Here is a 69723-nt window from a genome sequence, read left to right as displayed (position 1 = left end):
TATTATTTAAGTTGCAGAGTTTTCTGCTTGTAAGAGTTCAATATTGCTTTCAGTAGTTACAGAAACGTACATGCTTCTGACTGTTTTATTTATATTTGTTTGTTTAGCTTCAAACGGAGATCCAAGACATACTTCTTCCTTGCATTTTATTGATCCATCTGGACGCTTAAATTCCTACCAGCAGGTAAAATATCTATTTCTTTCCTCATAAATGTTACGCCATACCTTGTTCGAAAGCCATTTTTTCTAAATCCCCTAACCTGATTTTGCTTCAGGCCATAATAAGTGTTGGGGAGGTCCTGCAGTTCTATGATTCTGATAAGCACTTTCCTGCATGGGGTTTTGGTGGGAGGATATCACATGGATCAGTTTCTCATTGTTTCAACCTTAATGGGAGTCCTGGGGAGAGCGAGGTGAGAGTGCGATAAAATTCTCTCAAATATATATAATTTTTCATTATCCAACTTAATTTCCTGAAACCATCAGTCTTAACTATATCCCACACTATCAATACATAGATCTAACTATTAGCTTATCAGACTATTAGCTTATTCCTACTCTGATAAGCTAAGTTATATTGGGTTTTGGCTGAAAATTGTCGAATATTTCGTTTTTGAGAAATTGGTTAGATATTATGGTTCACTTGCGCATTGTTTTTATTGCTTTAGGTTTCAGGAGTAGAAGGCATTATGGCGGCCTATGCAATGGCTCTACATAATGTGGCCCTTTCTGGACCGACTCTGTTTGGTCCAGTGATCTGTAAAGCTGCAGAAATCGCCACCCAATCCCTATCTATTGGGCAAAACAAGTACTATGCATTGCTTATAATTACGGTAACTACACCCTCTGTCCTATCTTATCATTTTATAAGTCCACAGTTTGCTTTCATTTTATCGATGATGCTTCCTTTGCAGGATGGAGTTATTACTGATTTGCAGGCAACCGTGGATGCTATCGTGAGGGCTTCTGATTTACCCATGTCGATTCTCATTGTTGGAGTAGGAGGTGCTGATTTCAAAGAAATGGAGGTTAGGATGTTGTCATCACATTCATACTTAACAATATATTTATATTCCTGTATCGTCGATTAGTTCATCATCTACACCATTATCACAATCGCCTATGGAATTCTATGATCTATCCTTAACACTAACTCAATGCCTTGCACAATGTTGCAAGCAGTTCCTGGATGCTGATAATGGAAAAAGATTAGAGAGCTCCACAGGACGAATAGCTACTCGGGACATCGTCCAGTTTGTTCCTATGCGGGATTTGCAGGGTAAGTAGATGGATATGTGGTACGGAATAAAGAGTTCTAGTCAAGCAGCTATGCAAGTTCAATAATGTTTGTGACATTTAAATCAATAGTTACAACCTAGGCCACAATCAACTTCGAAATGAACTTTTTGTGATTCTCGACAGGGAATCAAGTTTCGGTGGCTCAGTCGCTGCTTGAAGAGCTGCCGGTACAATTTCTATCCTACATGTGGAGCAGGGACATCAAACCATTTAGTTTACGCTCCTAACAAACCTTCTCCGTGCCGCCCATGCAGACACTTTCTCCTTCCTAATCTCTTGTACAGATCTTTACAGTGTTTGCAGTTTGGTTTTCTATCTGCAATTATAATTCATCCGCTTCACATTTTTAATTGACGAAAGGAAACCTTTGTGTTAATGGTCAATGATCCCGTGCAGGTTTTGGGGAAGAGTTGGATTGAGTTTATTGTACTTAGTTTTGCTAGAAGTTGTTTTTGCGATTTGAATTCGTGACTTTAAGATCACATAGACAATAATTTTACTAAGACATTCGTTCAATATATATTTAATATTTAATGTATAAAAAAACCAATGATAGGTATAATTTGTCATTAGCAAAAGTTTTATTTTTATTATGGTTGGCAAAATTTAAATTTGTTAGGGATCTTATGTATGGCTTCCAAGTATTGATTGGTTTGGTTTGTACTTGGATTTAATTAAATTTTAAGGTGCAATATTTGTAAGTTCTTAATTATACCCCTAAGAAAATAATTTTAGGGGGTACTAACATTTATTAAGGAAGTATTTGTAAATTTAAATAAAGGCATCCTAATATTGAGTATGTTATAATGCCATATTTTACTCCCACATTTAATATTTAAAAAAACTTAAATAAATGTTAATATTAAATGCATGTTTAATTAAAAAAAATTATGGAGAGTATTTTTAAAAAGGTATTATATATTAGAGGTATTTGAAATATGGCACCTGTTATTAATAATTAGAATAAGATTAAAATTGACCGAAAAATAGTAAGTTCTTCATTATTCCAATAAAAATAATATTTACAATTATTAAACAACTACCACCACCACCAGAGAGAAGGCGAGAACAAGGAGCCGGCGAACAAGAACATAGAGAGAGAGAGAGAGAGAGAGAGAGAGGAGAAAGGATCCCAAATCTCAGGGAGGTGAAGAGAAGCTATTTCCGGCAGAAGAAATGGAGGAAGCAGAGGGGAGAGGCGGCGGGAGGGAGCGCGGGGAGGAGAGCGTGAAGCTGTTCGTAGGGCAGGTGCCAAGGCACATGACGGAGGAGGAGCTAATGGCTCTGTTCAAGGAGGTCTCCCTCGTTGACGAGGTCAGCGTCATCAAGGACAAGGTCACCAAGGCCTCTCGAGGTTCGCCCCTGCCCTGAGATCTCGCCTCTCTTCTCCTCTCCTCTCCTCTCCTCTTCTTCCCGTTCATTCGCCGTCGGATTTCTGTGGAAACCTAAATGGCGCGCTGTTCGAATCGCACGACTTTGTGGTCTTATCGCTGTTTCTTTGAGATGATCCGGTTTCGTTATGGTGAAGGTTGCTGCTTCCTGATCTGCCCGTCGCGGGAGGAGGCCGACAAAGCGGTTGCCGAGTGCCACAACAAGCGGACGCTTCCTGGGGTACGGCATTCCTTACCCCGATCTCCTTTGTTTTGCTTCTGTAGCTAGTACATGCTACAGTTGTTGTGGATCTGCATGTTCTCGGTTTTGTCTTTCGTTTGCTGCTGTCTCAGAACTGTTATATTGCTATTTCTAAATGTTCAATTTTGTTTTTTTTTTCTTCCATTGAGATCTCGTTCCTGAACTACCAGCCATGTCTGGATCAATTGCATTTTCTTGCGACTACTGATTGATATGCATCTAAACTCATTCTGTCCATGGTTGGATTTGTTCAATTGTAGTTATCTGCTGGAAGGTAGATCTTGTGAATGTTGAGATCTGTGCCATTTATAATGGTGATACCTTTTCTCGCACACTATAAGTTCGTTTATTGGAAATACTAAGCAGAAAATTGTTATAAATGAGAGGAAAGGGAAACAGAAGAGCAGAACTAGATCTAATTGCTAAAGGATAATGCCTAATATAGATCAGAATTTGTCATCCTGATTGCAGAACACAATGCATCCACAAAGTTGATCTTGGTCTTGTAGACGTTTGGCACTTAGTTACAAGGGACATCATCTCTACTCGATTTGCATTTCCATGGGGGCTTTTTTTTTCTAAAAACATGGAAAAAAATAGAAACCTGTTTGTCATATTCTTCTCACAGCAGCATAATCTTGAAGTACATAGCTAGCTGGTAAGAGAATTGCATATGACGATAAACAATAAAATGGCTATACTTAAACTGTTGTTCTTGATAGTTTTCTTAGTTTGATTCCTCTTCCTGCTTGTACCAAGTTTTCAGCAATTTTTTTTTTAGTTGATGTTGTTCTTCATTCTATTTGTTGATCTTTCCCTCTTTATTTTTGGTGGATTTGCAGTTCTCTGTAACTATTCATTATCTCCATAATATTTAGGATACTTTTTGGCTAAAGTGTTTTCTTAGTTTAACTGAGCTGTTTAACTTTGCACCACAGGCTGCTTCTCCCATGCAAGTAAAGTATGCTGATGGTGAGCTTGAAAGACTAGGTAATAATGCTACTGAGATATACATATTCCACTGATGGAAACATCAAAATCCCTCTACATATTTTTCTTCTTGTTTTTCTTGCTTTTTGCCTTTTATTTTAGATTCTAGTTTGAACATTCCATTTTAATACTAAATTTTCTGTGCTTCTTTTTTCACTAGATGGTTTTGAGATTTTTTTTTTCTATTTCTCCACCAGAACACAAGCTTTTCATAGGCATGCTTCCAAAGAATGTGTCTGATGCAGACATTGCAGCATTGTTCTCAAAATACGGTGCTATCAGGGATTTGAAGCTCTTGAGAGGTTCCCAACATACAAATAAAGGTACTATTTGTTATTAAATGCCAAAAAAACATTGCTTTTATTGTTTCCATTCTTTCTTTCACCTTAGGATAAATTTTATTTTGGATTTCTAACTCGATGTTAATCACACATATCCTGGTTCTTTTGATGTTCTAGGATGCGCTTTCCTGAAATACGAAACAAAAGAACAAGCTTTGGCTGCCCTTGAAGCCTTGAATGGGAAACATAGGATGGAGGTCTGCATTTTTTTAAGTTTATATGCTTCCTGTATATCTCTTAACTTGCAAACAATCTAGTGATTGTACTTTTAAAGATCCATCTCCTGCAAGGAAGATGTATAGTCAATTGAGTGCACACTTGCTACGATTAGGATGCATCACTATTTAAGTTTACACATGGTAGTTGAATCTATCCCAACAAGAAGATTCACCTATTCACTCCCATCACTTTTCACCTTGTGGGCTGTTCTTTCAGTATCCTACCATGTTCTCCTAACCTGGAATTCGACGCTGCACTTATCTGCATGTTTATGAGTACATAATCTTAGCCATGTAACAAAGATGGAACACCAGGATTGACCGTCTTCCACTTTTGCTAGCATCTATAGGGTAGTGATATACTGGAAAGATGCCATCACAGCAAAGGAGATTCACATTGTGTGCACCCTGTCACAATCTCCCAAGTCACTTTCTCTGTTACAGCTAGTTAAGGAGGCTCTATAGAGTCACTTTCTCTGTTACAACTAGTTAAGGAGGCTCTATTATTATGAATGGAGCACGTCGATAGACTAATGTATCATCATTGGATAACAATACATACATTGAATGGGTAATGGAGAGATATCACGTACTTGGTTCTTGCTCATCTTTTCTTCTTATTCAACTAGGAGCGTGTCAATAATTAGTGTAGTATGGTAGCTTCCATAAATTACGATAAGCTGATTTCACGAATATTTCAGCTAAAACTTTTAAGCAATGAATAGAAATATGAACTTAATGAACTGGAGTTTAAAATTTTAATTTCCATAAATAGTCAATGTGAACGAGGTTAGTCTTCGTTTCAAAATGAGTTAATCCTTTGATTGTTTAAGTTTAATGCTCAGACTGACTTCCTGTTTTCTGTTTCGGGTAGGAAGTTATTCTTTTTCCTTCTGAATGGCTTGCTATGATTCTCAATATCTGGCAGGGATCTAGTGTGCCTTTGGTTGTCAAGTGGGCAGACACAGAGAAGGAAAGGCAAGCTCGACGAGCACAAAAGGCTCCATCACAGGCCTCCGGTATTTCTTATGCCAATTCGATGCAGCATCAATCATTATTTGGAGCTTTACCAATGGGCTACATTCCTGCATACAATGGATATGGGTATCAGGTGTAGCTCTCGTTTGAGTAAAACATGGAAACTTTAAGCTTTATTTTTCTTGATCTTTCTAAAGTATTTTTTGTGGCATTATTTTCAGATTAATCCTTGAATTTAAGAGTTTGTTCTTTCCAAGTAAATCTACTAAAATTTCTAGGTACATGTATAGTCATTTTGGCTTGTATTGTACTACGATCAACTGGTGACAGTGAAAGAGGGTTGTGAAATTAGGTTTTCCCCCTTCGGTACCAAGTTGAATGGGATAAAATAATTATGTAGTCTTTAGTCTCTAAGACATAATGCACGGCAAGAATAGCTTAAAAACTAATCTAACATATTGTTAGCTAGACAACAGCCTTTCCTTTTGTTCAATGATGTAAATCTTACTAGGGGCTTATAGAACCTTCTCTATGAACATGAATAATAAGTCTCATATTGAATAATCTACAAATTATAGAAGAGAACATTCTATCTATGAAGTTTTCTCCTTTAGTCACATCAGAAGATTCTCGCACATTTTACCTCTTTAGGTACTTCCAAAAGGCATTAACAAGGTATCGTGTAGGTATGGTGGCCGCCGGCAAACTTGGCTAGGGCCATGCAAGTCGAAGTCAAATGTACTTTCTCTCTGTTCTGTTCATGAAATTTTTTCCTGATTAAGGTTTTGTGCATGAAATATCTTCTACTGCTACTATGAGATAAAAAAAAAAAAAAAAAAAAGAACAGGGCAGTAGTTTTTTTTTTTTCAATGCGAGCAGGCTAACCACCATTCAGTACTCAGATTTATGAGTTTACTTTGAAACCACTAGTGTACAATAAGAGTTGCTCCTTGGTTTTAGAAACTTATTGTGAGTTCCATGCTGGATATTTTCATCTGGCTCAGCAGTAACAATTCTGCACCAAAGCCATTGATGGTCATACATGAAACATACAGCTGGAATAGCTGTAAATTTGTAGTAGGCTTAATGTGTTGTTTCGATTCTTAAATTCAAATTTTCTGTTCAACATTCCTTGATGTCACTGTTCTCTATCATTCATGTACATGTCTAGATTAAGAGCAAGCAAAATGCAACTTGTAGACATCTTTACTGTTATTGTTTATGGTTTCTAGATTCATAGATAGTTTTCATCTACGAGGATTTTGTATGATAATCAATATCCTCTTGTTTATTTCTTATTTCATAGCTTGCAAGTTTGTCTAATACTATTCTACACGCGATTTGGCCAAATTACATCCTGATGAGAGGAATTTTTTTCCCTTTATTGCTTGTCATTTATATTCAGCCAACAGGAAATTATGGACTCATGCAATACCCATTGACTTCAATGCAAAGTCAAGCTGCATTTCATAATATGATTCCACCAGTTAATCAAGCAAATACACTACACGCGATCAGTTCTGATGTTTCTACGACACCTAGGAATTTTAACACAGCACAATCTGGTGGCTTTATAGGCTCACCATATCCTGCCCCTTCGTCAGGTTTTCAGTATCCATTATCATATCAAATTAAAACTAGACATTTGGGCAATTCACACAGCTCTGACCCGCCTGTTAATATGACGATTAATCAAGCAACACCTTCAAGTCCTAGGACTATATCTGGGCGACAGATAGAAGGTTTGTGGAGTTTCAACCTGAGTTTTGCAATTGTTGCGCTTCTCTCAAGTTTATTTAATTGTGCTTATCTCAGTGTTGATCTTTGTCGAACCCTATAGGTCCTCCTGGAGCTAATTTGTTTATATACCATATCCCGCAAGAATATGGAGATCAGGAACTCGCAAATGCCTTTCAGCGATTTGGAAGGGTTTTGAGTGCCAAAGTATTTGTAGACAAAGCAACTGGTGTTAGTAAATGCTTTGGTAAAATGATCTGTGTCCATTATCCACTCTACAGGTCTTCTACAAATTCCATTTTACATCCTATAAGTTATGTCTTTGGTTGCAGGTTTTGTAAGTTACGACTTACCCACAGCTGCCCAGATCGCCATTGATGCGATGAATGGCTCTCAATTAGGTGGTAAGAAGTTGAAAGTGCAACTTAAGAAGGAAAATAAAAATTTATTAAGTAAACCTTATTGATGGTCTCATACTTTTCGTCGGAGGTTGTGTTCCCAGCAATCTCTGGTCCGTGTTATGTCGCGGAGAGAGGCTCTCGCTGTCTATAGCTCTATATAACATGACACAAGTTGAATGCATGCTAATCAATTCTTCCGATTCCTCATTCAATCATGTCTAAAAGATGAATACTAGTATCTTTAGAAATGGTACATGTTGTGTAATTTACATACACCATTCTTTTTGTATTTATGTACGACTGAATCTCATTTGACGATGAACAATTTAATTCATTTTATCTTTTTTTTTGTTAGCTAGGAAACTAGTTTTTTTTTTATTTGTAGCATTTGGACAAATGAAGTGTTCATGTGTTTATTACAGTTCATGCAATTGTTTTCTTAAAAATCTTCTGTGATCTGTATCATTATGTGTCATATGCCCCTTGTTTCTCATCTCTAAGAAGCATCAAGTTAATTATGAAGCATATTACAATTTTAGTGATGCAATAATAAGCAAACCCATGAATTATTATATTATTCTTAAAAAAGGGCAATGACAGACTAACACAATATGAACACACCTCTAAAACATTGCTCTAGGAGTTGGCGGCTTCTCGAGTAGACACCATTCCTGTAAAATCCAACAGCCAACAAATAAAGCTTCTCTCTTGTTTGCAGTGGACCATCTGAACCTTCCAAGGTTGCTGCAAAAAAAGTTAAGGAAGTGTTAACAATATTAGCAATTGGGTAAAAAACCCACCATTAAATCAAAGATAGATGACAAGGCAAGTTAACTAATCAAGGATGCATCATTGGGACACAAGACTGTAAATGTGGAGTGGTTGGCAATCAAATTTTCTCTGTTGCTTCTACTCATCAACAGATCATCAATCCAACTGTTTCTTTTCAACATAAAAGCTTGGTGTGGAATTCATTTGAACCAAAGAAGGCCAAAGTTCTGACTTGGCTGGTTGTAAGAAAACATAACCCACTCCAGAGCCATGTTAAGAAAGAAAGGGGTTCATCTCCAGCATACAAACTGTGCATTGTGCTCCGAGGAAGTTTTGTAAACAAATTAGCAGCCATTTTTGAGTGTCGTGCAGTTGAGTCAGGCTGGAATTTGTTAAATTTGAAGCTGTGTCTCCATGCGAGCAATCATTTTTTCAGCAAATGAATGGTTATCCTGGAACTCAAAGTCTTCCAAGCCTGGGTATTATCATTTGGCAAACAAGAAGTGGTATTTGTTTCAGGAATGAACAGTGGAATTTTGATAAGCTCATTTCAGCTTGGATAGATAGAATGCATGATGCTTTGAAGCCTCAGAAGCAAAAGGCTGAAACAAACTGTGATTAGAAGAATGTTCATGGAGATGCAGTGAAGATTTGATGGATTTATCTCATTCTTCTCCATCAGTTGTGATTGAGGCAGCATGATCTTTCCATTTGTTTTATTTTGCTGCCATTTTACTTTAGAGAAAAAGATCTCTCCTTGAGGTGGTAGAGACTGGCTGAATTGCTACAACTCCTGCATCATCAACAACACCACCAAAATAAAAGGATAGACGACACGAAACTTACAGTCAAAAAGCAAAACGATTCTATGAGAAAGAAAGACACAATTATGTCAAAGGAATAACTGATAAAGTAACCTTCAAGAACCCAGGAGGCTTTCATTCTTACTCTCCGAACTGCTGCTCTCTGCGACCTCTTTCTCACATCCCTGGCATATACAGCGCACTAATCAGTAAAAGCAAACACAAAGGCCCGTTGTATCACGAATTCCAGCGTCTTGCTCCTAATTGGTCCCATCAATGAGGAAAACAAAAGGAAAAGGAAGATTTAAAGCCGATAATTAGCACGGCGAGGGATTGGGCAGGAGGCGAGCGGAGGGAAGACTCACAGCGATGACGTCGCGCTCGCACCAAGGAATGCTATCGCCGGCGGCATCGAAGAACTCGCGGATCTTGGCATCCATGGTGGTGGGGCGGAATTGAGAGCGATTCCGAGATAGGTCGGCACCAGACAGCCGATCGAAAAGGGAGGCGAGATCGTAACTGAGCTCGTCGGTGGAGTGGATCTCCTCCAACGGGAATTTTAAAATGAAATCCTGTGGACGTGGTAGGATCCGTGCCGTTTCGCGCACAGAGACGAAGATCCAGCCTTTAATCGCTCCTGGCGTTAATCGCATAGAGGCGAGGTTCTTTAAGGGTATTTTAAATAATAAGAAATCAATGGGGGTAAATTTGAATATTTCCCAATTTCTCGTCCATTAAATTGAAGCTTCTCACTTCGTCTTCCGTCGCTTCCTCTTCCTCTTCTTCTCAGGCTCTCCTTTCCCTTCCCTCCCTCTTCCTCTCCCCTAGCCTCCCCGATCCTATCCAGTCTCCATGGAGCACCATCACCTGATCTCTTCCGAACCTCGCGCCGGTCAAGAGGTAACGCCAGATCCTGCGCTCCACAAATCCGTCTCTCTCTCTCTCTCTCTCTCTCTCACTCTTTTTACTTTTTTTTGGCACTTTTCTTTCATGATATTTTAGGTTTATCGTTCGATTTATTTATCTCTGCTACGTGTTGCGTAGGTGAAGACTGCGAAGGGGGAAGGGGTAGGTGAGTCTGTCGGATCAGGGGAGGGCTGCGGCGTCTGCGCGATTTGCTTAGACAAGATTGCTCTGCACGAGATGGCGCTTGTAAAAGGTTGCGAGCACGCGTATTGGTTTGTCTGCAACTTTCTAGAGTTCATTAATGTTGTTCGATTCGTCTTTTTTCTTTTACTTGATGAAATGCAGTACCTTTCTTTTGGATACTAATTGAGAATACTAGGCTCTTGGATATCTTTTTTGTATTATGGGGCTAATTGAGAATACTAGGTTTTTTTTATATCTTTTATTTCTGTTATGCTGAGAAACCTATTCTTTCTTTACTTAGATGGAGCATCAGGCATTAATAGTCTTCTTTAAAATTATTCTTCTCTCATGCTCTTGTACTCAGTAATTCAGATTGTATTTGTTAAATGAAATGGCTGTGTAGTCATATTTGTTTCACTGATGGTTTCTACCTTATCTTGGTCTTCAACATGGAGTAGCTACGGAGTCATATTTGTTTGCTCTAACTTGCACAGCTAGTCCGTAAATGGATTGAAATCATTCACACTGTGTTCATCACCTAATATCATCTTGGATCATGAATGCCCATTTAAACTTTTATATCTAGACATCCCTACTGCATCTTGTACATGCCTTGTCATATTCATCACAATCCTTTCTTGAATGAGAATCCAATGTCCAACAACCACATTATTGTTTGATGCTCGAATCCAATGTGCAATAATTTGTAGAATGAAACATCAATGTTTGCTCTTGGCAGTGTGACATGCATTTTGCGGTGGGCAACATACAATGAAATACATACTTGTCCTCAATGTAAGCATCCCTTTGAGTTTCTGAATGTTCATCGCTCGCTCGATGGCAGGTGAGCCATATCTCATCTTTGATTTTGATCCTAAACGATTGATCTGCATATTGCTAATAGGGCCGATGGAGGAATAAAATTCCAAGTATCTGGCTAATATGGTTGTCTTTTTGGTTTGATTGTGCAGCATTCAGGATTACATGTTTGAGGAGAGTGTTTGTCTCCTCCTCAGAGCACATTGGTTTGTATCTTCGTCTTCGATTATAAATACTCAAGACGTAGAGCCGCAGGAAGAGAGTTACAATGAGCTAGAAGAACTTCTTCAAACTGAAGTCAACCAAGAACTCGATGATATTGAACAAGATGAAAGTTATTATGTCAGTAAGGCTAGTATTCCTATTGGAAACAGGAGATGGTGGGATAATGGATTTACAAGGACCGGAAGAAAAGAAGCCTGCCCTATTGCTCGTCAATATCATGACGATGCAGCTGAAGTCGGCCCATCTCATGGTTCGAAGAAGGAGATGCCTAAAGACGTCACAGGTAGAAGGGCAAAACGAGCAATGAAACGAGAGGCAGCCAATAAGGCCGCGGTAGAAAGGCATGGAAGCCGTCCTCCTTGAAACTCGACCTACAAAGGTTAGGCCTCACGACTACTTCCTCTTAAAACTCGAGTAGTTATTTTCTGTTTGTGTTGAATAACCCAGCTGCAACTCTTGTACACGAAACTTAGGATTGAACTTTTGCAGATAATTGAATGCTAATGATTCAAGTATTTTCATTGTCTCTTTTTGTATACTCCAATAATTACAAGTATATAACATCCTCAACGTTTTTAATTATCAGAATTGTCACTGTAAGAATTAAGAAATAAAATGATTTCTCTCCCTAACTAGAGAAGGTGGTTGTTGAGTTAGAAACTTCTTGTATATGTTGGTGTAACTTTGCAAACACGCCCACTAGCGGTGCGGTGTTGTATGTGCATGCCTCGGTCTGCATATAGTTCATTCGATCATCCTTGAACCTGTCTTTCGAATCAGGACCGCCGACTAGAGCCCCGATGATGATATTGGGGTTCGGATCAGGTCGCGCGTACCAATTATAGTAACCCTGCATGCACCCGATGAAGCCTTTGCTCCTCTTGTAGGACACGATCGAAGCTCCCCTATGATGAACCTTGGTCGGGTACTTGGGCCCGTAACCGACGAGATAACTGATCCCCAACGGGTTCGATCCCAGAAGGTAATCGACTTGAGCCTTGGCTTCCCCTCTGAGATCGTCAATCGTGAGGATCCCGTTTGGGCAGTGGAGTTGTTGGCCAGCCTTGCTCAGATGGTCTGAGTAGACACTGAGAAGGAAGGCGGCGTTGGCGACGTACTGCATGTTGTTCCATTCGCGAACGAAGAGCATGCCACCGGGCGTGCGATGCACATTGCTACCGTTGTTCTTGTTGAGACAAGAGCAAATGTAGTGCTCAGCCTTGGATCGATATTGCTCAAGAACTCCCCTTTGCTTCTTCGATAAGTTGCCTTCTACCAGAAGCTGAAAAAAAAAAATTAATTAATTGAAATTTCGTTTCAAATAGGATCATCAAAATTGACTCTTCAACTATCAAACAAACAAAACACACTAGACTTTTCGATAAGTTGACGAAAACTATGGTAGATGCATGTGCCACGTAATAATTCCATTTTTTTGGAGAAAGTATATTATTATTATCATCATCATTAAGGTGTTAAAAAATTGTTGAATGTTATTTTAAAATATATATTTTTTCATCGTCAGAATTTACGGTTGCACTGGTATTACTAACCTTGGAAGCGAGGATCTGAACGCCGGCGAACTTGACGTCCCAGCTGAACTCCGTCATTGCCCACCCTGTTCCGCCGAACTCCTCCGCCTTCTCGACCACGTAGTCCACGTACTCCTCCCGCCCCGTGGCCTTGTGCATCCACAGCGCAGCCCACAGCAGCTCGTCCTCGAACCCGCTCCACGAGGGGTAGTACCTCCTCGCCTCCCTCACGCTGCCGTCGTACCTCCCCCGCCTCCCGTCGGCGAACTCGAACAGCTCCCGCGCGTGCCGCAGCAAGATCTCCGCGTACCGAGGATTCTCCCGCCGGAACACCACCGCTGCAGCGGCCATGGCCGCGGCGGTCTCGCCGGCGACGTCCGACCCCGGGTGCTCCGAGTCGATCTTGTACGCCTTCCGCGACGTGGTCATGTCCTCTGACCTCTGCCAGCAGTAGTGGTCGGTGTCTCCGTCTCCGACCTCGACCCATAGGACCTCGCGCTCCGCGTGGGCCTTGATGAAGTAGTCCGTGCCCCATTTGATGGCTTCCAGCGCGTGGCCGTACTCGCCGGCGGCGGCTATCTGCTCGCCGTATTCCATCACGCTCCAGGAAAGCAGAGTAATCGTGAAAGCCATCGGCAGCCCGAATTTGACGTGGTCTCCGGCGTCGTAGTATCCACCCACGAGATCCACCTGCATTAACCAATCACTTCTCACGAATCAAAATCCGATCTTGACGCTCAACCCAAAATCAAAATCCAAATTTTGATGAAACAGGAAGGGTTAGTACTCCTTGCTGGAGCCCGTCGATGAGGCCGGAATGGCTCCGCCAGGTGACGCGCTGGTTGTAAGGGAGGCGGCCGGAGCGCTGTGCCTCGAAGTAGAGCAGGCTCTTCGACAGGGCGTCCTTGTAGTCAAAGGCGGATGCCGTAACCAACAGGAACAACAAGACAACCGCTCTAATCCGCCATCTATAGTTCATATTTTCCGATCGCCGGCCGCCAGGATCGCCGCCTGAAGCTTGAAAATGCCAAATCCTCTGTCATGGATTGCTGACGAGTGGGTATATATGTGTAAACAGGGATCGAAAGGTCAAGAAAATCCACCTAATTGAGAGAGCAAATAGCATTAGAAAATATGTGTTTTACGGCGTCGACATCGACCAATTCAAATCAATGCGGTCAAAGTAAAGTGCGGTGGTTGATAATTGACGGGATCAACAGACAACAGGTGCCATCGACGACGGAGATCGAGGAGAAGGAGTTGGTGAGCGAGTAGGCGTCATCTGACGACGAAATTATCGTGCGGCGTACGCGAAGAGAGGAAACAGGAGGAATTGGAAGAGGTGACCTGGAGAGGAGGAGGGAGGGAGGAAGGAAGGCTGAAGACGAAAGGCAGAGAACGATTCGTTGCATTTGTCTTGTATTAGGTCGCGACGCGTGATACCGATTCGCGGCGGCGGGAACCACAAGGTCACCGTGGGCAGCCACGTGGTCAGTCTATTACAGTTTGTTTAGAGAAATCTAAAAGTTAAATATATGTTTTGAGAATTCCTTAATTTTAAATGCATATGAATGGTTGAATTAGGACAATGAGGATGTTAGAAAGCAATGGATGAACAAAGGGAAGGGAAGGGAAGGGGATGAAGAAGAGTGTGATTAATCGAAATAAATTCTTGTAGTTGGAAAGTATCTTTCACAACTATTAAATTTCTCTAAGTTTGTTTTATACAAGTCAATCCCCTGACGAGTGGATTGATCACTAAAGAAGTCGCAAAGCCACACGACAAGGTTGCGATAGAGAAATACAATATAGCTAAAGACCAACGTATGTGTGCCATGTATCAAAGAAATATCGAGTTGGAATCAATCCTTATTGAAAAATGAGGTGCACGAAAACGATGGAAGTGCAACGCGGATTTAAATTTGGAGGGTTAGTGCTCTTGTGGTAGTTGAGGGAAGAGGACATGTTTGTAGCCATTTGGTAGAGTAGAACACTGTCGTCAACAGTTCGGCTCCGCAATATCAATTTCCCTTATTTAACCCACTAAGTAAGATGTTTTCTTTCACCGACTCTATACAATAACAAGATATCAGATGAATGAATTCTTCTTTCCTAACATTATGTAAGTCGAGGAATCGAAAGCATCTACTAATACCCAATTAATATTATCTTTATGAGCACTAAAAGCCCTCCTTCTGAGCTTTTCAATTGGCACTTGAAATGCTTTTGAAAAGCTTGAGCTTTGAGTGATCAAGAAGCACTTCATTTGATGTTTCAGTGCATAAGCATCAGAATTAATTCCAATTCTCTCATTGTTTAAAAAAAAGGGAAAAAAAATAACAAAAATAAAAAACAAAGGTGTTTTTTTTATTGGAATCATTTTTTAAACTTATTATCAAGGGAAAACTCAAAATATACACATAAAATGATGAACTCATAAAAGTAAAAATGATGAATCATGAATTTATATGTATATATATATTTAACCTTTTTCCTAAGATTTTTTTTTCTATGCATATTATTATTTTTTAAAAAATATAATCTCAAATGAATAAATAAAGTGATGTTGGACCTCATCACTTTATATATATATCTATTCTTGAGATTTTTCCTTCTGTAATTTGTTTTTCTTAAATTTAATAGATGAGAAAAAGAAATAAAAATCTATTACCACTCTAGTTTTTTTTTTTAAATCATGATTCTCTGAGTTATAATGCCACTTAAATTATATTAACCTTTAGCTTTCGACTTGACCGATCGAACCAATCGGTCTAGTTTAATTTTGGAAATATGTACTTGAATGACCTCTTCCCTCTCCTCCTCGCATAGGTCTTGCCTAATTCTCTTATTTCGTGACTAAAAAACACACGTCGACTAGAAGCAAATGAGTGCAAGAAACAAATTTTGAAGTGTGGCAAAGTCAAGGCGAGTCTCGTTCTAAGATTCTACTTGGTGTCTCGGAATCCTATAACTAGGTAAGTAGGTATCTATTGGCGTCCTTTTTGTTTGTTTGGCATCATGAGTTGGCCAAACTTGCACCGCTCGTAATGTTTTTCCTTTTTTACAATTCCTTTTCCTTGAGTCTTTTCCTTTCCTTGTAATTTGCTCTCAATAGTGGAACCTTGCCAAAGAAAAGAAGAGCAACGTAGGCAAACATACAGATAAAAAGAGTGCGATTAGGGTTCATTTGTTTTACTATCTTTAGTTACTTTCTTTTTACTGTAATTGATGGACGGACACATTTAAAATTATAAATTTTTTAAAAGGTACCCTTAACCTTTAGATTTTCTAATGGGCACACTTATCTTCTATTTAACCCCTTCGGTCAACTATTGTGATGCTGATTTTAAAAACAACATCATTATCAGGGATGTAGTCATGTTGTGAGGAGGGGAATGACCGCCCCCTCCTGAGTTTTTTTTTTTTAAAAAAATAATAGTATATATTTAAAAAGTCTTTGCCTCTATTTTGACCTGTTGATTCACCATTATTCATCATCTAAAAATTAAAATTAATCACATATTTAAAAAGTCATCCACTTAAGTTATCTATTGATACTACTTTTAAAAGGAAATATTAAAATTAAATATATAATAATAAATAGATAAATTAAATGTAGAAAACGAAGTGTTAAATTATAATTTGATTAGATTCGAACTAAATCCAAAAGATAGACACGAAGATAATGATTATGACTTGATCAAATTTAAAGTTTAAATTAGTTTGACCGATTTAAAACTTATTTTGGAGAGAACTCTCTTTTATTTTTTTCTCTCCTTTTTCTCCTTATGCACACTGTAGCCCCCGTTGTGTCGTACGCCATGACTGTGCCATCACTCATTTCTCTTTTTTATTTTTCTCTTCCTTTTCCTCTCCATATCCGTTTCCTTTTCTTCTCTAACGACAATAAATTTATAGTTTTTTTCCTTTTCACTTCCCAAATACAAGAATTTTCTTTTCTTTTTCTTGTTTTTCAATCAGAAAGAAATACAACATCAGTTACTGTCCTTTTTTTCCCTATTTTAGTATTTTCTAAGGTTTTATTGGTATTATAAGAATGCCCCTAATTTACTTTTCCAAGCTCATAGAAGATAGTCAATGTTGCTAATAAATTACCTTCTCTTTTATATTTTTTACAAAAATAATGGTCTTCCTTTTATTTTTTTCTAGTGAGCATAGTGTTGGCCCAGGTAGACTGGAGGGAGAGGAGGTGAACTGACTGTTAAGAAAAATCTTCCTCAAATTTTTAACTCAAATTAGCAGCAATAATATAATTAAAATAAACAACAAGAAAATGGAAGAAGAGACGTAGGGTTTATTTAGTTACAATCTAGGTGGTTGTTAATCGAAAGACAAATGAAAGCTCTAAATATCTCCTTCGGTGAAGGCGGAAAAACCTTTTATACTTGTTAATTGCTCAGACTATTGCTAGGAAAAGAATACAGAAGTTATCTATCATTTCCTAGGTCCAGGAGTCTTTTTATAGCTCTGGAAAATCTTATCTGTGGCTTGAAGGCGCCTTCAGTGAGGCACCAAAGGATAAATCTTTATCCTTTGGCAACGGGTAAAATCAACTTGGTCGAAGGCGCCTTCCATAGAATTGGAAGACGTCTTTTGTACTGTTCATCGAAGGCTCCTTCCAGTCATGGGAGACGCCTTCCACAATGAAGGTGGCAAGGCGCGTCTAGCAGCATTTTCAGTCTAAATTTAGGTTGCTCTCCTGTTGCTCTGATCGCGTGGGTGATGTCGGTCAACCGAAATAGGACTCACCCGAACCCAATTCCCGGTCTTTTCCTCGAGTAGACTTTCTCCCCGGTTTCTCGTCCCTCGAACCACCATGTGTGTCCTTCTCGTTCGTCGGTGTACTCTTCCCCAGCACCTCGTCCCTCGGATGCACCGAGCTTGTCGGCTCTCTCCCGTGTCGTCCTTTTCGCTAGCTGCGTCTTCCGCTTGACTTCCTGTCTTCCTAAGCTCCTGCACACTTAAACACACGGGTTAAACACTAACAGAATGTAACCTGACTTGGTTGATCATATCAAAACTATCATGAGGTACCAACATATAGGATTTACCCTTGTCCAACTGCATCAACAACAAGAACAGTAAGTTATTCCTTTTTTTCTTTTCTATTTCATTAACTGAATGAAGAAAGGAAGGAAGGAAGGAAAGAAGGAAGAAGAGTGGTAAAATATCAAGTTGTTATGATAATTATTTAGATTGATTATGAGGAAGTGAGATCATAAATATCTTTTTAACTTAGAGTCATAGATAAACTTTAAAATTAGATCGTTGCTTAACAACTAGAAATCAAGGCTAATGTTAAAATTTTTAAATTTAAATTCATTTTGAGCTACTTAAATTAAAATTGTAGTTTTTAAGATCATGAAAATTGACTTTACTAATGTTTGTAATTACAAAAATCACTTCATAATATAAAAATCTGATTATGCCTGATGGATGCTGAATTTAAAAGAATAATATTATGCGTCTGGAATTAATTCTCAGAATTGACGATCTGAGATTTATTTTATCATGTGTTTGATGCTTATGTATTTATATGTACATTTTTCTATATCCATAGAATTTACATTAGAAAATCGTTAATGTAGCGAATGTATAATATTTTACAAAAGAATAATACTATTATGATATTAATTTTTAAAAACTTAGTACCACTTAAGACTACGTAAACTTTAAAATCAGTGCACATTTATTCCATTTTTGTTACAGTAGTATTATGTTTTGAATGCGACACTATAATGGTAATGCTATGAATAATGATTGTTTTATATATATATATCTTACTATTTTATTAAAAATCTTCCCTCTTTACTAACTAATTTTGGTGAAGTCTAAAATGTATTTACGTTAATGCTCTTTTTTCTATTTACACTAAAAATAATTCCAAGGTTTATTAGTAATTCCACAAGCGAAACAATCAGTGATCTAGAGTTCGAGACTCAGTTACAGCATATTACTATGAATTTTTCTCATCATTAATTTTCTCTGGTTGTTTTATATAAAAAAAATATAGTTCTATTTAGTCCCATATTTTAGAATTGACAACACTATGATCAAAAAAACTTCTATAAATATTTCAGGCCGACGATATTAAAAAATATACTTTTCTTAGTTTTTTTTACTAAGACAAGTATAATATTAAATTAAAATAATTTTTTGCAGTCACTATTGTATGCGTTTGACGAATCTTATTATTATATTACACACGCAACACGTGTGCACGATCACACTAGTATATTTTAAATAATTCATTCAATTTTCATTATGTCGGTTGATATGATCTTAATAAAATATAATATAGATAGATAAATTGTAAAAATTATTTATTTGATTATAGAGACCTTTTATATTAGAGAGCTTAGATAATAAGATATTTTATATTGATTAAAAATTTATCCTAAAATTTATTGAAGTAAACATTCATATAGATACAAATTGTATCAATCTGTTGGAGCTATCAATCGGATGATTAATTGGAGTAAAAAATAATATTATTTATCTTAAGTGGTTTAATATCTATCAGTCTCAAGTAACCGATAAATTATGATGATATTTTATACCGTACAGTGCTGATCGGATGACTAAGAGTTGGGTGATACAATCTTACTGTTGACCAAATAATCAATATGGTTGAGTGGCTTAGGTGGGTTGACCGTGCCAATCAAGCGGAGTACAAGTGACATGGTAGGATGGATTCGATGGTTCAATCGAGTTGACCAAGTAGTGATTCTAGACAAAATTCGTTGGAGAGAACAAACAAATTGATCAGGTTCAGTGGACCTGTGAGATATCTAGGTTCATCATGTCTCAGGACGTAATATAGACGATGGATATATAACATCCCTCGTGTAATGATCAGAGGTTAATTTTTAGAAACTAATGAATTAAGATTTATCTTATTATATATCTAATATTATCTATATTTATCTTCTTTCATATTTATGGGGTTGACACTAAAAAGTCATGTAAATGACATATCTATTTTTTCATCTAGGCTGATTGTGTCGATCAAGCTAAGCAGCTGATATAAAGTTTAGGTAGTCATGCTAATTGAGCCAAATGATCAATTGAGAGAGAGTAGACTAATCGAAGTAAATTGCTTTCACCCCCGACACGCGAACCCCCTCTCCTCTCTATCTCTCCCTGCCAAAAGACCATTCTATCCTCTATCTTTTTTGTTTTTTGTTATTTTTTAATTTTATTTTTAATTTTTTAATTCATACTTATATATTTTTAATTTTTTATTTTTAATTAATTTTAATTTTTTATTTTTAATTAATTTTTTTTAAAATTTTTTATTCATACTTATATATTTTTAAATTTTTATTTAGTTTAATTTTATTTAGTTTTATTTTAAAAATTAATTTTATTTTTAATTTTTTTCATTCATACTTATATATTTTAAAGTTTTTATTTAGTTTATATATTTTATAATTTTTATTTAGTTCAAATTTTTAATCAATTTTATTTATTATTTTTCATTAATACTTATATATATTTTAAATTTTATTTAATTTTATTTAGTTTTTTTTAAATTAATTTTTTAATTATTTTTTCATTAATACTTATATTTTGTTAATTTTATTTAATTTTTATTTAGTTTTATTTTTAATTAATTTTATTTATTATTTTTTTAATTTTTTAAATATTTATTTATCTTATTTCTTTAATCAATTTTGTTTATTATTTTTTTATCAAATTTTTTAATTTTTTTATTTTATATAATTTTTAAATTACTACCTTCCTTTAAATTACATTCCTAATTTGACACTTAAATTACCCGCATCCAACTATTAACACATGTCATAATCTTCTCTTCCTTTAAATCATCCCTCCCTCTAACCATTGACATATAACACATGTCAGAATCTCTCACTCTCTTTAAATTACCCATCCTCCAACTATTGACACCTGTCAAAACACTCCCTCCATTTAAATTCGTCATTCTCCAACCATTGACACATGTCAAAACACCCCCTCCCTTTAAATTACCCCTCTTCAACGCTTGACATATGTCAAAACCTCCCATCCCTTTAAATTACCCCACTTCTAACCCTTGACACATGTCAAAATCTTTTATCCCTTTAAATGACCCCCCTTCTAACCCTTGACACATGTCAAAATCTCTCATCACTTTAAATGGTCCCCCTTTCAACCCTTAACATATGTCAAAATCTCTCATTCCTTTAAATTACCCCACTTCCAACTCTTGACACATGTCAGAACTTCTCACTTCTTTAAATTACCGATCCTTCAATCTTTGACACATGTCAGAACCTCCCCTCCCCTTAAATTACCCACCCTTAAACTCTTGACACATGTCAGAACCTCCCCTCCCCTTAAATTACCCACCCTTCAACTCTTGACACGTGTCAAAACCTCTCCCTTTAAATCCTCCTCTCACACTTCATTTTTAGTCACTCTTCATTTACACCTCCCTTCACTACTATCTCCCTCTCAGCCTCTCCTTCTGTCTTCCTGAAAATATGGATAACTATTTGGGTTTATTTTCAGATAGTTGATCAATTGAGAATGATGTTCCTAGTCAAGATATCTCCAACAACAGTCGCGATTATACAATCGAATTTACCACAAATCAGGTTAGTTATTATCATTGTTTTATGTATATTCATTATTTATTTTATAAGTAGAGAAATTATATTAAGATTGGTAATGTCATACTTATACATCTTTGTTATATTTTTTTATATAGATATTTAAAAGAAGAGAAGATATGATAAATTGGGTAAAGACAGTTGGTTTGAAGAATGATATTGTAGTGGTTATTAAAAATTCTGCTAATTTAAAAGGTGGCAAGCTACCAAAGTGTCATCTTATGTGTGAAAGAGGTGGAAAGTATAAACCGCCACGATATCTAGTTGATGGACAATCCTTAAAAAGAAAAACTGGGACTAAAAAATGTGAATGCTCATTTGAGCTGCGAGGTATACCAATACCTCCAGATGGTGTGATGTGAGGTTTAAGAGTTGTTTGTGATTTTCATAATCATCAATTAGCAGAATATATTGATGGACATGAGTACCCGAGTAGGTTAAAACCAAAAGAAAAAGAATTTGTGCTTGACATGGCCAACAACACCACACCTTGTGAAATTCTTAGTATTTTGAAGGAAAGAGACCTATCAAACACTATGGGGATCAAAAGCATTTATAATGCTATTTTCACAAATAAATCCGCTAAACGGGGCGACCTAAATTCTATTCAGTATGTCTTGGACCAATTAATCAAGAAAGAATACCTCCATAAATACCGTACAAATCCAGACACCAATGAAATCACAGATATTATTTGAGTTCATCCAAAAAGTCTAGAGCTGTCTGTCAACTTTTCATCTGTGTTGATCATTGATGCCACATACAAGACCAATGAGTATCAGATACAACTATTGGAGGTTGTGGGTATCACATCCATAATGCGAACTTACTCACTTATGTTTGCATATCTTAGTAATGAGAAGATAGAGCAACTAACATGGGCATTAGGTACCTTAAAGAAGTGAATGGTTGAAAAGAAGGCATCGTTGCCTTTGGTATTTGTTTCAGATCGGGATTTAGCGCTTATTAATGCAATTGAAACATATTTTCCCAATGCACGTCACATCCTTTGTATTTGGCACATAAACCAGTGCGTAATGAAGAAATGCGCCCCTATGCTTGGTCTGGAGTGACAATATTTTTATGCATCATGGCACTCACTCATTAATTCATCGACACAACGGTCTTATCAGCATAAGTGGGATGTCATGCGCAAAGAGTATCAATGATTCGAGAGTGCTCTAAATTATCTTTGGGATACATGGTTACACCCTTACAAAGAGCGGTTTGTTTCAGCATGGGTTGATACATGTATGCACCTCGGGAGCAATTCAAATCAAAGGTATAGTCATTTTATAGTTTTATTATTTAAATTTTGTTCATTATTGTAGTATTTCAATTCTTTTCAGTATTTAAACACAATGCATTTTTTTTATTACAGGGCAGAATCTGCACATGCGAGATTGAAGTTATATTTGGAAGATACCATGTCATCCCTACGACATCTTTGGAAAAAATACATAAGATGTTGAGAATTCAGTTCGGGGATGATCCGGCGATAAGGCCAGGGGGTCCTCATGGGCTGAGGGTCAAAGACACGTGGAGGTCAACCCCAAGTTCGCGCCGAACGAAGGAGGTCTGGCCGAACGGAAGGATGCCGGACCGACGAAAGCATGCCTCGCCGAGCGGAAGCATGCGGGGCGACTTGACATTCGGCCAGGAGCTTCCCCGACCGGACAAAAGACAACCCGACCATAGTCGGGGTTCCGACGCTCATGGTGAATAAGGTTGCTAGGCCGAGCAGGTGGCCCGCTCAGCCAAGACATAAAGCAGCAATGTGAAGGAATAGTCTCAACCGAGCACACGACCAGGAATATCCCGAGCGGACCAGTAACTGCGTCCGGTCGGACGTGAGGGGATTGCCGAGCGGCTGGACGCTTGGCGTGGGGAAAGAAGAGATAAAAGGACAAAGGAACATTCACTGACAACAGACATGTTCTTCTGACAAACCCATACTGAGGTAGGGTGCAGAACACGTGTCCATCTCGATATGTGTGCACAAGTCTCCTCACAGCTCTATATAAGGGTCCTCATACTTCACCGGAGGTACACACGATATAATCTTAGAACCTTGGAGCCACCTTCTTGTTTTCCCCTTACCTGACTTGAGCGTCGGAGGGTCGTCGCCGAGAACCCCTTCCCGGCTCGACTTCTTTGCAGGTTCGCCGGAGCTCCATACGGTCAGTCAGAGAGCCCCGTCATCGGTTGGGAGAGCGCTACGTGCCCAACGTCCATCGATTCAGCGTTCGGACAGGATCAATTTGGCGCCGTCAGTGGGAACGCTCCTGAATCCGATCGGAAGCAATGGACGAAGCTGGACGACCGCATACAGTGACGCTCTCCACGGAGGAGCTCGATGCTCTGATCGAGTCAAGAGCAGCTAAGCTTGTGGAACAAAAACAGAAGGCACAAGCCGAGCGGATCGAGCAGCAAGCGACAACAGTATCAGGGGGCCGAGCGGAAGCACCTCAAGCAACGGTTTCATTTCATCGGGCCCTATTCCGCACGTCTCCTGAAGTCGCGGCAGTAAATCGGGAGTGGGGATCTTCATCAGACGAAGTGCCAATACGAGACAACAGAAAAGACAAAGCCCCCCGAGCGGACGCTTCTCCCGAGCGGATCAATCGCCAATTCTCGGAGGCCATTCTGCGGGACCCTCTGCCAAAGCACTATGTGCCCCAGCGATCGGTGAATACAATGGAACCACCGACCCGGACGATCATTTGGGTAAGTTCGACAATACAGCTACCCTTCATCAATACACAGATGGAGTGAAGTGTCGGGTTTTCCTTACAACCCTCTTGGGATCGGCTCAACGGTGGTTTCGGAGGTTGCCGAACGGATCCATCACAAGTTTCAAAGACTTCCGCACGACTTTTCTCCACCACTTTGCAAGCAGTCGGCGCTATCAGAAGACTAGTGTCAGTCTGTTTGCTATCAAACAAGAAGCCCGCGAATCACTCCGAGCTTATATCCAGCGGTTCAACAGGGTGACCATGGATATTCCAACGGCCACCTCAGAAACGATGATGAACGCGTTCACGCAAGGCCTCGTGGACGGTGACTTCTTCCGATCGCTCATTCGGAAGCCGCCCCGAGACTACGATCACATGCTGCACCGAGCCAATGAGTATATTAATGTAGAAGAGGCCCAAGCGGCCAGAAGAAAGGAAGCTCCAACCGAGCGGCAGACCCCTACCGAACGGAAGCCTCATAGTGCTCATCAGCCACCTAGAGGACCGCGAGCTGAGGCAGCTCACCCACCGCAACAGGCAAGATCCCACGCCATTCAAGAAGTATTTGCCGAGCGGCCCAAACCAATGAAGAAGGTATGGACCCCAATGTTTTGCTCATTTTACCGGATGGATACGCACAACACGAGAGATTGTCGAAGCCTTCCTCTGATCGCTCACCCCGTTCCCCGAAGTGGCGACCGTCGATCGCCATCATCCGACAGGCGACAGAGACCTCGGGAAGCCGATCGGATGGTACCCGACAAGCGACAAAGGCAGACTCCCGAGCGGCATCATACTATGAGACGTGAGAATCCCCGGATGTCTAGGGAGCGGCCTAGACCGTCCGCTCGGGAAGAAGCAAATAAAAGCAACACTTCCCGAGGTGAAATCAACATTATAGCTGGCGGGCCGACCGGAGGTGACTCTAACCGAGCAAGGAAGGCGAGCGTCAGACAACTTCAGATCCACGCGGTCGGATGTAGCCAAGAGCGGGCGAGCGGTCCTGAAATCAGCTTTGGGCCCAAGGACTTGGAGGGAGTCAAAATACCGCATGACGATGCTCTCCTCATCAAAGTGGTAATAGCCAACTACACTATTCACCGCGTTTTCATTGATACAGGAAGCTTGGTCAATATTATATTCAAAAAGGCCTTCGACCAACTGCAAATCGATCGAGCCGAGCTGCTGCCCATGACAACCCCCCTCTACGGGTTTACGGGGAATGAAGTTTTGCCGGTCGGACAGATCCGGCTGGCTATTTCGCTGGGAGAGGAGCCGCTCAGAAGGACGCGGACTGCAAACTTCGTGGTGGTTGACTCTCCATCAGCTTACAATGTCATCTTGGGACGACCGGCTCTAAGTGAATTCCGAGCGGTCGTCTCCACCTTCCACCAGAAAATCAAGTTCCCGATCGAAGACAAAATGGGAGAAGTACGAGGGGATCAACTAGCAGCTCGGCGATGCTACGTCGAGATGGTCCGAGCAGAAGCTAATTCTGCTCGGAAAACGCCCCGGATTGAGGTAAATACCATAACTGAAAAACCTCCCTCTTTGGTGTATGAAGAAAAAAAGGAAGTGCAGATTCACCCGGCCCGATCGGAAGCAACCACATTCATCGCGGCCGATCTGGAGGCGAGCCAGAAAGGGAAGTTGATCGACTGTCTCCAAAGAAACTGCGATGTCTTCGTCTGGTCGACGCATGAGCTGCCCGGGATTTCACCAAGTATAGCACAGCACGAACTCTATGTCCGACCGGACGCTCGGCCGGTGAAGCAAAGAAAGAGGGACTTCAGCGCCGAACAGAATGCAATCATCAGAGCGGAGGTCGAGAAGCTCCTGGAGGCCGGCCACATACGCGAGGTCCAGTTCCCGAGTTGGCTCGCAAACGTGGTACTAGTCTCCAAACCGGGCAACAAGTGGAGAGTTTGCATCGATTTCCGAGATCTCAACAAGGCGTGCCCAAAGGATTTTTATCCTCTGCCCCGGATCGATCAACTGGTGGACTCCACAGCCGGCTGCGAGTTGATATGCATGTTCGACGCTTATCAAGGCTACCATCAAGTGTCACTTGCCCGAGAGGATCAAGAGAAGGTTAGCTTCGTTACAGCCGACGTCACTTATTGCTACAATGTGATGCCGTTCGGACTGAAGAACGCGGTGTTGGGATCTTAGATGGCTAGAGGGGGGTGAATAGCCTCTTAAAAAAAACTTAGACAGAGATTTCTACACAAAAACTAGTTAGCACAGCGGAAGTGGAAAACTAAAACGAAGGAAGAAAAACACATACACAGCAGACACAAAGATATACGAGGTTCGGGGATAACTTGCCCCTACTCCTCGGCATGTCCGTAAGGTGGACGACTCCTTGATCTTCGGTAGATCGCACCCCGGATAACTTCCGGCTAAAGATGTCTCCTTCTCGGTGGAGCAACCTCTCAACAGAGTCTCAAGAAAGATCTAAATTAAAGCACGAGACTTACAGAAACTCGGTGGCAAAGGAGAATAGAAGTGCTTACAACCACGCGAGGATCAGTAGCAGAAAACAGAGATCGCAGTTCACCCGAGAGCTCAAGAACTTCGCACAACAGCACAGACTTTTTTTAAGCTTTCTTCTGTATTGTTCTTGTTCCCTCTCGCTGTTTTTACTTCTCTGATCTCGGCTGTCACAGATCTGGTCAAAACTGCGCAAATCAGCGCTGCATCCAATCCCTCTTCCTCCTTACCTGGTTCTCTGAACTCACACCAATGATATCACAGTCATCACTGGCGTCTTCTAAGCTCGAACCAATCTCCAGGAGTCAAGCAGATCGCAATCAGAATCGCAGTGAACGTTGATGCCTCAAATGCATCCGTTGCGGCAAATCACGGTGTAAAGGGCACTTGTCTTCTTCTCTTAATGAAGCTCAATTTGAATTCAACCATGAGAATGTGACCTGCAACCTGCAAGCTCAAAAGACTCACAGCAGATGGTTAAAAACAGATGGTGAAGACAAATACGGCAATCGGAAAAAGTACATGCAAAATAAACAATACCGTGGATCGGTCTGCGGACCGATCCACGCTCGATCATCGCTGATCGGTTTGCGGACCGATCAGGAACTACTGATCGGTCCCGGACCGATCGGATGGCGCATATTCAACATAGCCGAGTGGATGGTCTGGGATCGAGAATATCTGATCGGTCCGAGACCGATCGGATAGTGTTCTTCCCAGCGCTTACGGCCTCGATCGGTCTCCGGCCGATCGATACTTCTGATGGGCTCGATCGATTTCTGATCGGTGCGGGCCGTCGATGGCGTTCGGTAGCTCGATCGATTCACGATCGGTCGGCGATCGGTGTCATTTCCGGATCGGTCGCCGATCCGACTTCTCGACTTCGATCGGGTCGAGCCCTCTTTGACCTAGTCCGGAAAAATGAGCTCCCTAGCCCTTTCCGACTTTATCTGGTCCTAGAGAACGAGCTACCGAACCCTCTCTGACTCCGCATGCCAAGTTTCCTTCTTGGACTTTTCAACACCAGATGTCCGATCACCCTTGATCCATCTGGATTTTCCCTTGTCCGGCTTCACTCACCAGGACTTGCACCTAGCTTCACTCACTAGGGTTTTCACCTGGCTTCACTCACCAGGACTTGCACCTAGCTTCACTCACTAGGGTTTTCACCTGGCTTCACTCACCAGGACTTTCCAACTGCTTCAATCAGGTCAACCTAGTCAACCTGGATTAGTAATTAATCTGAGTTAATTATCTGATACAAACTTAAATCAGTGTCAACAGCAAAACAACATCCAGGTCAGACTGTATCAACACGCGGGAGCCACTTACCAGCGCTTGATGAACAAAGTGTTCAAGGAGCAGATCGGACCAAATTTGGAAGTGTACGTGGATGATATTCTCATCAAGTCAGTCCGAGCGGCCGATCTCTTTGAAGACATGGAAGAGACTTTCCGAACGCTGCGGAAATATGGAGTTAAGCTAAACTCTCAGAAGTGCCTGTTCGAAGCAAAAGGTGGGCGTTTCTTGGGCTACATAGTGACCGAGCGGGGCATCGAGGCAAATCCCAGCAAGGTGAAAGCATTACAAGTTATGGCGCCTCCCAGAAATCTGAGGGAAGTACAGCGCTTGACCGGTCGGATAACAGCATTGTCCAGATTCATCTCGAAGACAGCCGACCGAAGCCTCCCATTTTCTAAAATCTTGCGCAAACCCACTAAGTTTCACTGGGATGAAGAATGCGACCGGGCGTTCGAAGATCTGAAGGCGTACTTAAACTCTCTGCCTGTGCTAGCTAAGCCAACTGTGGGTGAGCCACTTTGTATCTATTTATCTTCAACTGAGCAAGCAGTGGGCTCGACACTAGTAAGGGCGAACGGAGAAGAACCTGTATATTTTCTAAGCCATATTTTAAAAGATGCTGAATCTCACTACACTGGACTCGAGAAGCTGGCTTTCGCTTTGGTCCTCACCGCTCGGCGCCTCCGTCCCTATTTCTTGGCCCATACTATCATCGTCCGGACGAATAGCCCATTGGGAAGAGTGCTGTTGAATCCAGAAGCGTCCGGACGACTCATTAAATGGACTACGGAGTTGAGCGAATTTGATATTCAGTACTAACCCCGCTCAGCGATAAAGGCACAGTCCTTGACAGATTTTGTCACTGAAGTACAAAAGCCAGAGCTCGAAGCCATGTGGAAAAATTTGTGGATGGATCATCTACCCGGCTCGGAAGCGGAATTGGGGGTATTATTGCTCTCTCCACAAGAAGAATGAATGCATCTGTCCGTTCAGCTGGATTACAGAGCCACAAACAACGAAGCGGAGTATGAGGCCCTTATAGCCGGCTTACAGGCCGCCCGGCATGTTGGGGCCGGTCGGGTGACGCTGCATTCAGATTCTCAGTTGGCCGCTCAGCAGCTTTCTGGAATTTTTGAGATTAACAATGCTCGGCTCAAACTCTATGCTGAAGCCTTCGAAAAGCTCAAGGCCAATTTCAGAGAAGTTGTTATCCAGAAGATACCTTGAGCGGAAAACCAGGCGACAGATGAGTTAGCCAAACTTGCAAGTTCAATAACGCCGGTCTTCATCCAGCAGCCAATTGAACAAGTATCTTTGGTGGCACACGTCGACCGGATGGAGGGCCTCGAGTTTCCGAGCGATTGGAGGACAACCATCATAGAATTTCTTCGGTCGGGTGCAACACCCTCCGATCGGGAAGTAGCCCAGCAATTAAGAAGGAGAGCCGGTCTGTTCACACTCATTGGAGACCAACTCTACAAGAAGGCTTTCTCCCGCCCGCTTTTGAAATGCCTGAGCTCGGAAGACGCGGCGTACATCCTCCAAGAAATGCACCAAGGATCATGCGGAGGGCATCCGGGCGGACGATCGCTGGCTAAGAAGATCCTGCTGGCCGGATACTTTTGGCCAACCCTGCAAGCAGACGTTGCTTGGACCGTTGCGACGTGCCTTTCCTGTCAGAAGTATCACAACTTCTCCCACCGACCGGAGGAGGAAATGAAAGCAGCTATCGTGTCCTGTCCGTTCGACCAATGGGGAATGGATATTGTGGGCCCGTTTCCTATGGCGATCGGGCAGCGGAAATTTCTACTAGTGGCGGTCGATTATTTTTCCAAATGGGTGGAGGCCGAGCCGCTAGCCAAGATCACCGAGTAGATGGTGAAGAAGTTTATCTGGCAACATATCATCTGCCGGTTCGGCATCCCCCGTCGACTTGTTTCCGATAACAGGCGGCAATTCGCGGGAAAGTTGCTTGAAGATTGGTGCAGAAGCTACGACATCGAGCAACACTTCACGTCCGTGACGTATCCCCAAAGCAATGGTCAAGCCGAAGTAGCCAACCGGGAAATTCTTCGCATTCTGCGCGCTCGGCTTGACCATTTGGGAGGAAGCTGGGTGGATGAAGTGTCAGGCGTCTTATGGGCCATCCGCACGACCCCAAAGGAAGGAACGGGCGTCACGCCTTTCCATTTGGTGTATGGCGGCGATGCGGTTATTCCGGTCGAAGTCGGCGTCGAGTCCGTCTGGATCCAGAATTATGATGATGATAACGCCGAGCGGAGGAACATGGAGCTGGATCTGGTCGATGAAGAGCGAGCCAAGGCGTCCGTCCGGCTGATGGCGTACCGGCAACGGATGAAGCAAAACTACAACCGACGCGTAATCCCTAGAGCATTCCAGGTTGGCGACCTTGTCTGGAAGAAAGTAAAGCCGGTCGACGACGTTGGCAAGCTGGAGGCTTCTTGGGCGGGCCCCTTCAAAGTCATCGAGAAGCTCCGCTCGGGTGCTTATTATTTGGAGGATGAAGACGGACGACGGCTGGACCGACCATGGAGCGCGAATCATCTCCAACCATACCGAGCTGGATGAGAGGTGCGCTAAATGTAATTTTATATATGTTGCGGGTTGTTCATGTCCTTGTAATGCAGGAAGCAAAATGATAAAAGGATGGCAAATAGCTTCGCCGAACGGCAGTGTCAAAATTAGCCTTAAAGGCCGTCGAGCTCCAACGTTAAAAATCGAGAGTCGAGCCGGCGACTATAAATCCTCCGAGCGGAAGACCGTCGAGCTCCGACGTTAAAAATCGAGAGTCGAGCCGGCGACTATAAATCCTCCGAGCGGAAGACCGTCGAGCTCCGACGTTAAAAATCGAGAGACGAGCCGGCGTCTATAAACCCTCCGGACGGATATCTTTTCGCATGGTACGACCCGGTTGTGATCGCCGATCAGTAACAGGTCCTGCTATTAAGAAGAATAAGGCCATCATACAGACGAGCGGCTCCCTTATAAAGAATACTTAGCGTGAAAAAATTATTATGACCGAAACAAAGGCTAAGGATGAATATTGGTCTAGCAAGCAGATAACAAGCAAAAACAGAGTTCATTTACGCCGAACGACGGCCAGACAAAAGTAGTAATAACAAGAATGTTCGCACCGAACGACGGGCATACAAAAAACGGTTCAACTACTCCTCACTCATCGAAATTAAAAAGGACGTCGGGGATAGAGCCCATCATGACAGCTAGATCTTCTGGGGGGACGGACAGCTCGGCGGGTAGATGACCCTTAGTCTTCAAATAATCAACCGCCACCTTGATAGCTTCTTCAAAAGTTAGAGACAGCTTGTCGCTGAACTTTTCACCGAACTCGTCCGAGCGGACGAAAGTTTTCCGCACTTCAGCCGATCGGAGAGGCTCCCCGTCTTGATATTCTTTGAGCGTGGCTTGGGAAGTGTCAAGGGCAGCCTGGAGATCTTTCAAATCCCCTTCAAATTTAGCCTGATCGGCCGAGCAACCCTCCCGTTTGGTGGACAAGAGGGTGCCAACTCCTTGACGCGTTGATCCAACCCCCGGTTCTCCACCTTCATAATATCCAAGTCTGAGATGGCCTGCAGCTTTCGGTTTGTCGCAAGCTTTATGTCATGGTCACGCTTCTTAACCACAGCTTCAAGCCGAGCCACCTCCGCCGTCAGCTCAGAAGTCTTCCGCCGCTCGGATTCCAAAAGCTTTTTAGTCTTCTCCAGCTCGCCGGAAGACTGCCCCTGACTTTCCCCCGAGAGTTTGAGCTTTTTCAGGTCGTTTTCCAACTCGGCCAGGCGATTGCTAATGGCAATCTGTTCTACCCAGTTCTGCGCGGAGGAAGGGATGTCAGAAAAAAAAAGGAGGAAAGAAAGAACATACCCCGGTAGCCTGCTGCAGATTGCTGTCTCCCAACTGGCTGGGAGTCATCAGCGCAACGCGAATCCGGGCGTCCTCCCAAACTTTGGCAAGAGGGCCAGTTAGGGTGATTTGCTGCTCGGGGCTAGCCGGCCAATCGGCCGCCAAAAGATATTCCTCACAGGGAAAGCGCAGAACGGTCTTGATCACCCGAGGGCCGCTCGGATCATCCTGGGTCTCAGCTGCCTGATCGGAAGGTCCCCCAATAGTAGAAAGTTCACCCAAGCGCCTAAGGCGACGGCGGGTGCGGGGAAGGAAGTCAGTTGGTTCCACTTCGGGGAGCGCAGTGGGCAAGCCAAGCTGGGAAAGTGTTCGCTCCGAAGAGAGCGCCTCAACAGACGCTGGAGCCCCTTCTTCCCGCTCGGGAGGAATACCACTCCGCTCCGAAAGCTGTTCACCAGAGGGAACCGAGGGTGGAGTTGGGTCTGTCCGGCGTTTCTTCCGGGTCCTCAGTGGAGCGTCGTCAATAGGGAGAATCTCCCCCTCGACCGGGGCGGAGGAAGTAGCGTCACCCACGGCTTTGTGCACGGGGGCCCTAACTACTGATGCCTCAGGGGCGGACTGTGTCCCTTCCGCCCCCGAGCTGGCTGGGACAAGCCCCCGCTCAGCGACCTCCTTGGTCGTAGCCGCCTCAATCTCAGCGGCTCTCAACTTCAGGCGCTCGGTAGCTTTAGCGCGCCACATGATCTCGGCTGCGGAAACAAAAATAAATCAGTTAGAGCAAAGAAGAAAGGTAAAGAGAAATCCTTACCCATGTTGCAAGGAATGCCGGCCCGAACGGGAGATAAGCCGAACAAGTACATCACTCCCTTAAGTAGCAGCTTGTCAATGTTGTACCGTTGGCCGACCAGGCGGTTAGCTGCATGGAGGTAGGCCGGATCGCTCTTGTACTTGTCGAGCTCTGGTTGGGTTGGCACCGCGGTCTGCCACTTTGTTCGGAAAGTCGGCAGCTCGGGAAAGCGCACATAGAAAAAGTATTCCTTCCAGTGCTTGTTGGAGCTCGGCATATTGCTAAAAAGAACAAAACCAATCCTAGTTTAGAAAATGAAGGTGTCCCACTCGGATTGTTTTGGATAGTAGAAGTAATGGAAGATTTTGGGGTCCAGAGGGATATCGTTCAACTTGAAAAGAATCACCACCCCGCACAGCAACCTAATGGAGTTCGGAACGAGTTGGCCGAGCGGGATGCGGAAATAATTACATACTTGCAAGATAAAGTGATGTAGAGGAAACCGCAGGCCGGCCAAAAATTGATCCCAGAAAAAGCAAACAGTACCGGACGGCGGGACATGGGGCCGATCGGAAGGAGTGGCTAATATTATTTCAAGGTCAGTGGGGAACTCATAAGTACGCACAAGGCGTAGTGCGTCTTCTTCATCAAACCGGCTCTCCGTGGTTGTATACCAAAGACCAGGAGCGAAGGCCGACGGTTGTGAAGTGCTCGACATGATCAGAAAAGTAAACGCGATAAAAGACGGAAAGAAGCGAGAAAACATACGGCAGAAGGAGGAACAGCTAAAGAACAATGCAAAGGATCAATGGAATAACAGGAGAACTGAGCTTACAAGGACGAAGATGAAGACGATTGGAAAAATGGGTTGCAAGGGCGCTGGAGGTCGCTTGGACGCAGAGAAACAAGATCACCGGAGGGAGAGTTGTGAAATACGCGAAAGCAGGAACGCGGGGGAGGAGAAGGAGAGGTCTTTATAGGGATTGGACCGAGTGGCCTCAGCCGTTGGATGCAGGTCACGAGGATCAATGCCCATATCTAACCGTCCATTTCAAACAGCGGCTGTCCCATCGGAGGTAACGCCGCCGCCGTACGCTGACGACATCAGAGATGCCACATGGTGCTACCGCATGGGGCGCATTTAATGAGCGCCATTACTGCGGGCAGCGCCCGTGCTCGGCCTTAACGGGGCAGATTTGACACGCATTCCGAGGGGATCCCAAAGGCGCCAGTTTCGACCGTCCATCCGGTGACAGCGTCGAACGGGCCTGATGAAGAGTGTAAGCCGAACGGATAAGCATTCCACGAACCGTCCGAGCGCCCTGTATCCGATTGGGGGTCCAGTCAGTCGGACTTGCCTCCTTCAACTAGACTTGAATGGGAGGCAAGTAATCCGGCGATAAGGCCAGGGGGTCCTCATGGGCTGAGGGTCAAAGACATGTGGAGGTCAACCCCAAGTTCGCGCCAAATGAAGGAGGCCTGGCCGAACGGAAGGATGCCGGACCAACGAAAGCATGCCTCGTCGAGCGGAAGCATGCCGGGCGACCTGACATTCGGCCAGGAGCTTCCCCGACCGGACAGAAGACAACCCGACCATAGTCGGGGTTCCGACGCTCATGGTGAATAAGGTCGCTAAGCCGAGCAGGTGGCCCGCTCGGCCAAGACATAAAGCAGCAATGTGAAGGAATAGTCTCAGCCGAGCACACGACCAAGAATATCCCGGGCGGACCAGTAACTGCGTCCGGTCGGACGTGAGGGGACTGCCGAGCGGCTGGACGCTTGGCGTGGGGAAAGAAGAGACAAAAGGACAAAGAAAAATTCTCTGACAACAGACATGTTCAACAACCAAGCCATACGCAGAATCGTACAATGGAAGGCTCTTCTGTCCCATCAAGGAGGTGCTCAGACTGTAGCAGTATGGTGTTAGGCATGTTCTTCTGACAAACTCATACTGAGGTAGGGTGCAGAACACGTGTCCACCTCGATATGTGTGCACAAGTCTCCTCACAGCTCTATATAAGGGTCCTCATACTTCGCCGGAGGTACACACGATATAATCTTGGAACCTTGGAGCCACCTTCTTGTTTTCCCCTTACCTGACTTGAGCGTCGGAGGGTCGTCGCCGGGAACCCCTTCCCGGCTCAACTTCTTTGCAGGTTCGCTGGAGCTCCATACGGTCAGTCAGAGAGCCCCGTCATCGGTTGGGAGAGTGCTACGTGCCCAGCGTCCATCGATTCAGCGTTCAGACAGGATCAGGGGATATTAAGAAGTCGTTCGAAAAATCTCTGAACATTCCACGTCATCAACATTTACATGATGACATTTTCAGTCAAATAAGGTGTCGGATTTCATTAGAGGCAATGGAGTTGATTTCTGGTCAGCTAAAATGTATTGAGGAAGCATCTCACCAGCTATCCGGCAGATGCAACTGTTCTATCAAAATTGTATACGGATTGCCATGCGAGCATGATCTTGCACATTACCATTACTTTTCCATTCCAATTCCGCTTCAGAGTATCAACGCTCATTGGAGGAGATTGTCGATGCACGTACATCAGTTTAATGACGAGGGAGCAGAACCTAACAGGCATCCCACGTTGTTGAGATATTAGATGGGATGGATCCATATATGCGAGAGCATATGATAAACAAGTTTCTTGATATGATTGATCCATCTCAAAGTACATTGCGAGCTCCTTCATACAACACAGAATATAGAGGTCGACCTACGGGTATAGATGAGCAAAGTGGACGCCGCATATCTTCTTTCGGAGAAGCATCCACTTCAGGATCTAGAGTCTCTCAACCGATTACAACATCTCAAGGGAGAGGAAGACGTGGAAGAGGGTCGAAGGTTCGCAATACTCAAACGACCCATGATCACTCTCCAGTTCCACCCATCCGTGATAATTATATTGAGAAATTACCTGTGCCTCTGCAGCGTTATATTTCTCACACTGTTGATGTTCAACCTGATGGTCATTGTGGATTCAGGGTAATAGCTGCACTAATTGGGTATGGTGAAGAAGGTTGGGTTCAAGTACGATTTGAGCTTATAGAAGAGATTCAACAAAATAAGGATCTATATGATCAACTTTATCCAAATCCAAATTTGGTAACCAATCTATTATTCTCATTGAATTATTTCGAGCAGTGGACACCAGAAATATATTGGATGGACGCTATGCCTTTGGGAATTGTCATCGCATCAAGGTACAATCTTGTACTTCATACATTTGGTAAGAATATTGGGAGTTGTTTTACTCACTTGCCATTAAGAACTCCTCCAGTTCCAAACCAAGAGCGTCGAGAATTAACTATTGCTCATGTTGGCAATTACTTCGTACAAGTTTTCTTATATTCTCATTATCCTGTACCACCCATTCCAACTTGGTGGTGGCAACATTCATCGTATAAAGCTAAAGGATGGGTCACTCGTTACAGGACACGCGCTCATTTGTGGTACGAAGTAATAGGTGCACCACCACCAAACGCATCGCGAGCAGAATTTGGAGACAGTATTGATTAAGATTTCTATTTTTATATGTTTTTATGTTTTTTTTTGTATTATTACATGTACTATTCATTTGAAAAAAATATATTTATTCCTAAGTTATGAATGTGTTCATTATTAATTGGTAGTATTTTTTTTTAATTTTAAATATAAACTAAAAATAAATAAAAGATTATAAACATGTAAAAAAATTATTGAAAAAAATAAAACTGATAAAAAATTAATAAAGAAATTGATTAAAAAAATTAATAAAAAAATAAAATTTAAAAAAATTAATTGGAAAAATATAAGTATTATGAAAAAAATAATAAATTAAATTAATTAAAAAATAAAAACTAAATAAAATTTATATAAAATTGAAAAATAAAGTATTGATAAAAAATAATAAATTAAATTAATTAAAAAATAAAATTAAATAAAATTAAAAATATAATTGTATGAGAATTATTTTTAAATAAAATTAATTAAAAAATTAAAATTAAATAAGAATTAAATGAAATAAAAAAATAAAAAAAATAAAGAAGAAGCTACATGCGTCTTTTGGCAGGGAGAGAGGAGCAGCTCTCCTAATCGAATCTAACGTACCAATTGAATCGATTGACAGAGTATACTTTTTAAATTATAGGAAATTAGTTTTTGTTATATACTTATCGATTAAATATAGAATAATTTTTTATATTTATTTTATTATGTGACTCAACAAAAGTTAAATATTATTAAAATTACGATAAGCTAAACGTCATTAACTTGAATAATTGTTATTCTAAATTTTCCGTGCAGCACGCACTGGAAGAAGCTCATAAATTTTGGCCCCTAAATTTTATTAAATTTCACTTCACCTCCTTTAGTGCAGCTATACTTTTTTAGCTGTTACAGCCCCCAAATTAACTTATTTTCATTTGACCCCACTTTGCCGAGTCTTGTAGTTAGTAGATTCTCATATAAAGCCATCGGTAACGACATGAGAACTTGATTTGACTTTGAGGAGAAATAAAACTTTTAAATTGTTGGAGGTAAGTGAAAAACTATAGTAAACTTGGGACTTCGGAGGGGCAATGAAATTTCCTCGAAATGAAATACCAATAAAAGGAAAGATCGTCGGTCTTCGGTGCCCTTTTTGGTTTCTTTCTGTAGCTCCTCCGATGGAATTCTTCTCCGGCGGCCGGCGTGGCGGCGGGGGTGGCGGCGGGCTCCTCCCGTCCACCACCGCCACCAAGATGAAGGCCATCCGAAAGCCATCCACCTCCTCGTCCCGCCGCCGGGGCCGGATCCGTGACCTTCTCCCTCCGACCTCCTCCTTCTTCACCATCGGCCTCGTCATCTCCCTGCTCTTCTTCCTTATCGTCATCCTCATCTTCGGCGTCCCCACCCCCCTGTCCTCCTCCCACTCGAAGCAGCGGGTTCCTCGCCGCACCGTCCCTCGCAGGCCCCTCCCTTCCTCGGAGGGCAGCGCCGAAGGGGGTCTTAGGGCTATCGCTGAGTTGATTTCGTCGCCGGCTTCTGTAGATATCACCACCAAGGATCTGTACGACCGGATCGAGTTCTCGGACTTGGACGGCGGGGCGTGGAAGCAGGGATGGAAAGTGACCTATCAGGGTCATGAATGGGACGATGAGAAACTGAAAGTCTTTGTGGTTCCTCATTCTCATAACGATCCAGGATGGAAGTTAACGGTCGAGGAGTACTACAATCGTCAGTCGCGTTACATACTGGACACCATCGTGGAGTCTCTCACAAAGGTAGATCCATTTTCAGTATGTCCTTTGTTATCTTCTGCAACTGCTGCCAAGTAAGTGACTATTAGGATATCTGATCCTTTTAGTAAGATTTTGTCTATGATTCAGTAGTGGATGCTATTCTACTGGGTATTGTAAATCAGTCTCAATTTGCTACTGTGGTACTTTTTGAGGAATCTAAAACTTTTGTTGCAGGATTCTCGTCGTAAGTTTATATGGGAAGAGATGTCTTACTTGGAGAGATGGTGGAGGGAGGCATCCAGTGATAAAAAGGAAAACTTCATCAAGTTGGTTAAGAATGGGCAGCTAGAGATTGTGGGAGGGGGTTGGGTGATGAATGATGAGGTTAGACAACTAGTTGATAATTGTTTTGTGTGTTAAAAGTGCCAAATTGTTGCAGAGGCCTCTGATCATACACGTGAACTCTTAATGAGCTGATGCATGTTGAATATTTTCCTTGTCTTAAATAGCTTTTCTAGGAACTTTACTCCTCTGCTTTGTGGCGAGTCTATTTTAGCTTATCTTATCTGACTACAAGAAACCACGCCGGATACACACCACAATTGCCTTCCACAAATGATGCTTCATCTATTACAGTCTCACAGAAAGGGTTCTTATTGGTGAACTAAAAAAATTCTCTTCGGCCTCTTTCAAATGTTACTATGTGACAAATACTACTACTCTTAGCCGCATTGGAAGTAGTTTATAATAAGCTCATTTGGCGTATAAAACAAACATGATACCAGTGAAACGAACTGAAATTAATATTTCAAGGTGAAAAATCTGTCTGATCTCTATCTTATTGAACTGGCCTAAGATGTTGGCCGAACAGTGTATCATTAGATCATTTGGCTTTATTTAAAAGATTGACACTGATGAAACAAACTGATCCGAATAGTGGTGTATGATAGGATCATCTCTCTCTCTCTCTCTCTCTTTCTATATATATATTTATGATCCTAATGAAACAGTGAAGTGAGATGAATAGTATTTCAAACACCATTTGGCTTATCTTGCAAAATCAAAGTGACCTGCATATTGCATGGTGAACTGTCCATCTTATCTCATTCAACATGCCAAAAAATTTACATATAGGCAGGCTTCAGATATTTAATAGTAAGTGACTTAAAGAAATTACATGAGAATAGAAGCCTCCTGATCCTTCTTTCTTGATACTTCATCTTGTACAGCATCTAGGAGGAAAGCGGCTTCCAGTCATCTAGTGGTGTTGTAAACTTCAAAAATTTTATGAAATTTTTTTATATTGCTTATGTAAGATTTTCTTTCGAGTTTCAACTTCATTGATGGATACTGTAACATTAGACCATTTTGCTTTAGTATATTCTTTTGTTTGAATAAATTATATCATTAGATTTTATTCATTACCTTTATTTGTCTACTCAAGGTTTATGCTTTTCAAAAATTATTTTGCTTTTCTATACTGTACCTGTCAGATGAGAGAGTTGAAGAAAACATTTGCTATTTCTGCATAATTTACTTTAGATAGTAGCTCTATGCCCCTATCATTATCTCACTGTTGTCTCTCTTGTAAATATGTTGATATTTCTAATTAACCCTTGCAATAAAAATAATAATAATATACTCTTTTGATAGTGTGATACTATTCTTATGCTTTGGTTTGCACCATCCATTGTGATGAAAGCTTTCCAGTACCTCTTGTTCATTTACCAGATCCTAGAGTGGTTACTTGCTTTTTTGATTGACAAATGCATAGGGGATTTGCCATACTAAGGTGTTCTTTCTAGTGCCTTCCTTTTTATTTTTCATCACCTGAAAATATCCATTATTTCTAGTATGTACCATATAATTCTCATTACATGATATATTATTGCTTTATTTGGTGTATTTTGCACTAACCATCCTTAAAAAGTGTTTTTTTTTCATTTGATACCCCTAGAAGTTTGAAAATTATGCTTGCCACCCATAAGTGACTTGCTCGATTTATAACTAGTGTAACCTAACAAGTATTTTACAATTTTTTATACTATTTTATAACATTTTTATCTATGTTTTAGATATTTAGGTGGTGTTTGGTTCTCTCCTAGGAATCAGAATGGGAATGAGTATCATAGTATTGTAGAATGAGAATGGGTATGAGCTTGGGTATCATTCCTAAAAATAATGTTTGGTTAATTGAATATTTTCAATCGGAATGAACTTAAATTTCCTTTTTTACCCTTAGAGGAAAATAAGAGAAAAAATTAAATGGAAGATAAAGTTGAATGTGAGAGAAACATATGATGAGAAAGAATGATGAGAGAGAAAGTGTGATGGGAAAAAATGAAGAGAGGGAAAGAGTTATGAGAGAAAATGAGGAGAGAGACGTGATAGGAGAGATTGAGAAGAGAAAAAGTATGATGAGAGAGAAAGAGTGATGGGAAAAAATGATGAGAGAGAGTGTGATGAAAGAAAATGAGAGAATGAGAAGAGAAAGTATGATGAGAGAGAAAGTGTGATGGGAAAAAATGAAGAGAGGGAAAGTGTGATGAGAGAAAATGAGGAGAGAGAATGTGATGGAAGAGAATGAAGAGAGAGAAAGTGTGATGAGAGAAAATATGGAGAGAGAGTATGGTAAGAGAGATTGAGGAGAGAGAAAGCATGATGAGAGAGAACGTATGATGAAAAAATGAGGAGAGAATAAAGAGAGAGAAAATAATGAGAGAGAGTGTGTGATGAGAGAGAATATAGATAGAAAATGATAAAGAATGTGTGATGAGAGAGAATGAGGAGAGAGAGTATGATGGAAGAGAATGAAGAGAGAGAAAGTGTGATGAGATAAAATATGGAGAGGGAGTATGGTAAGAGAGATTGAAGAGAGAGAAAGAATGATGAGAGAGAAAGTATGATGAGAAAATGAAGAGAGAGTGTGTGTGATGAGAGAGAATACAGAGAGAAAATGGTAGAGAATGTGTGATGAGAGAGAATAACGAGAGAGAAAGAATAAGGAGAGAAAAAGTATATTGAGAAAGAAAATGTGATGATAGAATGAGGAGAGAGAAAGTATGATGAGAGAGAATAAGGAGAGAGAGTGAAATGAAAGAAATATTTAACAAATATACTAAAGGTATTTTTGTCCAAAACTTAATTTTTATTCCCATTCCATCAAAACCCAAGGGAGGGGGTGAGTTTCATCCATACCCAAATTTTTGGATTTCATTCCAAAATCTTGATTCCATTCGTATCAACCAAACACAAGGTTTGGGAATGAATCTATTCTCTCATTCCCAAACCTCTAAACCAAACGTCACCTTAAATTTCATCTGAAATTTGAAGAAAAAAAAGAAAAATCTAATCCCCACACTTGACTATAAAAATAACTTTGCTTCTCCACCTACTTAACCCACATTTATATTGCTCTTCAATGCTACAACTTTGTCATCGTCCCTGCCTCAGTCCAGTCTTCTTCACTTTCTTCCTTTTCTCACCTTTGTCTTCCCCATTCTCATCCTCTATTCTTTTTCTCTTCTCAATAGATCCCTCTCAACAAATGAAAGGAAGTTTCCTGTTTATAAGGTGATTGAGGCTTATCAGTGAAGGAAAATATTTGAGAGATTTTTTTTGCAAAGATTAGCTGTTCTAATCTGATTGAACTTTACTAAAATTGGCATCAATGCACCTGGAGTAGAGTCAGCGTGCTTTTTAGTTTTGCAGCACTAAATAAACACTTAAATATTGATGACATGTATGAAAGTATTATAAACTAATGTGAGGTTTATAAGTTATCAGTTGAATGGACTGCTCGAGGTGCTCAGTGAAATTTTAAAATCTGTGAGATTATTAAGCTCATGTGAACTTTTAAAATTATTCAGTGCAATTTTCCCTCAAAATATTCTTTTGTACTAAGTTTTCTGATGCCAATATTTTTGTTCTTTGCAGGCCAACTCCCATTATTTTGCTATCATAGAACAGGTATGATTTTTGTCTTTTAAAGACAATTTTACTGACTTATTGGAACATCTTTCTCAGTGTTTGTTTCAATTGTATTCACTACATTTTTCTATAGAATCTTTATGTTTGTTGGCAATTTATTAGACAATGAGTGTTTTCAATGAGGGGATGCGACCTTTGAGGAATGATCCAATCAGCATGGTAGGCCATGTTGGTGCTTTGAAACTCGGTCTTGGAAGAAAACCTGTCAGGGAGCAACTTCATGCTAAGAAAACTGTTTTGGGATTTAAAAATTTCGAAATCTGGTTAATTGGTTCAGAGCATCCAAGGTTGACCTTTATGATAATTTTTTTGGTTTTAAGTAAAAAAAATCAAACTGATGTTGAACTAATTCCTGATTGAACTTTTCAGACGTGTGGTTTAGAAAACATTTGCATCATGGCATCTTATGTAAGATTCACATATCCACTGTGCAAACGACAAATATCAAAACAATGGCATTTTCCAACTCTGTTTCCTTAGTTTTAGGCAATCAAGGGTCAAATATTATAGTGCAGTAACAATGCTAGTTGATTTTTACTGAAAAAAAAGTCCATGTTATTAATTTTGTCTAATTGTGATTAACAATTTAACATTCATTTGAGAAGGATAGCCTGCAATGACAATGCAACAACAAAAACAACAAGCATGTGTTAGTCTTAAAATTTTGAGGTCGGCTACAAGATCGTTATCACTGATTACCATCTTAAAATCCATGCCCAAAGAACGGTTTTCTTTATATTTTTAAAATGGAAAAACAAAAATTTATTATCTAAGGCACCAATCTGGGCTAAACATGATACAGGTGGGTTTCAAAATGTTGGAACTGATTGAACCCTATTTTCGTATTTTACTCAGTGAAACTATGCCCATTTAGGTAGTTCATGTATTCTTCAATATACGAGATTCATATGGATGTTTGTTATTAATTGCATCCTTGGTGACCACATATGTTAATTCTTAATCCAATATAATATATGTATGTCTGTTCAAGTCTTACTATTTATCTTGCCTACTATCTGTTTTAATTTTTTTTTTCTGAAGTATATGATTCTGGGGATTAATCCTGATTTTAAACTGGATTCAGATTACAGAAGGAAACATGTGGCTTAATGATACCATTGGCGTTATTCCCAGAAATTCTTGGGCCATAGATCCATTTGGTTATTCAGCCACAATGCCTTATTTGCTACAGCGTATGGGTTTCCGTAACATGCTAATACAGAGGACTCACTATGAATTGAAGAAAGAGCTAGCTTTGCATAGAAATCTAGAATACATTTGGCGGCAAAGCTGGGACAAGGAGGAAACTACAGATATATTTGTTCACATGATGCCATTTTATTCCTATGATATTCCTCATACTTGTGGACCCGAGCCAGCTATTTGCTGTCAGTTTGACTTTGCTCGGATGCGTGGATTTAGTTATGAGGCCTGTCCATGGAGGATAGACCCAGTTGAAACAAATGCTAACAATGTACAGGAGAGAGCCATGAAACTTTTGGACCAATATAGGAAAAAATCAACCTTGTACAGAACAAATACCCTTCTTGTTCCTTTAGGTGATGATTTCCGTTATATTAGTATCGACGAAGCAGAAGCCCAGTTTAGGAACTATCAAATGCTTTTTGATTATATAAACTCCAATCCCAGTTTGAATGCTGAGGTGATGTTTGGTACTCTTGAAGATTACTTTAAAACCCTCCGTGAGGAAGCAGAAAGGAAAAACTTCTCCCAACCTGGTGAGGTGGGATCTGCTGAACTTGGTGGTTTCCCGTCTCTCTCAGGTGATTTCTTTACTTATGCTGATAGAAACCTAGACTACTGGAGTGGATATTATGTTTCAAGACCATTTTTTAAAGCAGTTGATCGAGTATTGGAACAAACACTCCGTGCCTCAGAAATCTTAGCTGCATTAGTTTTGGGTTACTGTCAGAAGCTTCATTGTGCTAAACTACCTATCAGTTTTGCCCACAAATTGACTGCTGCTAGGCGGAACTTGGCTCTTTTTCAACATCATGATGGGGTTACTGGAACGGCTAAGGATCATGTTGTTATAGACTATGGCACTAGGATGCATACCTCTCTGCAGGACCTGCAGTTTTTCATGTCTAGGGCTGTGGAAGTTCTTCTAGGCGATCTACATGACAAAGCAGACCCGACATTGCTGTCTCATTTTGAGCCGGTGAAAAGTAGGTCAAAGTTTAATGTCCTGCCAGTGCACAAAGTTCTTGACCTTAAGGAAGGGGACACCCACTCAGTGGTTCTCTATAATCCGTTGGAGCAAACAAGGGATGAAATTGTAATGGTTGTTGTGTCTCAGCCTGATGTTTCTGTTACGCATTCCAATGGGTCATGCTTGGAGAGCCAAGTATCTCCCAATTGGATGCATGGCACCTCAGATAGCTCTAGCATGCAGCATCGTCTTTATTGGCGAGCCTCTGTTGCTGCAATGGGCTTAGAAACCTATTATGTTGCTCGTGGATCCAGGACCTGTGGAAAAGCTGTGCCTTCTGTATTGAAGGTGTTCTCTGATGCCCAATTTTCTTGTCCGTCGCCATATGTTTGTTCAGATATTACAACTGACGAGGTGCAGATTCATAACCTTCTTTACACACTAACATTTGATGTAAAGAAAGGTCTTCTGCAGAAGATAACTCACAAAAATGGCAAACAAACTAATGTTGGGGAAGAGATTAATATGTACAGCAGCTCTGGCAGTGGAGCTTACTTGTTCAAACCTATTGGAGAAGCTAAACCTATTATCAAGGAAGGTGGCAAATTTATGATTTTGGAAGGTCCACTGGTCCAGGAAGCTCTCTCTATTCCGAAGACAGAGTGGAAGAATACACCAATTTTCCATAGTACAAGGATCTACAGTGTGGAGAACACAGTGCAAGAATTGGTCATCGAGAAGGAATACCATGTGGAACTTCTTGGTAACGAATACAATGAGCGTGAATTAATTGTTAGATTCAAAACAGACATTGAGAATAAGAGGGTGTTCTATACTGATCTTAATGGGTTTCAGATGAGTCGAAGGGAGACGTACCAGAAAATCCCTCTGCAAGGAAACTACTATCCTATGCCATCTCTTGCTTTTATGCAGGATCCATCTGGTCACCGGTTTTCTGTCCATTCTAAGCAGTCACTTGGTGCAGCTAGCTTGGAAGAAGGTTGGCTAGAAATTATGCTTGATCGCCGATTGGCTCACGATGATGGACGTGGTCTAGGACAAGGGGTGATGGATAACCATCCTACGGATATCCTTTTCCACATCCTCACAGAGTCTAATGTGTCTGCATTACCTGCAAAGCACGCATTGTTGACACTCCAACCATCAGTTCTTTCTCACCGAGTCGGTGCCCACTTGAACTATCCAATGCACGCATTTGTCAGCAACAATAACCACAAACGAAAGTCCAACCTGCTTCGTCAAACTTCATTTGCCCCATTATCTTCGTCATTGCCATGCGACTTGCACATAGTCAACTTCAAGGTTCCACAGCCTCTGAAGTTCGCACAGGCTGGTCCTCTCACTGCTAGATTCGTAATCTACTTGCAGTGGAGAGGATGGGATAGTTCATTCTGTAAAAGAGGCGGATTGCCATGTTCGACTGTAATGGAGGAGCCAGTGAACTTGTTCTATGTCTTCAAGGATCTCTCCGCTCTGAATGTGAAAGCAACTACTCTGAATCTACTACACGACGACCCTGAAACCATGGAGTACATTGAGCAGTTGGGAGATGCAGCTCAGGAGGGAAATGTGCTAATACAGCCGATGGAAATACAGGCCTACAAGTTAGATCTTCAGCCACAAACTTGAGTCATGCAATGCGAACTTCTTACGCTGTCTTGCTAAAAAGACGTCACCATCCTATGCCTCAAACGCAGTGAACTTAGGTCGCCTGGTCCCTAACATTGTGAAATGGATTCACAGCAATCTTTTCTGGATATTGACTCAAACACATGCAAGTCAAAGTTGGAAACCTCTCATAGCTATTGGTTTCAAGATCCTCGAAATTGTACCGGAGGCCGATAATATGGATTTTTCTTAGAGCTTGTCAACGTTTTGAGTTTGTTATGTACTTTAGAAGGCTATTAAACATAATTTTGTATGGTAATTGGACCGGCTTAGTGGCAGGTTTCATGTTGAGACTTTATTAAGAAATCTGCAATTTGCAATGAGTTTCTAGACGATCATGAGGTGCATGCTAGAAGGTGGTATGTTGACATGTGAATATGGTGAATTGTAGCTTGAGAATGGATTTCTGCTCCTTGCCTTACGAATTAATATACATTCAATATTTTTAAGGTGATCAAATAATTTACATGATGAATTTATAATTTGGCTCCTTTAAGATACGGGACAAGTATAAGGCTGTCTACTTGCGAAATTTAAATAATACTTGTAAAGTTAAGTTACACCTCAAATCATGAGAAGCTGAGGTGTTGTAAGTGATGATAGCCTCCTTTACAAGGGAGAAAGTGGAAAGAGTACTTTTAATTTAAAAATTAATAAATATGCACTTTTATCTTAATTATCATCTGAAAGACACCTCATCATCTTTAATCTACTCATTGTACATTGAAAGGTTAACAACTTCAATAAATCAATTAAAATTGTTCATTTTTTATTAATATAAAGAAAAGATACCATTAACTTCTTAATTAAGTAAAGATAACTTCATTTCCAAGTAAAAAAAAGTCTTTTAAGAATCATGATTTCGTGTAAATCTCAAAGTGTATGAAACTGAACACACTGGAAGATCGAAAGCAAATAGTAAAAGTAAAAAAAAAAAATCAAAGAAAATACCAAATACAATACAAATGGAACAGAATCCAGATAAGAAAGAAGTCGTTCATGAAATGGAGTGGCTCCTCCTCTGAAACAGTAGACGAGCATCGGATGCAGCAGCCCTCTTCGCGCCAAACGGCTTCAGTTCCCTCATCCTAAAGAAGGCACTCATCTTGCTCAGTTTCTTAGCTAGCGATCTCATCAACTTGTTGGTCGGATTTGCTCGAACGAGCTCCTTCTTCATGGAAACATGGTCCTTCTCCAAATCAGTGAGCCTCATCCTCATCCTCGCCACCTCGAGCTTCAGCTCCCTGTTCTCTCTCCTCACCGACGCATAGCAGTCCCTCGGAGAAACGGCAGCGCTGCCCGCTCCGCTCCCCGACCTCTGAGACACGAAGAAGAACCGATCGTGGCCTCCGTCGATCGCATTTCGAAGCCGAATTTGCTCGAAGTACAGAACCTGCACCGCCATCTGAACGGGCAGCCTCTCGTTCTGAGCCGCATGGCTGCATGCCTCTTGAGACAGCCGCTGGCAATTCACCGACTTGCACAGTAGATACCGCTCCGAGTCTTTGATGTTCGGATGAACCTGCGATTCCTAGTTAGCTCTTTAATATATTCCACGTTCACGAGTACTCATCCAAGGAAAATTAAAAGAAAATAATAATAAAAGGGCCATGAAATTCATGTGATGATTTCAAAATAATAATAATAATTTTTACTGAATTTAAAAAAGATTTAATTAATTAATAATAATAATAATATAAAATTTATTTAAATATAAATAATAATATAGGAAGAAAGAACCATATTATTGCAGTACAAATCTGGAAATGTAGTCGAGAATTACCTTGAGGAAGATATCGATAGCTCTGTAGAGACCATCATTCGCTGCTCGCGCGTGATCGGGGAGCAGTTCGGCGAGAGCGATGAACTTCGCCGGCGTCGAGTTGGAGTCCAATGCGATTTCTGCGAGATAGCTATCCAGAAGATTGGACACTTTGAGCAGAGAGCTCTGTTCGTAGTAACCACCGTCGATGTCTTCTCTCGACCGGTGCTCTTCCTCCTCCTCCTCGTCGTTCGAATTCAGGAAGATGGAGAAGATCCTCAGCGCCGAATCAGTGTCGTAGATCGAGTGTGCCCCCTTGTGGCGGCAGTTCGCCGGAATCAGAATGTCCGCGAGAATGGCTCGGTCCAATCGGAGGCCGATTCTCCTCTCCAAGTTCGCTCTGCAGATCGCCGATGCCGAAACCATCGTCGCGGTTTTCAGAAGCCCCGAAAGGAACGCGATCGGCGCGTCGCACTTCCTCCTCTGCGTCGGAAGCAAACCGGCGATCGTCTCGACGACGATCTTCTGATTCGCGAGAGTCTGTTCCTCCGACGACAGGCCGCCTTGGACCGAGCTCTGTGCGTAGTTCATCAAGATCCTAGTGATCGTCTCCTTCCTCAAACCCTTAGCTTTCATCGCCTTGATGACTCTCTGGAAGAGATCCGAGCTCAGCGCCGCCAAAGCCTTTCCCCACCAGTTCGTCGGATCTAGAGCCGAGCTCTGCTCGAGATCCAAAAGGCCGGCGGCGACTTGCTCTTTGCAGGCATTGTTCACTATCTTCGCTATGATCCTGTCGATGAGATCGACCTCCTCGGCCGCCGGAAGGAGCTTCTCGCAGTGGCGGAGCACGGTGATCGAGTTCGCGATCGAAGGACCGACCGATTCCTTGAGGAAAACCTCGGTTCGGAGAACCAAATTCTTATCTGAAAATTCTTCAGTCATCTCCAGATAGTGAGCCGCGCAATGCAACATGGCGACGTTGGACAGATCGAGCTCTACGTGCGCGCCGTAGCAGAACTTGGCGGCGAGCTCGAACGCCTCCGATCCGCCCGGCATGCCCTCGAGGTTCACGCGCGTCGGCTTCGAGTCTTTGGCCTCGAGCAAAAGCTTCCGGATCCTTCCGCTCCACGAAACCAGAGGAAACTACAGGAATCGATTAATGGCCACCGTTCATGACTTCCTGATGAGTGTTCATGGATCGTACTCACCTTGTGAAGTGCATAACTCGATGCGCCGACTTCGATCGTGAGGTCGGTAGCTACGTCAGAAATCGGCCTGCAAATGTAAACAAACACGAACAATGATAAGAACTAGAAGAACTAGAAGAATTCAAGAAGAAAGAAGAAGAAGATACCATTTAAGAGTTTGCTTTCTCTGCATCTTTGTTTCTGAGATTGCAGCTTTTGGGAGTTGTGTGAGAAGAGGAGTTCGTGAAGAGTTTTATTGTGAAAGGAAAGAATTAAGAACTAATTAAGTGTGGAACACACATACTTTTCATCATAATTCTTTACTCTAATAAGTATTATATACTTTAGATAGGCTGTAATCATCCCGACTAGCCTTTGATAAGGATAAAATTCGTCGGCGGCCTTAATGATCGTCGATGGTCGTTATGTGTATCGCAAGAAAAAAATGCCAGTATAGATAACATGAAATGGTGTATCAACTAACTTTGTAAATAGGGCAATAAATGAGTTAAATTGAGCTAAGTTTTGTGATGTTCAATTAAATCAAGTCAAGTTGAGCCTAAAATGAGTTTGAGTTTGATTTAAACTTGGCTGAAGCATGATTAGTTTATTTATATTATTCTGGAGTTCTCAATTAAGTTTGTTTGATCAATTATAATTTTTATATTTTAAAATTTGTTTGATTGATTATTGAGTTTGATAATATAGATTTATTTATCCGTTTTCAAACTTGTTTATGAAGCTAATAGGCAAGTCCCGATTCAACCTCAATTGAACTCGATTGGTAGTCATCCAACTATATGTGTGAATTATGGTCTAAACCTAATCGAAATACACTTGACAAACCACTTTTAGTCTGTTGCAAAGGTAACCCTAGCTATACCTTTAATGAGCTTGATTCAATTCATTTGATTACTATAAAAAGTTTTGAAAGTGGATGGATGGCAGCTGGTTTGTTGGTCCATGATTTAAGAGACAGAAACAAGAAATTCTTTCAATTCAATAGTTCATCAATAGTGAGGGAAAAGGAAATTGGGAAATGGATGGAGGAATAGGAGACAAGACTAAAGAGAGAGAGAAAAGTGTGGAGTTTTTTTTAAGTAGACATGGTGATGAAGAGGTGGAGAGAATGATTTGCATAGGTGAAGCAAGTGCCCCTTATTATGGCAGACAAAAGGAATGCCTACTGCTGCCTATTATGGGTCTCACATGCTTAACTATCTTTTATTCAGTTTGTTGAATTCGTTTGGTTAGCCGACATCGGCTAGGTCCATCTGGTTTGATGAATTGAGTTGGACTAGTCGACTCGGTTTAGTTGTTGTACTTGTTTCAACTCACTGGATGTTTTCTTGTGCTCAACTGAGATTTGATTTCGAGTGTTTTAACTATAACCGTAGGGTCAATATTCTTAGGCTTGTGTGATTTGGCAACTTTGATAGTCACCTAAATACTAACAAGTAACATTCATATTAGCATTGTGTTCTTCACGAGATTGTTCTTCTTTGAAAGTTGCCAGGGTAGGAAAAAACAATATGCTTATTCTGTAATCAATCTACAAGTAGGTGTATAACTCAAGTCTTTTTTGTTAAATAAACTTGCACGAAACAAGATTGAGGTGCCAATAAGTTCTACACAAACAGAGCTTCAACAGAGAATCGATAGAGCCGATAAACACACAACCCCTCACAGATGCTCTGACAAAATCGAAATGATGGTGTGTGCAGACACAAACTTTGAAAGAAAATGTGCGGGTACATCTTTATTCTCAATCATTGAGTTGTTTCTTGACGAGGGAGCGATCGTAGCCTCAGTCACCAGTACCTTATTATGATAGACTTACATTTGACCTTGAACAGTGTCAACTTTGGGGTCTTCTGTTTCTTTTTTCATGACCACTGGTTCGTGATGCTTTGAGATTGGCCTGCCTAATCGTAATTGGATGCTGACTTGGTTGATACTAGATGTAACTGGCAGGATCTCCTTTGCCGCTCTCTTGGCTATGTCCATTGCCTCACTTCAAGTGAAAAAATATAGAAAACCGAGACGCGGTTCGATGTAAATAAGTGAGAATGTTCTTGTCATCTAAAATAAATCAAGAGAGGTGTCACCTACTGTAAGATGATAGAAAGATGGGAGTACCTAATAAGCATCTAAGCAGGCATTGAGACTAGAGCTTGAACCAATATCTTCCCTTGCAATGAGTGGAGTGTGATGTGTTCTAGGGACATCTGCTGAAAAATAATATATCAGTGTTATGTGTCGTAAGCCGCAAATAAGAGCAAATTTAAAAAGTGAGAACAAAGGAAGTTTCAATTTTGCACTGCATGTGCTGCGACATAATATTCAGTACCAACAACCGAAAATAAATGAGTTGAATGATTTATTGCTCAAAAAGCAATTAACAGTCTGGATAGAGGAATAGAACCCTTAAAGAATCATTTGGAAAAGAACCCTAATCATCATCTGAAAGAAACAAGACACACAGGATCAATGTGTCATAGGATCTACATTCAGAAATCAACAAAATAATGTTCTAAAAAAACAACAGTAATGCATCACAAAATGAAGAATTAACTCACCGGCCTATATTCACATTGTCAAATATTGAACCTCCTGAAACATCGGATGGGATCATCTCTTTGCCAGTATTTCCAACTTCCTTTGTCAATTAGAATCAAAATTATTTGAATTTTTACCCTTTCATGTGCAAGATGTCAGTTTTTGCTATTTTTCTTCAGCAGGATTAAAATCTGAGGATATTAACACTAGGTTCTAAGTCCTACGACAAGGGTTATAAACACAGAGCCAGTAATCATCTTCCAAACCCGTGGAAAGCTCCCACAAGTGAAAGATTGGCTCTCTGAATTAACCCACTTATGATCATAATGAGACTTGTGATGATTGTTTTTTTCAATGTCTTACACACCAATCAAAGGTCTATGCTCAACAACCATAGGACGATGAAATACATATGCAAAAGCTTTGAAACATCATGTACAATAATGCAAATAGTAACAAAAAAATCTGTATGCAGTTGAAACATAAACATATACCATAGGTGTTGCTTTCATTGCCACATTAATAGTCAATTTAGTTGAGTGGAAGATATCAGAGAGAGAAGGGAAAGTAACAAAAAAAAGAACACAGATTATGGTAACCTTGCGAACATTTTCTTTCTCTCAACATCTTCAATCCAAGTATCGGATCAAATCACAAACAGCTACATATCAAACAAACTCTTTGCATGCGTTATCAGATAACTCTTTGGGGAATAAATAAAATACCTTAGAGAATTGCTTTGACAAAATGTCAGACACAATGGTTTCAGCTTCTTGATGCCTGGAAAGACCGTTCGAGTCTCTGCCTTCTAAGCCCTTCAAATTCTTTCTTTCTTCCAAAATAGAGCAGTTAGACTATGATGGATCTGGAATTTTAAGCTTAAAATATTAGCAATTTAACAAAACAATATACAAATAGTAACAAAGCTGCAAATGGTAATAAAGCAAGGTATGTGATAAAATAAGTCAACATGAGAAATTACTTTTCACAAAACTCAACTAATGAATGTTTCATAAAGGTCAATTTATCAAATAATTAAAATCGCTTCAGTTAATTGGATGTATCACGAATGCAATGGGAAGCGGTGATCATATGAGATAAAAGTTCTTAAACTTTTGGTTATCAAATTTAAAGAGCTTAGCCTTTGGTTAGAAAAATGACATTGAAAACTGAAGCAATTTTTAAACTTTTCTTAGGTTCATCCTCCTTAATCTTAAATGTTTTTTGAACTTTTCTTAGGTTATCAATTTTTTGAAGTTTTCTTATGTTTACAATCATAGCTTTTATATAACAAAATCACAATTAAGTCCTCAGCGCTCACCAATGTGAATGAAAACTTCAGCAAACTTGACTATGTTTTTTGTGTATCTGATGACGAACACTCTCACCAATTTCATGAGCAGCACTAACACTACAGAAAGGACCAACCTGTTAAACATCTATGAAAATCAACATCTCTGGGTAAAAAAAGATAACTACACTATAAGCAAAATAAAAAAACAAAAATAACTTGCCATGCTATGGTAGTACAATTAGATGCTCGTTTACTGTATCTTATTTCTACCTCTTTTTCGTGACCATTAAGGCTATAACGTATGCTCTCCCTGTTTGAATATACCTCACTCTGAAATTTTTAGGTGAGTATATCACCGGTATTAATATCAATAGCCACCAATAAGAAAATTATCTTTGAGCTTGTCAAGTTGCACAAGGATGGCAACTTCGGAAGGCGAATGCCAGCTTATGATGGAAGGAAAATTCTATATACGGCAAGTGCTTTTCCTTCTAGGTTAAAAGAGTTCACGGTTTCATTACTTGAAGAAGATGGAAGGTACTATTTCTCGTTTGAAAATATTTACTATCTTTGCTAAAATCGTGTGGTTCTGTGTTGTTCAAGAAAGCAAAGAAATTTAGAGGGGCTATAAAGTATTCTAAAGACACAAACATAAACGATCTAAACAAGTTTTTAGTTGGTCAACAAACTAAGGCACATCAAGAAGTCATTCAATCTCATAAAATTATTCTAGAGAGTCTCCATTTATCAAGTCGTTATTATTACTTCTATAGCACGTTTTTTCTTTTCTTCGATTAAGGTATCTTTTCCCCAAAAAAATCAGGGAAAAGAAAACCAGAAAAAATTACAATGAAAATAATAATGACTTGAGAAAATTATACTGGAAAAAATAGAATGAGGAAGTACTTGATAAATGGAGGCTTCCTAAGAACAATTTCAAGAGCTTAATGACTTTTTGATGCGTCTCAATTTGTTGACCAACTAAAAACTTGTTCAGATCGTCTATGTTTATGTGTTTAACATATACTTTATAGTCACTCTACTTTTTTTTGCTTTCTTGAACAACATGAAACAACACGATTTTAGCAAATATAGCAAACATATTCAGACCAGGAGCGATACCTTACGTTTTCAGGTAATGAAAGAGTGAACTCCTTTAACCTAAAATAAATTATCTTGAGGAAGATATCGATAGCTCTGTACAGACCATCATTCGCTGTGTGATCAGGGAGCAGTTCAGCGAGAGCGATGAACTTCGCCGGCGTCGAGTTGGAGTCCAATGCGATTTCTGCGAGATAGCTATCCAAAAGATTGGACACTTTGAGCAGAGAGCTCTGTTCGTAGTAACCACCGTCGATGTCTTCTCTCGATCGGTGCTCTTCCTCCTCCTCCTCGTCGTTCGAATTCAGGAAGATGGAGAAGATCCTCAGTGCCGAATCAGTATCGTAGATCGAGTGTGCCCCCTTGTGGCGGCAATTCGCCGGAATCAGAATGTCCGCGATAATGGCTCTGTCCAATCGAAGGCCGATTCTCCTCTCCAAGTTCATCGCCGATCCCGAAACGATCGTCGCGGTTTTCAGAAGCCCCGAAGGAACGCGATCGGCGCATCGCACTTCCTCCTCTGCGTCGGAAGCAAACCGGCGATCGTTTCGACGATGATCTTCTGATTCGCGAGAGTCTGTTCCTCCGACGATAGGCCGCCTTGAACCGAGCTCTGTGCGTAGTTCATCAAGATCCTAGTGATCGTCCCTTTCTTAGCTTTCATCACCTTGATGACTCTCTGGAAGAGATTCGAGCTCAGCGCCGCCAAAGCCTCTCCCCACCAGTTCGTCAGATCTAGAGCCGAGCTCTGCTCGAGATCCAAAAGACCGGCGGCGACTTGCTCTTTGCAGCTATTGTTCACTATCTTCACTATGATTCTATCGATGAGATCGACCTCTTCGGCTCGCAATGCGGACCACGGTTTGATCGAAGGAGTGACCGAAACCTAGGTTCGAACCGTCGGTTCGACCCATAAACTTAACCTGAACTTTAATCTTAGATGACGTTTGGTTTAAGGGTTTGAGAATGAGAGAATAAATTATTCTTAAATCTTATGTTTAGTTGATGAGAATGGAATCAAGATTTTGGAATGAAACCCAAAAACTTAAGTATAGAAGAAACCTATCCCCTCCCTTGGGTTTTGATGAAATAGAAATGTGAATTAAGTTTTGGATAAAAATATCTTTAATATATTTGTTCAATTTTTCTTTTATTCCATATTCTCTTTCCTTATTCTCTCTCATCAACTCTCTCATCACATATTCTCTACTATTTTCTCTCTATATTCTCTCTCATCACACACTATCTCTCCTTATTTTCTCTCTTCATTCTCTTCCATCACACTTTTTCTCCCATTACATACTATCTCCTCATTTTTTCATCATACTGTCTCTCTCCTCAATCTCTCTTACCATTCTCTTCTCATTTTCTCCATATCCGTGGGACCGACTCTAGGGGGCCGCTGATGTGGCGGTTCCACATTCTCTCCTCATTTTCTCTCTCTTCATTCTCTCCCATCACACACTCTCTCCTTATTTTCTCTAATCACACTTTCTCTCTCAGCATACTTCTCTCTCATCACACTTTCTCTCTCCTCAATCCCTCATTTTCTCTCATCACATTTTCTTTCACTTTATTTTTTCCATCACTCTTTCTCTCTCAATCCACTTTATCTCTCATCATACTTTCTCTCTCCTCAATCTTTCATTTTTTCTCTCTTCATTTTCATCACACTTTCTCTCTTAGTACACTTTCTCTCTCATCATACTTTTTCTTTTCTCAATCTCTCCTATCATGCACTCTCTCCTCATTTTCTCTCATCATACTTTCTCTCTCTTCATTTTTTTCCATCACACTTTCTCTCTTATCACACTTTCTCTCTCATCATATTTTTCTCTCATATTCAACTTTCCCTCCTATCTAATTTTTTCTTTTATTTTTCTCTAACGGTAAAAAAGAAAATTTAGGTTCATTCCGATTGAAAATATTTAACTAACCAAACATTATTTTTAAGAATGATACCCAAGCTTATACTCATTTTCATTCCAAATACTATGATACTCATTCCCATTCCGATTTCTAGGAGAGAACCAAACGTCGCCTTAATCTTAATCTTAACTGTCGGTTCACGGTCCATCAGTTCACAATTTAGTACACGGTTACTATAATTCAAAATTATTATATTAAAAAATTTTAAATTTTAAATTTATTTTAACAAATTTATACTTATTTAAGTTGTCTAGGCGAATTAATGTCCACATAATTCTTTTATATTTATATTCTTTTACATTTAGTAGTGGCGTTGTTATTCATTTCTATTTCCCGTTCCTATTGAAATCATTTCTTTGGTATCAAAATCTTCGATTTCGTCTTTGAAAGTTGTATTTCTTAGATTTTTTTCTTGGCTCTGGTCTAATCGTCAAGAATGTTTGAGCTTCCAATGAGTAAGGAGATAAAGTTAATCGTCGTTCATCTAATATGTTGTCATCGACACTAAACGTCTGCTCCACAATAACAGTTGACACTAGACAAACTAAAATTTCGTTAGTGATCATGGAGAGGACGAGAAAGCTTTGAGTCTTATATGACCATCACTTTAGGATTTCAAAATTTTCACTATCTGGAAGAGCTAGAATTCCAACTGTGTCAGGACCTATGGGCCAAGGAACAATCTCAGGTAGATAGTTTCTATGGTGTTAGGGTCGAAATGTGCTAGAGGGGAGGGGGGGGGGGGGGGGGGGAATAGCTCGTCGCGCTCGTAGTTGCTTGCTTGCTTCTTGGTGATGATATGCAGCGGAAAGAATAAGAAACAAAAATACAATACTAACACAAGGATTTACTTGGTATCCGCCTCAAGAAGAGGTGACTAATCCAAGGATCCACACACACGAGCACTCTCCACTAATAAAAACACTTCTTTACGGTAACTACTAAAGGTGGAGAAGCATTGTACAAACCCACACAACAAATACAACTCACACAAGAAGAAAACACAAAAGATGCAAATAAAAACTTCTTCTTCTTGCTTATTTGTTACTTGTTGTTACCTCTTTAACCTTGGAAGTGTACCTACACTTATCTCCAAGAGCCATCAAGATCTGGCTGTGAGAGTGGAGAAATCGCTGTAGAGCTCGTTGAAGTCGTGTGGAGAAGAAAACCGAAGCAGTGCCGAGGGAATCGCTCGCCAACGGCTATAACCTGCGCAACGGTCGAATCTCAATCGATTAAATTGATCTCAATCGATTGGAGAGGTTTTGAATCGATTGGTTGATCGATTCAGAGCGCCTCTGTGCTATCTAGAAATCACCTGAATCGATTGCCCGATCGATTCAAGGCTTATCACACGATTTCCATCGCTCCAATCGACTTGTTGGAGGATCGGTGGCCGCTAGAGGGGGGGTGAATAGCGTCTCACCCAAATCGATGGCTTCCTACGTATTCGTTAGTGCGCAAGCGGAATAATACAATACAAATTACGAATACTAAAGCTAAAGATAAAGAAAAGAACAAGCAAACCAATGCACGTCGATGTAACGTGGTTCGGAGATGATGCTCCTACTCCACGGCTGTCCGTAAGGTGGACGATCCCTCAATCCGTCGGTGGATTAGTCCCTGGAAACTCCGGCTAGCTCAAACCGCTCCTTGTGGGTGGAGAAACCTCACCACAACTTCAACCAAGAACACTTGGACACAAGAGATCCTTGAGCACTTTAGTGACTACTAATTAGGCTTTAACCAAGTCTAATTTCGTCACCTTGGCCGGCCATACCAAGCTCCTTCTTATAGAGCTTGGAATAAATCAGAACCTGATTTGCCCGTTACCAGTCTACAGTGCTGCTACAGTGTCGTTACATTACTGCTACAGTACCGCTACAGTAAATCCTAAAACCCTAGGATTTTGCCTCGAGTACATTCACTCAGCACTCGTTCTCGCCCGACCAACCTAGACCTAGCCTTCTAGCCTCCTCCATCAGCCTCGCGTCCCTCGGATGTCTCCCCATCCTTCACGTCTTGCCTTCTGGAGCTTCCTTCGGCTTGTCCATATAGTCGGGTCTTCCTTTGCCAAGAGGCTCCTCACCTCCGGGGCTTCATCCATTGCCAAGTCACACTTGGACTTACGTTGCCAAGACTACATGCTTGGACTTACACCGCCAAGACTCATTCTTGGACTTTCCTCCTTTGCCAAGATCACACTTGGACTTTCCTTGTTGTACCTATATCCTGCACACTCACAATGCATATCAAATACAACAATAAACCTAACTTAAACCTTTGCCCAAACATCAAAACCTAGGGCACCTAGATTGCTTCAACATCGATCACCTGATCGATTGGAGGTTCCAATCGATCAACTGATTGATTCAGAAGCTCACTGTTTGCTTAGAAATTCTCCCAATTGATTGGCTAATCGATTGAGGAAGTTTTGATCGATTACCCAATCAATCCAGACCATTTCTGCACAAAATCGCGTCAACCAATCGATTGACCAATAGATTGAACCCCCCCAATCGATTGACCAATCGATTGGCAAGCAGAAAACTGTGTAGAGTTTGAAATTAGTTTCGTTTCGCATCTGAGATCACCTCATTCCGATATCCGAGTCAAAAGTTATGGTCTTTGGAAGTTCACTACGTCCAAACTTCCTAGTTCCATGTCAACTCCCTATTGGACTTACGACCGCTAAGAGTTTAGTCAACTTTTGACCCATCTGGACTTTCTCTTTGCCAACTTCTCGTTGGACTTCTGATCACTAAGTGCGGTCCTCCTTGACCCACTTAGATATATCGTCTCGTGCCAAGTGTTCAGTCCTCCATGACCCACTTGGACTTCCTTCCACCAGATTCCGATCACCCTTGACCCATCTGGATTTCTTTGTGCCAAGTATCCGGTCAATCCTTTGACCTACTTGGACTTCTCAATACCAGGTGTCCGGTCAACCTTTGACTCATTTGGATTTCCATATGTCTGGCTTCACTCACCAGGTCTTTCACCTAGCTTCACTCACTAGGGTTTTCATCTGGCTTCACTCACCAGGATTTTTCCACTACCGAATTCACTCATTGAGACTTTCACCTGCCTAGCTTCACTCACTAGGACTTTCACCTAGCTTCACTCACTAGGATTTTCCAACTACCTAACTTCACTCACTAGGTCTTTCACCTGGCTTCACTCACCAGGATTTTCACCTAGTTTCACTCACTAGGATTTTCCAACTGCCTAGCTTCACTCACTAGGACTTTCAACTGCCTAACCTCCAGTTAGAACTTTCCCAGTCAAGTATCTGGTCAACCCTTTGACCTACTGACTCTCCATCACATCAACCTGGTCAACCTTGACCAGAGTCTGCAATCTCCATGTATTGTCAAACATCGAAACTCAAATATTGAGACTCAAGCTTGAGTCAACTCAAGCTTAGTCAACCTGGTCAACCTGACCCAGGGGATATTGCACCAACATATAGGGTGTAGGCCTCCCAAAAGGTAATGGAGGCGTGCAAAGGTTTTCTCGGGGTTGGACGGAGATTGACCCTTGAGTGCAAAGGCAGAAGGGAGCTTGACTGCAAGACTCATCTGTCGAGTAGAGTGCTTTTGTAAGTTTTAAATTACTAGTAATAATTTATTGTATTTCAGAAATATCATTTTATATTTCATATTTTATATAATATGATATAAATATCATATAAATAAATTTTAAGATTATATATCATATTAACGGTAAGAAAATTTTTAATTGAAATTAAAACATTTAACATTTTTGGTAAAACTTCTAATTTAAATCTAGATCTAAAACAAATACAATTAAATAAATTTAAGAAATAAAATAAAAATATTTTTTCCATTTAATTTTCATAGCTAATATAAAAAAGACAAAAATTCATTATTACTATATATGTTCATTTAAAACTAAAACTATACTAGAAAAATTTTCTAAAACTAAACTAGTATTAGGATAATAAACACCGAAAGTTGTTCAGTTACATTATTAAATAGTTTTAAAATTTCACAAATCCTACTATAAATATTCTATTATTGTGAAAATAAATATATATCAGTATTAGTATTTTGTGCAAAAAAAGAATATAATAATTCTTTATATTGAAATGAATCTGGTAATAGTTGATATGTTGAATTCCAACTTATTATTATATCAAGTGAACATTTTTTAGATCTTATTCTATTAATTTTATAAAATCTACTCTATTATTTCATTATAAATAGATGCGACCAAAATAAGAAATTATCATTTTAATTGATTTAATATAATTTTCTAAAATTTTTAATTCATCTTAAATATATAAATTTAAAGCATGACATACACCATGTATATGAAAAAAAATAAACCATTAATAATAGATTGACAAATAAATTTTAGATATTTTATACAAGCAGTATTAGAACTAGCATTATCTAATGATATTAAAAATATTTTATGAACTAATGCATATTATTTTAAAATTAAACATAATAATTATATTATGTTATGAGTAGTATGTGATTCATCAAAAACTCTATAAGCTAATAATCCCTTTTTAAATATTATAAAAGTTATCGATCTAATGATAAGTCATACTCATGTATAAATGTATTTGCTAATGATCATTCCAAATATCGGAACATAAAGAAATTTTATTATTTAATTTACTAAATTCATACATTAAATTATTTTTCTTTGTTTTACTATATTTTTAATTGTATAGTCTTAGGATCATGTTTAACACATGCATAAAGAGATTTAAAAAAAAAAAAATTCAAATGTCCATTTAGATTCAAAACTAAAAGAAATATGTTCTACGAAAATAAATTTAGTTAATGATTATCTTAATTTATTAACAGAATATAAAAATAAACAGGAATCAGTATTGCCGTTAGTTGAAGAAAATTTAGATAATTTTATTTAAGAACGGTTGAGTTCATATTCCGTCAGATGCTTTGTTTCTACGTGATATCTCAATACCTCATAGCCATCGGCTTAGAATTTGTAGGAAACATTATAGTGCTTATATTTTACACGCAATTCTCTCGATAGAAAAGTGTCTTCTCAAAATGTTTAGTGAAAATAGAAGATTTTAGAGGAGAATTTTTTTGAACCTTAGAAGTAATTGAATCGATATTTCCTTGTGTTTCGGGTGTTGAAAGGTTCTCGGTCTCATCATCAATTGATTGAATGTTGGGATCTTCGTGCGGAGTCATTATTTTGTTTCCCTTCCGAGATCGAGATGATGAATTTTCATGGCCTTCTTCCATTGTAGTTGATAGTTGGAAACGGAAGTGCGAAGAAATGAAGACTTGAGTCAAAAATGTATAGAGAATGTGAAATTGAGAATAAGAATAGAGAAGATATATATGTAAATAATGAAATAAACTTTCTACTTATAAAATTTGGATGGTAACAAATTATTGATTAAAAACAATCAAATGGTCTGAAAAAATATCTAAAAAAATATCTCCATTCTCTCTCTCAATAACTAGGAATGGCAGTTCAATGACTAGGAACCGTTAGTTCCAACAAATACATAGAAAAAAAATATCAACTTGAATCAACGGGTTGAACCGATGGTTGAACCTAGGGCTGTAAACAAGCCGAGCCGAGCCGAGCTTAAAATGAACCAAGCTTTTGAAATGAGTGTTCAAGCTTGGCTTGGTTTATTTTTTATGAGCTTGAGCTTGTTTGAAGCTTGGCTTGAGCTTGGTTCGTTTATATGTTATCAAGCTCTCAATTCAAGCTTGGCTTGAGCTTGGTTCGAGCTTGGCTTGAGCTTAGTTTGAGCTTGGTTCGTTTAGATGTTATCAAGCTCTCAATTCAAGTTTGGCTTGAGCTTGGTTCGAGTTTGGCTTGAGCTTGGTTCGAGCTTGGCTTGAGTTTGGTTTGAGCTTGGTTCGTTTAGATGTTATCATGCTCTCAATTCAAGCTTGTTTGATTGTTTGAAACTTTTAATTGTTTGATTGGTTATTAAGATTGATAATTTAAATTTATTTATTTTATTTTATTATTTATTTATCATATTGAAAAGAATTTTATTAATAAATATTGTTCGTGAACATTGTTCACGAACGTTGTTCACGAACGTTAACGAGTTGAACACATATGTGTTCAAGTTTGTTTGTTTAGCTTAACGAGCTGTTCAAGCTTGTTTGTTTAATTAATCTAATGTATATTGAACGAACATAAACAAGCTCTTACCAAGCCGAATACCAAACTTGTTCACGAACGTTTGATTTATTTACAGCCCTAGTTGAACCGCCAAGGATCTAATTGTCACTTTGTCTGCCTCGTCTATTTTTCGTTCCCACATTGACTTCTCCGTAGCCGTTCGAGGGCAGCCCAACTCGGTTTATTCGCCGTGGTTTTTCAGCGCCACGAAATTCCTTTGAGGGAAAAAGATCGGAACACCTGTGCTAGTCGAAAGGTAACACCTTTCTTTTAAGTCTTTAGGACGCCTTGGGGGACGAGAAGGAAGAAAGACGACCTGTGTGGACTGTGGTCACGGCGTGTTCCATTCCTTCTGGCATCACATCGAACCTCACAGCATTGATGTTTTCCTCGGCGACTGCATCTGATTCTTCAACGAGAGACATGCAACTCCCGTGGGCTACTCTGTAGTTTCAGACGGATCGAGTTTCTAAACTTGTTCTAGTCGAATGGGGCACTCTCTGGGTTGGTTTCAGGATCAAGGCCGGAATTATTTTTGATCAAGAGTTTAAATTTTTGAATGTATTGAGAAGTATGTGGTTCTGTTCCTTTCTGTTTTCGGTGATAACTACCACTATGATTATGATATTCTCGAGAGGAGCAAGTATCATCCTCTAAATGGTTGCAAGATTAAGAAAAACTATTATATCCATGTATCTCTGCGGGGGTTAGTATAAAACATATTGCAGATTGAATTAGAACAATTGATTATGCAACTTCGATGGCGGAGAAAGGCTCAAGTACATGAGATTAATTTTAATTTACTAACGCCATTGACAGTGGTCATTCTCCCACACTTCTTACTGCTTGTTGACTTATTACAAAAGTTGTTTCTGTGTCTTCCTGACATCTCCAATTGAAAATAATATATGCTGGTGCTTCGAATAATATATGCATGCATGCAGTCTTGACAGTAAGAAACTTGGTATGAAATGAAATAAATTTACGGTTCTCGGAGGAGAAGTCATTGTCTTGGAGAAGATCACTACGAAGAAGAAGCCACTGTCCCCGCAAAGGTCACTATATTCCTTCTGTTACCTTGCACCCCTCTTTAGATTGCCTTGGACAAACTTATATAGGTGTAAAAGGCCTCTTCTCCTTCCTCAATTAATGGAGGAAGATGAAGAGAAGGTCTTATCCAATTCCCTCTTGATGGAGGAAGTTAATTAGAGAGTACGCAATGCCCATTTCATCTAACATCTTCTACTTATTCAAGTTAATCGATAAAGATCATCTAGTCACAAAGACTATATAAAAACATTCAATTTATATTTCAGGAAAAAAAGTTCGTATAATAATAAACACATTGAGCAATTATTGCTAAGAAAGTTGTTAGACTTATACTTAGTTGTTTAACAAACGAATCTGAGACATTAATATCTTTTTTTTACCCTAGATTACATTAGTTATATCAATATAAATATCTCTAATTCCTTATAATGACTATTATGTCGAAAGCAAGTTCAACATCTCCAATCAATATAATACAATTATTCATAATCATATTTTAAGTACTCAATAAAAAAATATAACTGATCGATCAGTGAATAAATGCCAAAGATATAATCAATATTAATCTTCCTTTTTAGTTAGAATCTATTTATTTTAATCAGTCACTTTCCTTATTATGCTCTATAGACTGAATCATCCATAGGTAAAAGGAAACATATTAAAGTAGCAGATATTAATTAGAACTTTAAGTAGACAACTAAATAGTCACTTAAAGTAAGATTAAGATTAACTTATAATCTCAAGGGTCTCACATAATAGAGAAGTAGGAATTTAGTTTTTTACTACCCTTATTGTCATTATAACACATATGATATGAATCACATGCTACTATATTTTTCTCTTCACCAAAAACAGTGCATATTTTTTTTTAAAATTTAACATCATACAAATTTTGATCTACATATACCTAATGTCTAATCCTGAATTCAATATATGAATTACAATCTGGCCTTGAGTAGATTTAGTAAATGGTAGATTCATTTACTCTGATTATTATTAATCCATAAATAATCTCATCTTGACATAATTATTAAGGTGACCCCAACTTATAGGTATGTCTCTATTCACAACTACATAAGTTGCCCCACAAGTAATGGTTTTACCTCTATTTATGCTTAATAAATAAAGATAATTATCCATGTGAGTAGATCAATCTCAATATGCTAACTTGCTTATTGAGATTTTTATCCAAAATATAACAACATATACACTGAACATATCATGACATTTTCATGTATTTACAAAGTGTTATATTTTACGAAGTCTCAAAACTTCATATGTCTTTGAAATGACTCTTTAGTCAATGACTTAGTTAAAGGATAGATATGCAAGCATAGCACATGTAGGGATATAATCAAGAATTATCTTTTTTTTTGTCAATAATATTTCTTACAAAATTATACTTAATTTATATATGTTTGTCTTTGCTGTGATATTTGGAATCTTTAGAAAAAGTTATTGTAGCTTGATTGTTCACAGTACACTATAATAGGATTCCCACTATCTTCAACAATTTTCAGATATTTCAAGAACCTCCTTAACCAGACAATTCTTATACAACCACTACACAAGCTATTGGTGCAATAAGCACCGATGATCAAACTTAGGTTTTGATGAATGACAAATGATTTGAAGTTAGATATTGTATTATCTAGTCTTGCTACCAAGTGTGCAGGACTTGACGAGTCTGGAGGACCTGCCACTGGACTGAAATCTAGCTAGATCTGTTAAACTTGATAGTTGGTGGGAAGTCTAGATAAGTCAAGGAGTGACCCGATATCTGGTGGGAAGTTCGGCTGGTTCGCATGACCTGACAGCTGGCCAAAGTCCAGTTGGATCTATGGACTTGATAACTAGCGAGAAGACCTGGTGAGTCAAAGGAGAGTCAAGTAATTCTATATGGTAAATGAGATAAACCACTAGAGAAGAATGATCTAGTGAGGACGAGTCCCTATGGGACTATAGGGGCTAGTCTAGTTTAGGTCTATTTCGGAAGTCTAAACTGAGACTATGACTAGATCCTAGTTTGGGAAAGACATGATCTAATTAATTATTCTATTCTATATTGTGCTAACTCTATTTTGCAGGTTCCATTTTATTTTTGGACTAACACATTTTTCCAAGGTTAAATGGCAAAAATCAGCATTGGATGAACAACGTCCGAGGTGCCTCAGAGGTGCTTGGAGGTGACTCGGAGCAGCGATTAAACGTGCCCTAAACTTGTCGAAGGCGCCTCAAGGAGATAAAATTGGCGGATAAGACTTCATGGTGTGGAGGTGCCCTGGAGGCATTGGAGGTGCCTCAGAGGTGCATTAGAGGTGCCTCAGAAGAACTTGGAAGCGCCCTTGCGCAAATAGAAACCAAAGTTGGTGGAGGTAATCGAGTTCAAGCCTTTGGGGATCAGGTTTGAGGTTGGAGGTGCCTCGGATGAGGTTGGTGGCGCCCTCAACGCTCAATAAAAGAGTTGTTCGGCCAGCAGAAGTCACACAACTAATTTTTGAGATACTACAACTCTTTTGCTACTCCGAACATGATGTATTGTTGCTGGCTACTGCTCTAAGACATTCGACCGTTGTCGACGGACTAACATCAACACACGAGCTTCAAACTTCTACAATCAAGTGTTGGTAACCTTTAATTAAAGTCAATTACATTCTTATTATTCAAAAGACAGTGTAGGTTAGTGGTGCAAATGAGCTGAGCTAAGCCAAGCTTAAGCTTGGGTCAGCTCGAGCTTGGGTCAGCTCGAGCTCGAGAAAATTAAAGAGGCTCGGCTTAAGCTCGAGAGAGTTTCTGAATTTGAGCTCGAGCTCGGCTCGACCATCTAATCATAGGCTCGAGCTCATCTTGAACATTGAATTAAAATGAAAAAACGTTGTGCAGACTGGATTCAAACCTTCAACCATTAGTAAATCCAATAGAACCCTTTAGCCACAAATAGTTCCTCAACTTATTATTTAGTTTTAAAGTAGTAATTATTTTAAATATTCTTTTTCTTTCGTTCTTTCTTACTTAGTCTATTTTTCTGTTGCACTTTGATTCAAAAAGCTAAAGTTTTTAATTTAAAATACATGTGATTCACCATCCCCTTTCACGTGGCTCGATCAAACACAAGCTACATATTTAACTTCCATTATTGACAGTGCTACACAAGCATATTTCTTGTTGTTCCGTGAGATGGCGCCACCATTCAATAAGTTATAGCCAGATGTGAATTTTCTAGCATCAAGGTCTCCTGCCCAATCTACATCTGCGTAACCCTTCAGACTTATATTTGATCATTAGAAATATAGACAATAATGAGTTGTTCCTTTGAGATATCTCAATATCTTTTTCACCGCTTTCCAGTGTCTCGATCCTGAATTTGATTGGAAACTGTTAACTAAGCCAACAACATAATTTATATCAGGACGAGTACATAACATAGTGTACATTAAACAAACAATAACATAGACATATGATTTTTTCTTCATTTCGGCTATTTCTTTAAAAGTCTTAGGATACATACTTTTACTCAGAATAATATCTTTCGCTGTGGGTGTTTATTCAATGTTGCAATCTGACATGCTGAAGTATTGTAGCATCTTAGTTATATAAGCCTAAGCCTCTTGAGACAAAGTCAAAAGTCTTTTTGATTGATCTCTAATGATCTTTACTCCTAAAATATACTCAGCTTCTCCTATATCTATTATGTCAAATTGTGATGATAGCTATGATTTGACTTCTATTACAAACTTTATGTTACTTTCAGCTATTAGCATATTTTTAATATATAATGATAAGATAATAAACTTTTCTTTTTTCCTTTATTAGGTAAACACAATGATTCTCATTGATCATTTCGAAATCATAAGACAAAATGACTTCAATAAATCTTATGTTCCATTGTTTTGATGGTTACTTTAGCCTATATATAGACTTTTTAAGTCTGCATACTCTATTCTCTTAGTCTTCAGCAATATAACCTTCTAGTTATATCATATAGATTTTCTCGTCAAAATTATCATTAAGGAAAGCTATTTTTACATTCATCTGATGTAATTTCATGTCAAAATATGCTACTATAGCTAGGATAACACATATTAACACAAACTTCACAACTGGAGAGAATGTCTCTTCAAAATTAATACCCTCCATTTGGGTATATCCTTTTGTAACTAAATGAGTTTTGTATCAATTAATTGATCTATTTACTTTCCTCTTGATTTTAAGAATCCACTTATTTCCAATAACTCTTTGGCCTAGAAGAAGATCGACTAAATCTCAAACTTGATTCTTTTTTAAAGACTTCATTTCCTCATCCATTGTAATTTTCTATTTTTTTTTCTTACTGAGCATCTCAATGCTTCCTAAACCATTCAAGGTTTCACATCATTAACTAGAAGAATCATCAATGCCTCATTCTCAATGTCAAATCTTCTCCAAGGAATAATCTGATGACTACTTTTTCATAGGTTAGATGATTAAGAAACTGACTTATTCATCGATAATCACTTCCACTAAGTTGACTAGATTCATGCATCTCTTGTGATATCTGATTTATTGATAAAAGAACATTATCCTTCTTCTCTATCGCAAATAAAGGAATTATCTTATCAACTTTACCTCTCATTGGGAACTCAATTTCGAGAAAAGTTACATCTTTGGACTCTATTTCAGATATGGTTCGCTCACCAATGAAAACATAATCCTTAGAAGTATTAGAATATCTTACAAAGATATACTTCTTATCTCTGAGCTCTAATTTTTTATATTTGTAAGTTTTATCATAAACATAAACAGCTGACTCCCAAAGTCTTAGATTACTCAAATATAGTTTTTTTACCTATTCAACGTTTATATGGAGTGGATGGAACATATTTAGAAGACACTCGATTAAATATATAAGTTGTAGCTAATAATGCATCTCTCCAATAGAAAATTGACAAATTAGCTTGAGTCATCATAGATCTAACCATATTTAGAAGAGTTTGATTTTTTTAGCAACTCCATTTTACTGTGGAGTTCCAAGAATAGTTAGCAGTCTAATAATCTCTTTCTCATTACATATTATCTTAAATTGATTAGATAAATATTCACCTCCATGGTCAGTGCGTAAGGTTTTAACCTTACATTCCAATTAATTTTCTACTTCGTTCAAATAATGATTGAAGTAACCTAATGCATCAGATTTATGAGAAATCAAATACACATAGCCAAAACGTTTGAAGTCTTCAATAAATGTAATGAAATAAGAACTTCCATGTCTAGTCTTCATGTTCATTAAACCACAAATATCCTAATAAATTAATTGCAATTGTGATTCATCCCTAATAGTCTTACCAAATGGTTTTTTAGTTGCTTTTCCAGTAAGATAATGCTCATATATAGACAAGTTAACTTTAACATAAGTGTCGAGCAAACCCTCTTTAGCTAATTTATTCTCTCTTTTTTTGTCCTATATGTCTTAATCTAACATGTCAAACTTTATCATTTATATCAGTATCGCTAGTAAGAGCAATATTTGAAAAGCAACCATTATTTCCATAATTAATATCTAGTTCTATATCAAGAACCATGGAATCATTTGATACATAATCATATTCTATTAACACAGAGTTAATTCTTAGTTCCACACAATGACTATAAAAATTTATACAATAACTCAAATTAAGAAAACTATTGATAGAAACTAGATTCCGTCGAATCTCAGGAGTATATAGGACATTATGTAGAAATAAGGTATATTCACCACATAAGTTGAGTTTGCAAGTGTCAACTCCTTTGACTTCAATCATTGCATTATTTCCCATATATATCCATTTGTTATTAGATGGTACCCGACGGTACTCCACATATATAACTTGATCATGAGCTATATGGTTCGTTGTACCTGAATCTAGAATCCACAAAGGATAAGAATTAACTAACGTCATTGAACTAGCAACATAATGCTCATGGAAAGAGGATAAACATGAATCTACCTTTTTCGACTCAGTACATTCTCGAACAAAGTGACCCTTCTTGCTATAGTTATAGCAAGTCAACTTACATTAAGATTTCTTTCCATACTTCTTTCCTTTCTTCTTGATTAGTCCTTGACCAGCAACAATACTAGCTTCTTTTCCCTTTCCCTTTCCTTTCTTAAACCATCTTTTCTTATTCTTGGAATTAGATGCTCCAACAAAATCTTCAGCTATAAAAGCTTGTCCAAAAATCTTTGTGGATTCTATTCTATCTGCCTCTAGTTCAATATGGCGTGAGACATCAGTGAAAATTTTGATACTTTCATTGTGAGTCAGATTTTATTCATCGTCTCCTAAGAACCATGAAGGGAATGGATAACTGCCTAAACATGTTGTTCATCAGTCAACTTATGGCTGACAACCTTTAAATCTTAAATCATATTCGTCATTTCCCTCAGATGTTGGAACATAGTAACATTTAGGCACTTTTGTAGCTATTAAACTTGATTCTCAGCTAGCAAAGCTTGCTTAAACTAACTCCATTGTACTTTTCTCTCAGGGCAACTCAAATAGCATGAGTTGATGGCAGCCGCTCATATTCAAATACTAAGTCATCTATCATTAAACTAATCAATATCCCCTTAGCAGAGGAGTCCTTTTTCTTCCATGCCTTATAGACATCAAGATCACGTCTATGTTATATTGTAGAACCATCAGTAAGTTCTTCTATAAACTGATTTGCGGCCTCTAGAACTTCTTGTTCCTCAAGAACATATTGTATCTTGAGGTTCCATATTTTAAAGTTATCCCGATATTAGTTTCTCTCCCTTATTAAGTTCAACTATGATGTTTTTAGTAGTCATGATCTAACATAAATAAATATATTATTTAGTAATTCAGTGTAATTTATATGTATATAATTTATGATTGATTCAATGTTAATTTGAGTTGATTTACAAAATCAAGTGGCAATTGTGTTTCCACTCACCATTCATATGATCCAT

At 39.7% G+C, this 69723-nt stretch overlaps 7 protein-coding genes and 1 long non-coding RNA gene across 15 annotated transcripts in view; 4 read left to right on the top strand and 4 right to left on the bottom strand.

The window, feature by feature from the left end:
• LOC122015917 (protein BONZAI 3-like) overlaps positions 1–1815 on the top strand; it is a 7488-nt gene extending 5673 nt beyond the window's left edge. For all 3 annotated transcript variants that reach the window (XM_042573007.1, XM_042573008.1, XM_042573009.1), the window contains exons 11-16: positions 108–184; positions 276–413; positions 669–833; positions 915–1028; positions 1183–1279; positions 1423–1815. In XM_042573007.1, coding sequence (XP_042428941.1) covers positions 108–184; positions 276–413; positions 669–833; positions 915–1028; positions 1183–1279; positions 1423–1526 — 695 coding nt within the window. In that variant the 3' untranslated portion in view covers positions 1527–1815. The remainder of the gene's footprint in view (positions 1–107; positions 185–275; positions 414–668; positions 834–914; positions 1029–1182; positions 1280–1422) is intronic.
• Positions 1816–2343: 528 nt separating this feature from the next.
• Positions 2344–7940, top strand: LOC122017937 (RNA-binding protein BRN1-like). Its single transcript, XM_042575660.1, has 9 exons — positions 2344–2653; positions 2828–2910; positions 3870–3921; positions 4119–4244; positions 4380–4459; positions 5409–5591; positions 6864–7200; positions 7299–7442; positions 7528–7940. The coding sequence occupies exons 1-9, from the start codon at positions 2476–2478 to the stop codon at positions 7659–7661; spliced, it is 1317 nt and encodes a 438-aa protein (XP_042431594.1). The 5' UTR covers positions 2344–2475; the 3' UTR covers positions 7662–7940.
• LOC122017939 lies at positions 5225–9811 on the bottom strand. 3 transcript variants are annotated; one of them, XR_006121499.1, is made up of 5 exons: positions 9536–9811; positions 9285–9355; positions 8218–9160; positions 6102–6212; positions 5225–5565 (listed from the first exon to the last, which is right to left on the bottom strand). It is a non-coding gene; the product is annotated as an uncharacterized LOC122017939 (long non-coding RNA). The 3 variants fall into 3 exon arrangements; XR_006121498.1 differs by lacking the exon at positions 6102–6212 and having other exon boundaries at positions 8218–8340; positions 8432–9160; positions 9536–9808; XR_006121497.1 differs by lacking the exon at positions 6102–6212 and having other exon boundaries at positions 9536–9809.
• Positions 9812–9913: 102 nt separating this feature from the next.
• On the top strand, positions 9914–11829 carry LOC122017938. Its single transcript, XM_042575661.1, has 4 exons — positions 9914–10070; positions 10215–10348; positions 10999–11103; positions 11231–11829. The coding sequence occupies exons 1-4, from the start codon at positions 10023–10025 to the stop codon at positions 11664–11666; spliced, it is 723 nt and encodes a 240-aa protein (XP_042431595.1). The 5' UTR covers positions 9914–10022; the 3' UTR covers positions 11667–11829.
• Positions 11830–11845: 16 nt separating this feature from the next.
• Positions 11846–14235, bottom strand: LOC122017936 (endoglucanase 11-like). Of its 2 annotated transcripts, XM_042575659.1 has the most exons (4): positions 13939–14235; positions 13623–13846; positions 12857–13525; positions 11846–12585 (listed from the first exon to the last, which is right to left on the bottom strand). In XM_042575659.1, the coding sequence occupies exons 2-4, from the start codon at positions 13812–13814 to the stop codon at positions 11932–11934; spliced, it is 1515 nt and encodes a 504-aa protein (XP_042431593.1). In that variant the 5' UTR covers positions 13815–13846; positions 13939–14235; the 3' UTR covers positions 11846–11931. The 2 variants fall into 2 exon arrangements, with proteins under 2 accessions (XP_042431593.1, XP_042431592.1); XM_042575658.1 differs by having other exon boundaries at positions 13623–14235.
• A 22986-nt stretch (positions 14236–37221) lies between these two features.
• LOC122017400 (alpha-mannosidase 2-like) lies at positions 37222–46062 on the top strand. The gene is made up of 4 exons (XM_042575014.1): positions 37222–37920; positions 38113–38262; positions 41815–41847; positions 42953–46062. The coding sequence occupies exons 1-4, from the start codon at positions 37237–37239 to the stop codon at positions 45689–45691; spliced, it is 3606 nt and encodes a 1201-aa protein (XP_042430948.1). The 5' UTR covers positions 37222–37236; the 3' UTR covers positions 45692–46062.
• A 535-nt stretch (positions 46063–46597) lies between these two features.
• On the bottom strand, positions 46598–49057 carry LOC122014291 (BTB/POZ domain-containing protein At1g03010-like). Its single transcript, XM_042570480.1, has 4 exons — positions 48847–49057; positions 48701–48767; positions 47514–48635; positions 46598–47252 (listed from the first exon to the last, which is right to left on the bottom strand). The coding sequence occupies exons 1-4, from the start codon at positions 48870–48872 to the stop codon at positions 46728–46730; spliced, it is 1740 nt and encodes a 579-aa protein (XP_042426414.1). The 5' UTR covers positions 48873–49057; the 3' UTR covers positions 46598–46727.
• Positions 49058–50197: 1140 nt separating this feature from the next.
• LOC122015678 (BTB/POZ domain-containing protein At1g03010-like) lies at positions 50198–54483 on the bottom strand. Of its 3 annotated transcripts, none has more exons than XM_042572695.1 (5): positions 53655–54483; positions 52560–52666; positions 51964–52103; positions 50819–50910; positions 50198–50693 (listed from the first exon to the last, which is right to left on the bottom strand). In XM_042572695.1, exons 1-3 carry the CDS (start codon positions 54077–54079, stop codon positions 52093–52095), a joined length of 543 nt encoding a protein of 180 aa, XP_042428629.1. In that variant the 5' UTR covers positions 54080–54483; the 3' UTR covers positions 50198–50693; positions 50819–50910; positions 51964–52092. The 3 variants fall into 3 exon arrangements, with proteins under 3 accessions (XP_042428629.1, XP_042428628.1, XP_042428630.1); XM_042572694.1 differs by having other exon boundaries at positions 50819–50907; XM_042572696.1 differs by having other exon boundaries at positions 50819–50907; positions 52560–52649; positions 53740–54481.
• Between the last annotated feature and the right edge of the window lie 15240 nt (positions 54484–69723).

This window comes from Zingiber officinale, chromosome 8B, assembly GCF_018446385.1.
Source record: "Zingiber officinale cultivar Zhangliang chromosome 8B, Zo_v1.1, whole genome shotgun sequence".
Taxonomy (NCBI): Eukaryota; Viridiplantae; Streptophyta; class Magnoliopsida; order Zingiberales; family Zingiberaceae; genus Zingiber; species Zingiber officinale.
This window is presented reverse-complemented; position numbering and strand designations above follow the sequence as displayed.

Coding starts and splice junctions, on each gene's coding strand:
- LOC122015678 (XM_042572695.1), bottom strand. CDS start 54,079: ATGAACTTGGAGAGGAGAATCGGCCTTCGATTGGACAGAGCCATTATC. Junction 52,667..53,654: donor TCATTACCTGAAAACGTAAG/GTATCGCTCCTG, acceptor GATGTTTAACAG/GTTGGTCCTTTCTGTAGTGT.
- LOC122017400 (XM_042575014.1), top strand. CDS start 37,237: ATGAAATTTCCTCGAAATGAAATACCAATAAAAGGAAAGATCGTCGGT. Junction 38,263..41,814: donor GTTGGGTGATGAATGATGAG/GTTAGACAACTA, acceptor TGTTCTTTGCAG/GCCAACTCCCATTATTTTGC. Junction 41,848..42,952: donor ATTTTGCTATCATAGAACAG/GTATGATTTTTG, acceptor AACTGGATTCAG/ATTACAGAAGGAAACATGTG.
- LOC122017936 (XM_042575658.1), bottom strand. CDS start 13,814: ATGAACTATAGATGGCGGATTAGAGCGGTTGTCTTGTTGTTCCTGTTG. Junction 13,526..13,622: donor TCGACGGGCTCCAGCAAGGA/GTACTAACCCTT, acceptor TGGTTAATGCAG/GTGGATCTCGTGGGTGGATA. Junction 12,586..12,856: donor TTCAGATCCTCGCTTCCAAG/GTTAGTAATACC, acceptor TTTTTTTTTCAG/CTTCTGGTAGAAGGCAACTT.
- LOC122017938 (XM_042575661.1), top strand. CDS start 10,023: ATGGAGCACCATCACCTGATCTCTTCCGAACCTCGCGCCGGTCAAGAG. Junction 10,349..10,998: donor GGTTGCGAGCACGCGTATTG/GTTTGTCTGCAA, acceptor TGCTCTTGGCAG/TGTGACATGCATTTTGCGGT. Junction 11,104..11,230: donor CATCGCTCGCTCGATGGCAG/GTGAGCCATATC, acceptor TTGATTGTGCAG/CATTCAGGATTACATGTTTG.
- LOC122014291 (XM_042570480.1), bottom strand. CDS start 48,872: ATGCAGAGAAAGCAAACTCTTAAATG. Junction 48,768..48,846: donor AGAAAGCAAACTCTTAAATG/GTATCTTCTTCT, acceptor TTACATTTGCAG/GCCGATTTCTGACGTAGCTA. Junction 48,636..48,700: donor CGAGTTATGCACTTCACAAG/GTGAGTACGATC, acceptor CGATTCCTGTAG/TTTCCTCTGGTTTCGTGGAG.
- LOC122017937 (XM_042575660.1), top strand. CDS start 2,476: ATGGAGGAAGCAGAGGGGAGAGGCGGCGGGAGGGAGCGCGGGGAGGAG. Junction 3,922..4,118: donor TGGTGAGCTTGAAAGACTAG/GTAATAATGCTA, acceptor TTTCTCCACCAG/AACACAAGCTTTTCATAGGC. Junction 7,443..7,527: donor TGGTGTTAGTAAATGCTTTG/GTAAAATGATCT, acceptor CTTTGGTTGCAG/GTTTTGTAAGTTACGACTTA.